Source organism: Nomascus leucogenys, chromosome 12, assembly GCF_006542625.1.
Source record: "Nomascus leucogenys isolate Asia chromosome 12, Asia_NLE_v1, whole genome shotgun sequence".
Taxonomy (NCBI): Eukaryota; Metazoa; Chordata; class Mammalia; order Primates; family Hylobatidae; genus Nomascus; species Nomascus leucogenys.
In genome coordinates, this window is record NC_044392.1 from 73711888 (window position 1) to 73783976 (window position 72089).

The following is a 72089-nucleotide window of genomic DNA, read 5'->3' on the forward strand; positions in this document are numbered from 1 at the left end:
CTTGATTAGCATTTAACCTAGACTTTGTCAGAATGCCCAACACTGGCCTTTCTATAAATCTAAGAGAAAACCCAGATGAGTGTAGAAAGATGCCAAACAATTCTAGGAATCAAACGCTTCTCCATCTCTGAAGACCACATAAACCTTGGCACAGCTCTTGTCCCTATAGTACCCCTTGAAGGAAAGAACACTGCAATCCAGATGTTCTTCACGCTGGCATCAAGTTCAGCAACAATACTGGCTTGCATCAAATTTCTTAGAAAATGAACTGAGAGTAGACGCTGGGCATGGTGGCTCATGCCTGTAATCCTAGCACTTGGGATGCCTAGGCGGGAGTATTGCTTGAGCTCAGGAGTTCGAGACCAGCCTGAAAAACATAGTGAGACCCTGTCTGTATTAAAAATAAAATAATAAAAGTTAAAAAAAGGAACTGAGAGCTGACTCCATTTGATACAAATCCCCTACAGATGTTTAAATTACTTTAACGCATTTCAATTTTTGCTAATTAGGCCCACAATTCAAAATTACTAATTTTTGAAAAAACAACATAAAATACTAAACGAGCATAGTTTTTTAACAGAAAAATTAATACAGTGGATATATAAAGTGAGATGATGTATATTATGTATATATTATGATGTATATTATGTATATTATATGGGCCTTTTTGCTTCTTTACAATTAGAAGGTCCAAGGCTGGGCACAGTGGCTCATGCCTGTAATCCCAGCATTTTAGGCGGCAAGACAGGAGGATCGCTTGAAGCCAGCAGTTCAAGACCAGCCTGGACAACAAAATGAGACCCTTGTCTCCCCAACCATCTCTACTGAAAAAAAAAAAAAAAAGAGTAGCCAACATGGCATGCACCTTGTAGTCCCAGCTACACAGGAGACTGAGGCCAGAGGATCACTTAGTTTGAGGCTGCAGTGAGCTAGGATCACGACACTGTACTCCAGACTGGGTGACAGAGCAAGACCCTGTCTCCTTAATAAATACATAAAAGAAAGCTCTTATGGTTGTGTCTTCTAAATTTTTCTTTTTTTTTTTTTTTTTTTTGAGATGGAGTCTTGCTCTGTCGCCCAGGCTGGCGTGCAGTGGCACAATCTCGGCTCACTGCAACCTCCACCTCCCGAGTTCAAGTGAGTCTCTTGCCTCAGCCTCCCAAGTAGCTGGAATTTCAGGCACATACCACTACCCCTGGCTAATTTTAGTATTTTTAGTAAAGATGAGGTTTCACCATGTTGGTCAGGCTAGTCTCAAACTGCTGACTTCGTGATCTGCTCACCTCGGCCTCCCAAAGTGCTGGGATTACAGGTGTGAGCCACCGCATCTGGCCCTAAATTTCTTATGATTCTGCAACTCCTACTATTACAGTATAAATAGTATATATAGTAAAAATAGGTTCCTATTATAGTATAAATATGTAGCTGGAAAAAGTGTTGATATAAAATATTCAGTCAATTGAGGCAAAGCATTTTACAGATTGAATAATCTAGGTAATTCTTTGGTACCCTAATTCACTTTGCATGTGTGAATGGGAATATGAAAATCTGTGTTTTTCTGAAAGCTGCCTTCACCAGCATCTAGACAAGGAAGAGAAACCAAGAACTATTTCTGCAGGTGGCCACATGAAGCTTGCTGAAGCAGAACAGCATGTGAGAACTAACCACTATTTCTGGTACCTCAGAAGATCTGCAGAAGCTTGGTGAGAGAAGACTTTTCAGGCAGACGATAGTTAATGTCTTTACAAGTGATTTAGCACAAGTCTTCTCTTATTATAGAACATAACTTTACTGGTGACCTGAATGTGTTTGTCTCTGAAGTGTCTAGACAGGAGCAACAGAAACTCTGAAATTAGAAATAAATATACTCTCCTTTGTACAAAACATTGAAGTTACTCATCCTCCCACCAGCAGACGTTATGCTTTGAGGGGTAGATCTGGTAATGGCGAGCAGGTATCTGAGCTATTGGCATTCTCAAGAGACTTCCTGATAGAAGTGAGCAGGTCAGTTTGGATTCAGTAGAGCTGGTGTATAAGACGAGTGCAGAGTTCTTGGGCTGCTCAAGGAGATACCCCCAGCTCACTGGCCTCAAGCAATCACTGAATGTACAGCACACAAACGACCTACCGAGGCTCCTCTCTCAAGTCCTCTAGATGACTTGCAATGGCTCACTAGTAGATAAGTCTGCTTATCCTCTTGAGTTGTGAATTTTTCTCTCCTTTCCTCTTCATCCAAGTTGAATAAGGACACCACCTATGACTTATTCAAATGTACACTTCATTTGCACATTCTAAACCAAGCAGCTCCCCCTAGCACAGTTCACAGTAGGGATCTAGGAAGAAAAACACAAACTAAGGAGAGATAGAAACTAAAGACAATGTTGAATGCTTTTATTTTACAGAGTTGCTTCTTGATCACATGAGGACTAGATGCTGAAAAATAGAATACAAATACTGATATTTACAACAACACTCAATAACATAAGGAACTTCTCTCCATTCCAAATATGAGTTTTTTCTTCATTATTTAATTTTAAGTAATTTAGAGATATAAATTAAATAAAAGCCAATGATGAAAAGCTGCCAATATTAATTGTATTTGTTAAATGAAATTATTTTACACTGCTAAAGAACTCAATATATTAGAGGAAGTGTACAACAATGAACAAACTCATGGGAGAAAAAGAACTGTTTCTCGGCTCAGTGCCGTGATGCACGTCTATAATCCCAGCACTTTGAGAGACCGAGGCAGGTGGGTCGCTTGAGCCCAGGAGTTCGAGACCTGCCTGGCCAACATGGTGAAACCCCGTCTCTACTAAAAACAGAAAAATTAGCCTGGCATAGTGGCACATGCCTGTAATCTCAACTACTCATGAGGCTGAGATAGGAAAATCGCTTGAACCTGAGAGGCAGAAGTTGCAGTGAGCCGAGATCGCATCACTGCACTCCAGCCTGAGCGACAGAGTGAGACTCCATCTCAAAAAAGGAAAAAAAGAAAGAATTTTGTCTTGCCATATCAAGGTCCCTGGACCCCAAAGGGAGGGAGCCACATGAGTGCCAGAGCTGAAGGAATGAATCCTGTGAGCTGTAGGAAGGGAGGACCTCTGTTTATGTTTGCCCCTAGATCCACAGCACAGAGCACAGGGCAAGCATTCTTGTTGAGTGGATGAGTGGGTGAGTTTGCCGACCTATCAAGAGGAATGGGAGTAGGAAGCATGAGCCGCACCAGTAACTTTTTCCAAGGTTTTTCTTTCTGCCCTGGTATCAACAAAGCAGCAGAAAAGTGGAGTAATAATAGTAGTAGAGCTCTAGGGAAATGGATAAACAATTCCCTACGTCTCCCTGCTCTTTGTTAGCTGAGGTAACCATGCCCCTTCTTTCCTGTTTCTATTTCTGCTTTGTATCTAATCAGTCTGTCCAAGGAGCAGTGCAGCTCCTGAGGCATTTCTTCTCTGTCCAGTTACTCCCAGAGCTGGCTGAAAGAAAGACCCCTCAGACAGGGGAGTGCAGGTAACAATGCGTCTGGCTGCAAGCTTATAAAACTCACAGGATGGGTACACGTGGACATAGAGATGGAAACAGGCTGGTCGTGATGGCTCACGCCTGTAATTCTGGCACTTTGGATAACCAAGGTGGAAGGATTGCTTGAGGTAAGGAGTGTGGGAACAGCCTAGGCAATAAAGTGAGGCCCCGTCTCTGCAAAAATAATTAGCCAGGTGTGGTGGCACGCACCTATGGTCCCAGCTACTCTGGAAGCTGAGACGGGAGGGTTGCTTGAGCCTAGAAGTTCCAGATTACAGTGAGCTATGGTCACACCACTCCCCTCCAGCATAGGCAACAGAGTGAGACCCTCCAAAATAAATAAATAAGGGAACAATAGACACCGGTGTTTACTAGAAGGGAGAGAGAGGGAGGGGGACAATGGCTAATAAACAACTTGTTGGGTACTATGCTCACTACCACGGTGATGGGATCATTCACACCCCAAACCTCAACATCACGGCAATATGCCAATGTAACAGACCTGCACGTGTACCCTCTGAATCTAATATAAAAGCTGAAATTATTAAAAAATAAAACCCACAAGAACATAAGCTTGTCTTCCATATCCTTTGTGTCTCTGCCTATGCCTTCTAACAATGCAGTGCTTACACCCAGGGCGAGTGTTATTATCTGACTGAATGCCTTTTATAGGTTTGGTCAGGTGGCCATGATAAGAAATTGGCACACTCCAATTCGTATGTCTCCAATACTAATATGTTTACATATCCTTGCAATGTATACAAGGTCCGTTCTTCATAAGGCTATTTACAACCCATCATATATTCCCAAAACTGAAATCCAAATGTCAATAAACTTTTATTGTGACACTTTCACTACATCTCTAGACTCTTTCAAGACACAGAAATTCTTCAGGGATTACAAATACCAATAGTAAGCCAAATTCTCGTCCCATGGAAGCAAAGAGTATCATCATGTCACAATTATTTAGCATTCTAAAGTTTTATTTCTGGGTCGTGGGATGATACTTAAAAAGCAGATTTCCCTTTTATGAAACATATTGGAACCTTTTCCACATTCTTTCTTTTCTTTTTTTTTTTTTTTTTTTTTTTTTTTTTTTTTTTTTTTTTTTTTTGAGACAGGATCTCACTCTGTCACCCAGGCTGGAGTTGGAATGCAGCAGCCGGATCTCGGCTTACTGCAACCTCCACTTCCTGGACTCAAGTGATTGTCCAGACTCAGCCATCCAAACGGGTGTTGCCATGTTGCCCAGGCTGATCTTGAACTCCTGAGCTCAAAGTTATCCTCCTGCTTCGGCCTCCCAAAGTGCTGGGACTACAGGCATGAGCCACTATGCGTGGCTGCCACTTTCTACTGAACTTCATGGAACCACAGTTTCACAGAGAAAGTCTCATATAGTCCTTATACTCAGAAGTGAAAGTCTAGCATATTGATATTTTTAAATTTCACTGGTCTTAAGAATATGATTACGTAAGTTTAGACAAATATACACATCTGAGTGAACAAGGTCCTAAAAATTAAGATAAAGAGCTTTGCTAACTACCTAGAAAGTTCCCTCATGTTCCTTTCCAGTTTATCCTCTTACCCCAGGCAACCACTGTTCAGATTTATACCTCCATGTATTAGTTTTGCCTATTCTGGAACTTTCACATAAATGAAATCATGATGCATGTTCTCTTTTGTGGTTGCATAAGAGGTTTAAGATCCGTGAAAACGGTTGCAAGATTAGTAGTAGGGTCCTTTTTTGTTGCTGAATAATATTCCATTGTATTAATTTACCATGGCGTATTTATCCATTACTGATATGGAAGCTTCTGGTTGGATATATGAAGATACTTCATATATCAAGGTCGGATTACATAAAATGTAGCAATTCCTGTTCACTCAAGTCCGCAGTCCACACTTGGCTCTTGCTAATAACTATAATCAGAGCTAAGTCTAATTTTTTAATCCTTTCGTCCTCAAAGGGATAAAAAAGAGAGCATGGGAAAAACAGAAATTACTTGAGAGTCTGAATCCAAGAAGAAAGTGTAGGGAACAAGAGGTCGGATGTATTAGGAGAGATATCTTCAACATGAACCCAAACTACTCTGGGTTCTGGTTCTCGTCAAAGATTGTGCATGACTGAAATAAATGCAGGTCTAACCCCTCACTATGCTCTTCCTCCTATCTCTCCTAGGTTTTTAAACCACTGGTTTAAAATCCTCTTTCTTTATAGATAATCCATACAAGGCCTTCAGTTATTCAAGTAAACCTTGCTTGCTTGAGTGTTCTGAGAGACGACTCGAGTTCCAATTAGTATTGCAGTGAAGGCAATGGTGTATGTTAAAAAGTATTTTGAGTACCTTTTCTTGGACCATGTGAAGTATGCATCAAAAGAGCAGGAAGGAAGGTTGGAGAAAATGTTGTAGTTTATTGTGATTTCTCTTCATCATACATTTACTGTGTCCACAGGGAAATAATACTCTGATAGTCTCTACAAAAGTTTCTTTTAGTTATTTGTGATTCCTCCCTCAAGGTATTTATAACCTATTTAGAGAAAACACAGACAAATCTGTGGGAGGATCACTTGAGCCCAGGAATTAAAGACCAGCCTGGGCAACATACTGAGATCCTGTCTCTACAAAACATTTAAAAAAAAAATTAGCCAGGCGTGATGGCACGTGCCTGTGGTCGCAGCTACTTGGGAGGCTTAGGGCAGGAAGATCACTTGAGCCCAAGAATTCAAGGCTGCAGTGAGCTATGATTGTGCCACTGCGTACTAGCCTGGGCAAGAAGGCGACACCTCGTTTCTAAAAAATAAATAAAACATTTTTAAAACAATTAAATGTTTCTCCTTCTAAGGAGATGTAAAAGCAAGAATAATAACTTGTATTATATAAAATTTTGATTTGAATATTCTGTAAAATTGTAATCACATTTAATATTGTTGGGGATAAGGTATTATATGATGTTACTTCATAACTTTCCTGACTATTTTGAGTCAATTGAACTTTTTACAAGAATATGTCAAGTATTGTCCAGGATCTTTTTCACCCCTCTTGAAAAACACTACAATTTTAAAATCAAAGCCTTATATGTGTATTTTTTTAGCACAAACATATAATTACTAAGATTTTTTTCTCATTCTTACTTCTGAGAATACACTGAATTAAAACCAGATATTCACGTTGGGAGACAACCAAGGATTCCTTCTTCTTAAGTCTTTGCTTCTTGGTCCGATCTGGGGCTCTACCACACATGTGCCCAGGAAAACCACAGTCTGTGACTACCCAGCTTTCTTGGAATGAAATGCACAGTCTGGAGTTTCCAGAAAGAAAGTACATCTAATCACTGGATAATGTGTTCACGGGAGGAAAAGTGTCACCAAAGAGCTCCCCATCTCCCAAAGCCGGCCACCCTATCCCATCTTTCCCCATATCATGAATCACTACTGCGCTTATGAAGATAAGTCTGAGAATATGAACATTTTATCTTCCACAGAAACACAAAATGGACATACTTTTCCATTATGCTTGACTCTGTAATGAAAGTCTAGGAAGTGAATGTAACATGAAATCATTCCTTCCGCCTTAGCAGACAGATGGAGAGAGACATTCCAGTTTGTTTCCAGCCTTTTGTCTTTGGAGCATTTTTGGCATTTCCTTCAGGAAACTGGAGGTTGTGACCTAAGGTTTCCTTAGTGAACACATTTCTGTTTCCCACAGTTAACCTTACCCAGAAATGACATCTACTCTATTAGGTGAGGTTTATCTTCATGTCCCAACTGTGTCCTGTGCATATTCAATGACACTTGAAAGCACAAATTCTGAAAGTAGCAATAAGATTAGAGAGCCAAACGTGCCAAAATACTTCAATCCCCCAAAAGATGACAATAATCAAAAACAAGAATTAACTATTACAATGTCTGTGATGCTTGCGAAGTGCCTTCATTTTGTAGTTGAAAAAATTAATGACAGAATGTTAATGCCTTCAGATACTATGAATTGAAGGTTTTCAGATAAAAGTGTTATCCTACTCAGCCCACATTTTACAGCTAGCTGCTTCACTGATACTGTATACTTCTATGTGGTTCAGAAGATAGGCTGGGAGAAGCCAAGACAGTGCCCTGAAAAACAAACAAAAAAAATGATTTAATACCCATATCCATATCCCCACTTCCCCAACATGTTGGTGAAAGGCCAAGAATGTATGCTTTTTTGATGGGTTTGAATGATGATTGAGTCTCATCACTTAAACTAGATCTAAAACTACATTTTTGTGTGTAATTTCTTTAAAAGCCCATATTCGATGACAGAATTATTGTATTTAACTTATTTGGCTTAAATGCAATTTAAAACTCAAACAATTCTACTTACTAACCAATGTGGTATTCAGAAGGTTGGTGGTTTTTATCTCATTCTTTACTACTCTTCAGTGTTAACTTATTGAAGTTTCTCTTCCTGAAAAAGATAGAGTGGTTTCTAAACAAACCACATTTTTTTTCACACCCTAGTTAAGGTAAAAATCCCTTAAAGAATAACAGAAATTTGTCCTTTGATTCCAAAGAGCTACACAATCCAATAGATGACTCAATAATTATTTTTAAGAATGCTCTTCACAAAGGGATCTTTAAAAAAATCAGTTTATTAATGTTTAAAAGTTGATAAAGCTATGTGCAAAATGATCCACAAAAGTCAGAAACCTATTAAATACTATTTTTTTAAAAAAAAAAAACAAGACATCCCTTGGTTTAATTGCACTGAAAACCATACTAAAGAGACAGTAATATATTTTTATTCTTTGTAATATTTATACATATCTCAATTACTATCTAATGAACAGCTGGACTGAAAAGTTTCTGGTGTTCCCTACCAGTTAAAGTAATGCTTTTAAGGGCACAAGAGGGTGGTATTTTCTTAAGAAATACACATTCAATGGTGTTAACACAGGTTAGAAAAATCCAATGAAATGACCTCTGCTGAAACAAATACATTCAAAAATCATGAAAAGTACTTTTAACACAACAAAATACAACCATGCTGTTGCTTGAAATGAATCACACAACATTCTGAAATAAACATCAACAAAAGTGCCAAAGACAGGTGTCATATTTGTTAGACTCATTTGCTAAGAAATCTCCCTTGGTTTGCAAAAGTTAATCCATTCAGTTTTCACTTTGTTTTGCTTGTCTGTTTCTCCTAGGACACCAAGTATCCTGGCTAATATCATTTAGATAAAGTGGGCTTCCTTATGCAGATTTCGGCTTCAATGGATATGAAATGGTAACACATTTCATTGAAAAGATGTTTTTTAAAGAAATCAAAGTGACTTCAACCAAATTCCAAAAAACGGATCCCGCTTACATGGAAACTTTGGCCTCAGCGAAGGACATTGTTTTACACCTCCAAACCATCTTCAGCTTCCCACAGCCTACGTACTCAACATAGCCTATTTGCTATAGATGATCGATCATTCCACAACCCCAGCTCTGATAACTCTCAGGTAGTTAAAGTATAAAGTAAAAGAACTTTGAGGAGGGGTATGAAGGGAAGGGAGGGTGGGGTGTGGGATGCACAGGGCATCCCTAAAGAAGCAGAAGTGCACACACTCACTTGGGTTTGAAACTAAAGTGAAGGAAAACATCTCCTCAAAGCTCCAGACAAAGAGACGCTTTCACATGGGGACATTAGTCTTTGAGGAGGGGCCAAATGAACCCTTTAGGAGCTTGACAATGCTAGACCTTTGGCTCAGTGCAAAATCAAAGCTCCAGGGGGGGAGGAAATATATTCCAGGCCGGGACCTGATCTCCACCCTTCCCAGTGCATTGTTCACAGGAACTAACTCTACCCACCAACACCCGACACCACCAGGCTGTTCGGATTCTCCCCCTTCCTCCCTCTGGCTTGCAGCAGCTCCTCCCTGGCAGCAGTCGAAGCCCAGAGATTTTTTTCCAAACACTGGGGTGGCGAGCAACCAAGTAAAGAGCGCTTCCGGTGGGTGGACAGCTTCCAGTTCTAGGAAGAAGAGTTGACGTTTCCAGAAGACATAATGGTCTCTGGGTTGTCCCCATCGTCCTTCTGGGGGTGGGAGGAATTGTCCGATTTGCTGCGGCTGAATTCCATGCCGGCGATGATGGGTCGCTTGAATTTGCCAGCAGAGTCTCCGCTCGGGCACTTGCAGCAGGACATGATCCGGATGAAGGCCCGACGCATCTCCTTGTTGGTCAGAGTGTAAATGATGGGGTTGGTGCCGGAGTTGAGCACAGCTAACACCAGGAAGTACTCCGCTCTGAAGAGGATGTCGCAGGTCTTCACCTTGCAGCCCACATCCAGCAGGAGCAGGATGAAGAGCGGTGCCCAGCAGGCGATGAAGACGCTCAGGACGATAATTACGGTCTTGAGCAGCGCCAGCGACTTCTCAGAGCTGCGACTGGCCTTGGAAATGTTCTTGCGGAAAGTCAGGCGGCGGCTTCGAGTCCTGACCAAGGAGTAGATCCTGCAGTACAGAATGACGATGGAGAGCAGAAGCAGAGTGAAGACCGTGGTGCAGAAGAGGATATAGTGCTTGTGGTAGAGCGGCAGCACGGTGGAGCAGCTGGACAGCGCACTGATGCAGTTCCAGCCCATGATGGGCAGGCCACCCAGGATGAGGGAGATGACCCAGCAGGCGCTGATCAGCAGGAAGAGGCGGAAGTTATTGCTCCCGTTGTGGAGTTTCATTTTCAGCATTGTGATATAGCGCTCAATGGCGATGGCGAGGAGACTGAACACGGAGGCTGACAGGGCCACAAACATACTCCCTTCCCGCAGAAACCACTGGGCGGGAGTGAGCTTGTAGGTGGTGGCCCCAGACAAGAGCAGGTTAGCTGTGTAGGCTACTCCTGCCAACAGGTCTGAGAGGGCCAGATTGCCAATAAAATAGTACATGGGTCGGTGGAATTTCTTGGTTTTCCAAATGGTCAGCAAGACAAAGATGTTCTCCAGGATGATAAAGCAGCAGATGAGAATGAACACCACCGAGGTCAGTTTAATGCTGTTCTCCTTGTCCGCGCTGATATTCAGCTTTCCTGTGTAGTTGTAATGCCGGACGATGATATCATAGTTGACGTAGTCAGAGACCGAGCTGCGGTGGGCCTTGACCAGCGGGACGCTGGTGGACCCCATAGTGCCAATCCTGTGTCCCCAGGAAGCCGGGGTGGCGCTACTCCAGACGAACGCTAGAGGGCGAGGCGAGAGAGCCTTCACTGGCTGCAGGGGTGGTTCGATGAGTGATCCAGGCTTTTTGTGTAGCTTTTCCTTGGCTGGAGAGGGCCTCAGAAACCGCAGCCTTAAACAAGTCAGAGGAGAGAGTCAGGGAAAGAGCCACAGCATACTGGCATAATTCATTCTAGCTAAGGCACTGCTCCAATTGTGTTGTTGTTGATTTGTTTTAAAGAAACTTGGGGAGAGCTCAGGGAGAGAGATTTTTTTAAAAAAATCCAACTATCTTTTTTTCTTCCTTTTCTTTCTTTTTTCAAAAAAGGAAGAGGGGGAAGAAAAAGAGAGGGAGAAACTCTATGGCCACATTCACTCAAAGGGAAATGGGAATTATGATGTTGGCTGTGGGCTGACAAAAAAAAAAAGATGATGAAAAGGAAAACGGAGTGGGAGGAATGGGAAACCTAGAGAACACACCCCATTTTAACTCCACTCCTGCCTTCTCACCACCCCACACCCCCTCAACCCGGGATTTCCAGCCATGAGATTCTCTGAAGCAGTCACCAGCTCAGCTGCACGCTCAATACCAGCCCACGTCTCTCCTCAGAAAAGACTCAACAGCCAGTCAGGGCGAAGACACACACCTCTGTCCCCCATGCCCACCCCCAGCCCCCCAGTTCAAAGATACTAGCACCACCTCCTAATTGCCATGCAAGAAATCAGATTTGCAGGAAAATCATTTGAAAGCGTAAGTCATTTGGGGGCTCTATTAATAACTCTCTAGGAGCAGGTGTGCTTAGGGTCCGAGGGCGCAGTGAGGTGTGGGCAGCCAGGCCCGCCCCGCCTTGCAGTAAACAGGAAAGCTTAGCGCCTCCGTGAAGCGACTGCCTTTTCTTTCTTCTTCTTCTTCTCCCCGCCTCCCCCGCCTCCCCCGCCCCCCCCGCCCCCAAGCCAGGGCAAGTAAATTTTAAGGTATTCAGTTAAAACCATTCATAACAGATTGCAGCAAATCCCAGAAGTTTCGTACATTAGTTGATTGCATAAATATTTTTTGCTTTGTTTAGCCAAAACATACACAAAAGAGAGAAATCAAACTACTCATGACAGCAATAATACATGCTACCACATTTCTAATTTCGATTGCAAAACTACTCTTCAGAAACTCACATTAAACTGCTCCCTGGTGCATTGCTAAATTTGCGTGGGCAGTTTTATTTACTGCAGTCCCCCAACACCTTGACTCCTCTCCTAGGACTAGAAAGTTACAAAGAAACTTTCTAAGACGGCACTGGTCAGCAGAAGTCTACTTCTAAGTTGCTTAAATATTTCAAGGTAATGCAGCAATGCAATACAATGAGGTAATAGAGATGAGAACAATCCCAGCAACTCCACCAACAGCAGAGGCTGCTCAAGCCAAGAAGCTCCGCATTTTCCCCCCAACTAACGTTGTACCCTGCTCCTGGGCAGTACTAGTTTAAGCCATTACCCACGCCCCACACCACCCACCGTATTCTTTGTCTATAGGATTTCCAAAATTTAACGCCTTCCCTTCTGTTCCTCTGACCAACTGCAGCTTTCACTGCCCCTACCCCCGTAGGTTCCACAGTTGAGAATTAACCTTTTTTCCAAACTCCATAAATCACAAGTGCCCAAGAACAATCTGATCGAGATGGGCTCCTTAGTAGCCCAGAGATGCAAATTTTCAGCGCCCGGAGATGCATGTTTTCAAAGTTTTTGTTTGCCTTGTTGACTTAAAAATTCGTTTCGGACACCTAAGCCCTACCGCAACCGGGCTCCCGGCGCCCGCGTCCCCCGCCATTCGCCGCCCCCTACCTCGCTCAAGCAGGGCGAAGTTGCGTTCGGAGAGCCCCGGATCTGTACGGCTCGCTCCGCATCTTGCTGCGCCCCCGACTGACTGCGTAGTGCTCTCGCAAACTTACTCGAGTCGGGGTCCCCTCCCTCTGCAGCGGAGCACTCCAATGGCCAGTCCCGCTCGCCGCGGCCAGTTCCCTGCCTGCTACGCGAAGTCACCCAGCGCCGCGCCAAGGCTGGGTGGTTTCTTCAGGAAGAGGCTGGGAGGGGTTAATGCCTTAACCCCCCACGCCCTCTGCCAGCTGGGGGCCCCCGGATCTGAACTGCTGAGACGCACTGTCCAGGAAAGATCTGGGGCAGAAGCAGAAAAAAAAAAAAAAAAGAACCCCTCCTCCCCAAACAACAAATGAAAGAAAAAAAGAGAGAGAGAGAAGGGGCGGAGCCCGGTAACCCCTGGATTCTACTGTATAAATCACTGCCCTCGCCCAGATAGACGCTGATCCCTGGCGGTGGAGAGGATTCTCCCGAGCCCCTAAAAAAAAAGGAGGTGGAGGGACTTTGGAAACTTTTCTCTCGAAAAGTCTGAGGGGGCAGAGGACGGCCCGGAGTCTCGTAGCGCACCGCCCTGGTCCCAGACCCCCCGCAGCCCTAGGAGGATCGGTGTGCTGAGCTTGTGGCCAGGAGCTCCCCGAGCCACTTTCGCGCGGCCAGCAGAAAACCTGAGCCGCGGCCGGGCGAGTGTCGGCGGCGCTCTGGGGAGGAGAGGCTGGGAAGGGGCTGCGAGAGGTACGGGGGAGAGAAGCAGCCCGGGAGGGAGAATGGACCGGGAGGTTCCTGTACTCCCCCTGCCACCCCAGATCGTGGTGCTCCTCGAAACTGCGGCCTGAGGGGCAGTGGCTTTCCCGGAGTGCACAGAGAAATGAGCCAGCGCCGGTTTTGGTGTTGGGCGAGGGGTTTCCCTCAGCTGAGCACAAAGTCAGGCTGTGTGTCCCAGATTCTGGCCAATGGAGACGTCGTTAAGGAGGTGGGCTACTGCTGAGTCCTGAGAGATTCAAAACGCCTGGGCAGCTCCGGAATTTCCAAAGGAGAAGATTCTCGGCCCGGAGCTGCGGAGCAACTGCAGCTGCCCAGCAGGAGCCGGCACCCTTCTCTCACGTTCTACTTGGGCGTCGACTCAGAGGCCTCAAATCTCATTACTAGCACTTTGCCCACCCTTTTCTTTTGCTTAGATGCTACTTAAAAACCTGAGGCTGAGAGGCGGCCTTGGTCAGATCTGCCTGCGTGACAAGCTCAGGACGCTTCTGCCCTTGCACTACTGTTGTAAAGGTTTCCACCCAGTCCCTGGTCGCACTGCCTTCCCATCCCGGCAGATGTGAACTCAAAAACTTCCTCCGCTGTGCAGTTTCAATTGGCAAGACACACCCTGTACCTGAATGACTCAGAAAGAGGCAGAATGAATAAACAACAGACCCCTGACTTCTGGGATTTTGTGAGTTTGCCAAAAAAAAAAAAAAAAAAGAAGTGACAGTTAATTCACAGCTGTTTTAAAGCATTCATCGACAGCGACGCACCCAATACATACCCACAGCTTCAACAACAGTACAGTGCATATAATGTGGAAACTAAGATAATGGTCCTCTAAGACTCCAGAGTAGATCATAACTGGATTTGAAGACTTATTTCACTTAAAGGAGAAGAGGTATATTGTGTCTACCCAGCACAACAAAACGGGGGACTTGGCATTCCCCCGCTTCACCCGCCTCCACCCACACTAATTTATGCATTCTTTAAAGCCAAAGGAATCAAAGTGAAATTTCACACCTAGTCTGTATCAAGCATGTGCTAGGTTAATTTAACCTTACTGCTCTGTGAAGTAAGCAAGCATTGCTGGCCATTTTATTGTTGAGAGAAGTGTCATTCAGACAACTAAGGTGACTTGTAGATTTCCCAGCTAGTGAGTGGCAGAGCTGGGTTCCAAAACCTAAATACTGCAAATGCTTTGCCTTGTGGCTCAAACGCTATCAGTCAATAAACAGTTAAGGAAATGAAATATATGTTCCTAGAGGGAAACAGACTTCTAGACTTAAAGTTTTACATTTGCTGCATTTCTGACTGTACATGTCTACAAAATGCATATAAAAGTATGCTAATGAATGTCCTTTTAAAACCACTCATTTTCTACGTATGCATACAAAGTGTATACATATGCCTATTGATGAATGTTTTCTAAAACTTCTCATTGTCTGCCTATGATATCTCATGTAACATTGTACTTTTAGTATTTGCACATAGTGTTACACACTAATTCATTTAATCTGACAAGTTAGGCACTATAATTATTCTAATTTTACAAACAAGGAAATTGACTCCCAGACATATTAAGCAGCTCGGTTAATGTGGGACAGGCTGCAGACTCTTAACCACTACTTCAGACCACCATGATAAACCTCAAACAGGTCCAAGAATTTCCTTGGGGACATCGGTTGTTTTCTTGTGAATACCACTGGTGTTTAACATTCAATATTGATAAAGTGTTTTACAGAGTCCAAATACTTTTCAGATTGTTATTTAATAATATTCATCTTTAGTACACACCTATGAGATATAATTGTAGATGATCCACTTAGGTAAAATTAGATAGTAGGCAAATGTTTCCAGCAATGGCATCCTGGCCAATTCCAAGTCTCTAGTTCCCGTATAAGTCTCTTCCCATTGCTCTCCAGGGAGGCCCTAAAAATTGCATTCTCAAGCTGTCTCCTGACTGCTAGTACAACTCTTTGTCTGCTGCTGCCTAGAAGTCAAGCCCAATATTCCTACCTTAAGTTTGCTCCATTTCCAGTTTTTGATTTCAAAGTGGCTTTGTTGTTCTTTAGGCTTTAGTGTTTCTCTTTAAGAGTTTCCAGATAAAATACCACACAATCTTTGGAGCATACACTAAACAAAAACTCGTCATTAATGTGCCATTCAAATGTAACTGTGTGAGCTATCTTTTTTTTCTTTTTTTGAGACAGAGTCTCACTCTACTGCCCAGGCTAGAGTGCAGTGGCGCGATCTCAGCTCACCACAACCTCCGCCTTCCAGGTTCAACCAATTCTCCTACCTCAGCCTCCCGAATAGCTGGGATTACAGGCATGCACCACCACACCCAGCTAATTTTGTATTTTTAGTAGAGATGTGGTTTCACCATGTCGTCCAGGCTGGTCTCCAACTCTTGACTTCAGGGGATCCACCTGCCTTGGCCTCCCAAATTGCTGGGATTACAAGTGTGAGCCACCGTGCCCAGCCACGAGCTATATTTTTTATTTGCTAAATATTACAACTCTACTCCTTTCCTTTTCCTTTTTTTTTTCTTTTTTTCAATTGAGACAGGGTCTGGCTCTGCTCTGTCATCCAGGCTGGAGTACAGTGGCAAAATCATAGCTCATTGCAGCCTTCATCTCCTGCCCTCAAACGATCCGCCTGCTTCAGCCTCCCAAGCAGCTGGGACTACAGGCGCCAGTCACCATGTCCAGATAATTATTATTTTTATTTTTTGTATAGACGGAGTCTCACTTTGTTTCCCAGGGTGATCTCGAACTGCTGCGCTCAAGCAGTCCTCCCACCTTGGACTCTCAAAGTGCTGGGATTACAAGCCTGAGCCTTACTCTCTTTCCTAATTGTTCCAGTCACTTTCCAACTCCCTTTTCTCCCCTCTTCCCTCCCCTGACCCAGTCACTGGTAAAGATCCAGGCTTTCCCTTACTTGTCTTTCACAGGAGAATAACTAGCCTCTTATTTCAAGGAGGAAACAGTACGACCATCTCAATTTCCCTCCTCTCCAAGCTCCAGCTTAATAGCAACTTTACCCACCCTTACCTCCTTCCCACCTGTTTCAGAAATAAAAGCAACTTTACTCCTTTCCAAGGCAAACTCTTGCCCAGTTCAGCATGCTGCTTCCTCCAAACTTTCTGAGACTTGGCTCAATTATTCCTATTCTCCCTTGTACTTTCAGTTCTTAGCTTCTGAGGACTCTTTACTTTCAACTTACATAAATATTTATGTGTTTTCTCTACCAAAAACTCTTTCTTCTCTTCATCCTAGGTCCCAATATCTCTCTCTCCTCTTGTTTGCCAACATTCAAAATTAGTGGAACATGACTGAGCCTTGGAACACTTAGGTTCAGCCTTGATATTGCCAGTTCTAAGCTATGTGACTTTAGGCAAGTTCTTTTAACTTCCTTGAACCTCAGTTTCCTCATCTGTAAAATGAAATAGGATATTTGCCTCTTTCAATCACTGTGAGGATTAAGGAGCTACATACCTGTGAGAATTCCCTACACTACAGAGAAAATGCTTCACCCATCCACCACCTCCATCTTTTATTATTATTATGATTATTATTTTACTTTAAGTTCTGGGGTACATGTGCAGAATGTGCAGGTTTGTTACATAGGTATACACGTGCCATGGTGGTTTGCTGCACCCATGAATCCGTCACCTACGTTAGGTAATTCTCCTAATGCTATCTCTCCCCTAGACCCCCACCCCCCAACAGGCCCCAGTGTGTGATATTCCCCTCCCTGTGTCCATGTGTTCTCATTGTTCAACACTCACTTATGAGTGAGAACATGAGGTGTTTGGTTTTCTGTTCTTGTGTTAGTTTGCTGAGAATGATGATTTCCAGCTTCATCCATGTCCCTGCAAAGGACATGAACTCATCCTTTATTATGCCCGCATAGTATTCTATGGTGTATATGTGCCACATTTCCCTTTTCCAGTCCATCATTGCTGGACATTTGGGTTGGTTCCAAGTCTTTGCTATTGTGAATAGTGCCACAATAAACATATGTGTGCATGTGTCTTTATAGTAGAATGATTTATAATCCTTTGGGTATATACCCAGTAAGGGAATTGCTGGGTCAAATGGTACTTCTAGTTCTAGATCCTTGAGGAATCACCACACTGTCTTCCACAATGTTGAACTAATTTGTACTCCCACCAACAGTGTAAAAGCGTTCCTATTTCTCCACATCCTCTCCAGCATCTGTTGTTTCCTGACTTTTTAATGATCACCATTCTAACTGGCATGAGATGGTATCTCATTGCGGTTTTGATTTGCATTTCTCTAATGACCAGTGATTATGAGTTTTTTTCATATGTTTGTTGGATGCATGAATGTTGTCTTTTGAGAAGTGTCTGTTCATATCCTTTGCCCACTTTTTGGTGGAGTTGTTCGTTTTTTTCTTGTAAATTTCTTTAAGTTCTTTATAGATTCTGGATATTAGCCCTTTGTCAGGTGCATAGATTGCAAAATTTTTCTCCCCTTATATAGGTTGCCTGTTCACTCTGATGATAGTTTCTTTTGCTGGGCAGAAGCTCTTTAGTTTAATTAGATCCCATTTGTCAATGTTGGCTTCTGTTGCCATTGCTTTTGGTGTTTTAGACATGAAGTATTTGCCCATGCCTATGTCCTGAATGGTATTGCCTAGGTTTTCTTCTAGGATTTTTCTTGTTTTAGGTCTTACTTTTAGGTCTTTAATCCGTCTTGAGTTAATTTTTGTATAAGGTGTAAGGAAGTGGTCCAGTTTCAGTGTTCTGCATATGGCTAGCCAGTTTTCCCAGCACCATTTATTAAATAGGGAATCCTTTCTCCCTTTCTTGTTTTTATCAGGTTTGTCAAAGATCAGATGACTGTAGATGTGGTGTTATTTCTGAGGCCTCTGTTCTGTTGCATTGGTCTGTATCTCTGTTTTGGTACAAGTACTATACTGTTTTGGTTACTGTAGCCTTGTAGTATAGTTTAAAGTCAGGTAGCATGATGCCTCCAGCTTTGTTCTTTTTGCTTAGGATTGTCTTGGCTATGTGGGCTCTTTTTTGATTCCATATGAAATTTAAAGTAGTTTTTCCCAATTCTGTGAAGAAAGTCAGTGAGAGCTTGATGGGGATAGCATTGAATCTATAAATTACTTTGGGCAGTATGGCTATTTTCATGATATTGATTCTTCCTATCCATGAGTATGGAACGTTTTTCCATTTGTTTGTGTCTTCTCTTATTTCCTTGAGCAGTGGTTTGTAGTTCTCCTTGAAGAGGTCCTTCACATCCCTTGTAAGTTGTATTCCTACGTATTTTATTCTCTTTGTAAAAATTGTGAATGGGAGTTCACTCCTGATTTGTCTCTCTGTTTGTCTGTTACTGGTGTATAGGAATGCTTGTGATTTTTCCACGTTGATTTTGTATCCTGAGTCTTGTCTGAAGTTGCTTATCAGCTTAAGGAGATTTTGGGCTGAGATGGTGGGATTTTCTAAATATACAATCATGTTATCTGCAGACAGAGACAATTTGACTTCCTCTTTTCCTATTTGAATGCCCTTTATTTCTTTCTCTTGTCTGATTGCCCTGGCCAGGACTTCTAATACTATCTTGAATAGGAGTGGTGAGAGAGGGCATCCTTGTCTTGTGCTGGTTTTCAAAGGGAATGCTTCCAGCTTTTGCCCATTTAGTATGATATTGGCTGTGGGTTTGTCACAAATATCTCTTATTAGTTTGAGATACATTCCATTAAAACCTAGTTTATTGAGAGTTTTTAGCATGAAGGGGTGTTGAATTTTGTTGAAGGCCTTTTCTGCATCTATTGAGATAATCATGTGGTTTTTGTCATTGGTTCTGTCCATGTGATGGATTACGTTGATCTATTTGAGTATGTTGAACCAGCCTTGCATCCCAGGTATGAAGCTGACTTGACCACACCACATTCGTCTTTAACTATCTTTAAGTGCAATCATTGTGTTCATCATCCCACTTTCCATTTTTTTATTCACTTTACTTTTTAATTTTCCGATAAAGTTTTAAAGTCAAAATAATATGTGCACATCATTTTAAAGAGATCAAATGGTACAAAACTTGAAAAGAAGAGCATTAGTCCTCCGAGGTTCCCTGGTTCACCAATTTTTCCAATCATGTGAAGTCTTGTTGATTTTCTTCTGATGGCCACTTGCAAATCTTGAAATCCCATGTTTTATACCTCCATTTCTTCATTATCAATCTTATAACAATATCTATAGGTTTTCTGCCATGTTGAAGGACTATTAATTAACTTGAAGGAGGATGCTTGTATTATAAACTTTCTGAATTCTTGCATGTCTGACATTTTAAATATTCTATTCTCTACTTGAATAATATTTTGACTAGGTATCAAGTTAAAAGTTGTAAGTCATTTCCCCTGATAATTTTGAAGGCATTACTCTTTTGTCTTTTAATTTCTAGGGCTACTGATAAAGAGTATAAAGCTATTCTGATTTCAAAACTTCACAGCTGACTATTTTTTGTCTCTGGATGTTTTTAGAAACTTCTCTGTCTCTTCAGTATTCCAGAGTGACATGATGATACGCCTTGTTTTTCTAAGTCCTTTGCAGTTCTGAAAATTATCTGAAATTATTTCTTTAATGACTTCATCTTCTCCGGTTTTTCTATTTTCCCTTTTTGCAAATCCCACTATTCAGATTGTGGACCATCTATCTAGCCCGATTTTCAAATTTCCTCCTATTTTATTTTCCTTTTTGTGCTTTCAATCCTTCAGATAATAGCTCTCTTTTCACTATCATACTTTCATTTCCAAGGGCTCTCTTTTTCTTTTCTGAATGTTACATTTTTACAGGACTCTTTTCTTATGTTAGGGATATCACATCTTTACTTATCTCTGAGGATATCAAAGTGTTGTTGTTGTTTTTGTTGTTGACATTTTCTCCTATTTTCTTTGTTGTCACACTTTCGTATTTGTTTTGCTCTCAGTTCTTTGTGCCATTGGCTTTCCCAGTTCTCAGATGATCTCTGGCCATCCATTTATATTTCAAAAAGAGGCTAAAATAGAGGCAAATCAGAAAGCTAATTTAAAACTTTGTGTGGGGGCTTGTCAATGGAGGGGTGGTAAATGATCAGGATAAACACTTTCGTTGAGTATGCCAAATGTCAGTATCTGGAGTTCTCAAGTTTTGGGCAGGTCAGTTTCTCCAGACAGAAATTCTAAAATCTCTTGTCTGACTTCTAGCATTTTCCGGAGTGAACCAAGAAAGAAAAGTGGGAGAGTGAAGGAGGGAACACCTCACCATTTGGTATTTAGATTTGAACTGAATCACCATGATGGGAACCCCCCTCTACACACTCAGCTCCATCAGGTGTCTCTGACTCCAATAACCCTCTGATTTAACCCATTCAGAGAAGAAACCTCCAGTCTTCTGCTGGAGCGAGGGTACTGACACTTATCCTATTGTACAGGTTGGAGATGAAGGGCTGGATATTTGGCAGCTTATTTTAATTAAAACAATTTTATTTAAAAATCAAAAAGGAATCCTTTTGTAGTTCGTGAGCGTGATCATTGGGTGTTTACGCACATGTGAGATGTGCCATCCTTGAACCTTGTTATGGTGTCAGCACATTACCCATCTGACGTAAAGAAAAAAAATCAAACAGGAAAATAAACAGAAAAGTAAAATAATGAAGGCAATGACAACAATAGGGCTAAAGAGAAGTGGTTGGGTGATTGTGAAATATTTTCTCACTACTGTAGTGGATACCCTGTAATCAGGCTTCTTATTTTCAGATAAGCATTTATTGCCATTTTCATAAATACCTGGAGCTTCTAAGTCCTCTTATTTGAGGATCTATAGTGGGAATTTGGTTTGCTTCTACAATCCTCCTGCTATGGGTTTAGGTTTCAACTTTCTCTGGTTTGTCAAGCCACTTACACACAGTTTGTTTTCTAAAACTTTATTGCTATTGTTAGAGGCAAAATTAACTTTGAAACCAATGTAGCTTAAACTTGAGTCCTTCACTTCCAAGTCCTGGAAGGAACCCAGCAATATTTCCCCAAGGTTATATGTTTTTGTAAAATATTAGAAGCCTGGTATTTTAACCAAAATTGGCTATGACTGACACAGATCACTGTCTTCTTCCATTAGGACGTTCCCTCTATCTCATTTTCCCTTGTGTAGGAGTGATTTTGGAGTTGTTGAAGGTATTTTTGGTTTATAGGACTATTTCAACTACCCTCTATGGCTGCCATGATACAAAAGTACAGGGCTAGTGTCACGTGACTGAGCCAGGAGCTAGTCTGGGGGAAATTCATCCAAAATACCATATGCAAATTATAATTTGAGGATTTGATTCTCATTGACACCTAATTAAAACAAAAGTTCTATTCTTCGCAGAATATATTTACTAACTCAGTATATATAATTATAAACACATCACACTTGTTTTTCCTTTTTCTTTTTTTTTTTTTTTTTTGACACAGAGTCTCACTCTGTTGCCCAGGCTGGAGTGCAGTGGCATGATCTCGGCTCACTGCAACTTCCGTCTCCCAGGTTTAAGCGATTTTCCTGCCTCAGCCTCCCAAGTAGCTGGGACTACAGGTGCACATCATCACACCTGGTTAATTTTTATATTTTTAGTAGAGATGGGGTTTCATCATGTTGCCCAGGCTGGTCTCAAAATCCTGACCTCAAGTGATTCACCCGCCTCAGCCTCCCAAAGTGCTCAGATTACAGGCGCTCACCACCAGCTGGAATTTTTGTATTTTTAGTAGAGACAAGGTTTTACTATGTTGGTCAGGCTGGTCTCAAACTCCTGACCTCAAGTGATTTGCCCACCTCAGCCTCCCAAAGTGTTGGAATTACAGGCATGAGCCACCACACTTGGCCCTTTTTTCCATTTTTAATAAGAATCACATAAAAAAAGATTAATCAAAATTTTCATATATTTGTATGCTATAACTATTATAATTTGGTTATAAATTTAGGATTATTTCAATGAAATATGTGAGAAATTACAGACTGGCCTTATATAAAGAATATTTTGTTATCTATAAATTTATTAAAGGATTGACAGAAAATTTATATTAAAAATGCATAAAATATGAAACAAAAACAATAAAAATGAGCAATTGAATAAATAAATAAAAATCATTCTGACTTTAGATCATATCCAGAGCATGATACATTATTAAAAGGAAGATGCATGCTTTGAATAGAAACAGCAAACATATGTTATTTGATTGTTGATAACCTATAAAATGAACAACAACTAATCATAAGAACTAGAAAAAGGTAAATTTCCTGCTGATTTCACACACAAAAAAACCCTGACATGAACAAAGACACTGTAAAGCTCAAAATATGTCGGTATGACATAAAGACATCAATAACAGATAGGTTAATAATTCTCTCAATCTAAGTGTATTTATGATTAGAGCACAAGAAAACTTGAAATGCTTTGAAATTTCACTATTTATCCATGAAAAACAAGTCATAGGAATTTTCCGAAATTTAGCAACAGTCCTAAAAACTTACCATGATGCTATCCATATGAATTTTGAAGCTGAAAGAAACTTTTCTAAGCCATCAATTTTAAAAAAAATTTTAATCAAACCTGACAGAAAGAAGACTAAATTACCTTTCGTTTCTCTCTAAAGAAAATTATATTTTAACATTTTATTTTCTGAAGGCAAGACTGAAGGATATGTAGCCAAGGATGTAGGAAAAAAGGTCATAAAATGTTTAAGGCAGTTAGTTAATTAAAATATTGTTATTTGTATGATTCATGATGTTTGTTCACTTTTTCTTTTTTTTTGAGATAGAGTCTCCCTCTGTCACCCAGGCTGGAATGCAGTGGCACGATCACAGCTCACTGCAACCTCTGCCTACCCCGGTTCAAGTGATTCTTCTCCCTCAGCCTCCCGAGTAGCTGGGACTACAGGCGCATGCCACCATGCCCAGCTAATCTTTGTATTTTTAGTAGAGACGGGGTTTCACCATATTGGCCAGGCTGGTCTTGAACTCGTGACCTCGTGATTCGCCCACCTCGGCCTCCCAAAGTGTTGGGATTACAGGCATGAGCCACAGCCCCCGGCCACTTTTTTAAATTAGTAATTTGTTGTGATGTCTTTTCTTATTCTAACTATTCACTTTCATACCTAATTTTGTAGCCTTTTTCTAAACAAAGGTTCTCTATCACTAATAGTATAAACTTCTCCCTAGCTCTTGTTTCTTCTTTCATTCTCTTTGTCCTTTTAAGTTTATTTGCTGTAATCAGTAGGACCGAGAAGGGGAAAAGACATGGGTGCAAACCTCCATATTTTAGCAGAAATATCCATTCATAATTTCCTAAAATGGTAATAATTTTTATTTTAATCAAATGTATACACGATTTTAAATGAAATATTTTTGTAAAACTTATTAAAGAATGATTCCTGCCCCACCATTTTTGCTCCCCAAAGGTAACTACTTTTACCTCTTTCACTTTTCCTTTGTGTATTTTCCTCTCATTTTCTAATTATGTTGACACTTTTTTTTTTTTTTTGAGACGGAGTCTCGCTCTGTCGCCCAGGCTGGAGTGCAGTGGCGAGATAGCTCACTGCAAGCTCTGCCTCCTGGGTTCACGCCATTCTCCTGCCTCAGCCTCCCGAGTAGCTGGGGCTACAGGCACCCGCCACCACACTCGGCTAATTTTTTGTCTTTTTAGTAGAGATGGGGTTTCACCGTGTTAGCCAGGATGGTCTCCATCTCCTAACCTCGTGATCCGCCCGCCTCGGCCTCCCGAAGTGTTGGGATTACAGGTGTGAGCCACCGCGCCCAGCTGACACTTTTTTTATTTTTTCAAGTTTAGATATTATGTGTTGACTTTGTCCTGTGAATATTAGGATTTAGCTCTCTTAAACACACTGTTTCTTTCCTGTAGGAGATAAAGAAAAAACCAACCAAACAAACAAAAAACAAAAAACCCCATGCTTCTGCCCCTCCCCCCATACATAATTTTCTACTCTTTAAATATACGTTAAATATTAACATATATTCTTATGACTATGCAGATTTTACTTACAGTTTGGCCATGCATGTACTATGATATATTTGTATATATATAATGTATATTACATATATTACATGTATATACATATATATTACATATATTACAAATATTCATGCATACTTTTTGGTATTTTTTTCTTTACTCAGTTTTCTATGTACTCACTACAATTTATCCACACATTCTTGGAGCATTAAAACACATGAGAAAATATATCAAATTCATGGACACATCACTCCTGAGTTTTCTGTCTTCCTCTCCAGTCCTAGCTGCTGCATAATTTTCATCCTGCGGGTTGCTTTCACCAGTCTCCTGGTTGGAGTTTCATTTCCTGAATCTCCTTCATTCTTTGTTTAAGCCTTTCTATTGATGGAGCTCAGCTTCCAGAAATTTCCGGGTTGATATGATATGGAAAATAAATTCCCTGAGAAGTTGAATGTATAAAAATGTATTTATTCTGTCTTCATTCTTTACTCATACTTTGACTGAATACAGAATGTTAGGTTAGAGGTTATTTCCCTTGAGGATTTAAAAGGCATTTTTCCATTGTCTTCTGGTATCCAGTGTTGCTATTAAGAACTTTGATGCCATTCTGATTCCCTGTTCTTTCGTGTAGGCTGTTTTAATCACTTTTTTCCCTTTCTACATGCTCTTCTTACAATATAACATTTATACTCCTCCATCAAAGCTGGAATGTATGTTGCCTCTATGTGAACCTGGTGGACCTTTGTAACCAGAATGAGATATTAACGATGCTACCTGACTTCCAAGGCTAGATAATAGTAATAATAATAAATGGCTAATGTGGTCTCTCTGTCTCTCTCGTGCCTGTGCATGTGTGAGCACCTTGTGAGCTCACATCATGGTTGTCTTAGTCCATTTCCGCTGCTACAATAAAATATCTCAGACTGATTATTTATAAACAACAGAAATGTATTGCTTACACTTCTGGAGACTGAGAAACCCAAGATCAAGGTGTTGGCAGATTCGGTGTCTGGTGAAGGCTGCTCTCTGCTTCCAAGATGGGTATCTCAATCTACAAGATGGTATCTTGTTGCTACGTCTTCACATGGTGGAAGGGGAGAACACCGGGTCTTCACATGGCAGGAGAGATGGAAAAGCCAGGCAGTTCTCTGGGGCCCCTTTTATAAGGATGCTAATCCCTTCTTGAGGACTCCATCCTCAATCACCTCCCAAAGACCCCACCTCTTAATACCATCAGCTTGGGATTTAAATTCCAATATACAACATATGAGCTTTAAATGAACACATACATTCAAACCATAACAATGATACAGATAGCACATGAAAGGAGGAGGAGGAGGAGGAAAAGGAGGAGGAGAGGAGAGGAGAGAGAGAGAGAGAGAGAAAGAAAGAAGGAGAGAAATGTGAATGGTACCTCAGCTATCTCAGCCCTGGCTGGTCAAGTCTTCCCAGATACGTGAGGGAAGACTGAAATGTTCAAGCCTGCCACAGACTAAAACCTCTTGAGACGCTGAGCCAGAACAACCCAGCTGAGCCACTCTGGATTCTTGTCTCTCAGGAACCATGAGAGATAGTAAGTATGTTATAGTTTTAAGCCACTAAATTTTGGAGCAATTTGTTGTTACACAGCCACAGTAAATAGGACAATTTATCACTCCACTTCCCACTTCCATCTACGCTTTTAAGATTCTCTCTTTGTCTTGAGTTTTCTGAAAGTTCACAGTGATCTGCCCGAGCATGGCTCTTTGACTCTTTTTCCATACATTTTCTTAGGCACCCATTGAAAAATTCAACTTAGAAACTTTCTTCAGTTAAGATGAGTTATTTAAATTAATTAAATCTTCAAAATTTTTTTTGTTAACTTCACTTTCTCTATTTTCTTTATTCTTTTACTAAACAACTTATATTAGTTTGATGATAAAACTCCTGAATCAATCACATAGGTCACTTTTCTAACTTCATGTGGGATTTTCTTGACTGCACTTCGCAAGCCTTTATCTCTCACTCAACAAATATGTACTAAGACCCTACTCTGTGCTAAGATGCCGCAACACAAAATAAGTTAACTGAGATTTTAATTTCTACTATCAAATATTTAATTTTAAGAACTCATTTTTGTTTTCTGAGTGTTACATGTTGTTTTCTCCTTTTTCGTTTGTTTTAGGTTCTCTTCATCCTCATTGTCACATTGTTTGTTTTTTTTAGTCTCTAACTTTCATGTTAGCAGCTTAGCTAACATCACTGATGATCCTTGGATGTCATTTGTTAATATTTTAGACACACACACAACTATGGGAGCACTATATGTTGTTAACAGGTAGACATTGCTGCAAGATTATCTGGCTGAGCCATTTCACTGGGAGACTCCTGATTCTGGGATATTCATTTGTTTAAAGAAAAATCTTTCACTCTTCTTTCTAGAAGATATAAACCTGATTCCAGCATTCTGGAAGAGTGGGTGAATGTAGCTGGGCTATCTCATCACTCAGCATATAGACTTCAGCTTAACCCTCCCGTTTCTACTGTGGCCTTCCACAAAGTCATTCTGTTCACTCTCTCTACCCCATCTTCTGCCTCAATATGGAAAAAACAGTCCTGGCTCTGCTGGGTTGGGGGTGAATCTTGGTGGGACAGGAGGAAGGAGAGAGGAAGGTCTAACTACTTCTTAAGCAGACTTTCAGTTTTCACCTTAATTTCCAACCCTACTTTCAGAGGTACCTACAACCCCTAATTTGGAGGCCTTCCTTGGGTTCTATTGAGCAACTCAGCTTCCTTCTGTGCTTCCTTCATTACAGCTCTAGTTTTCTGTTTTCTTAGTTGCACTCAGTAAATTAACACTCATCTATCTGCTTTTCAATTTCCAAAATTTGGTCGTTGTCATCTGTCTTTTCCTTTTCTTTATTTGTTTATGAAAAAAAAAATCCCTTTACTATTGTATCAGTGAAGTTTTAAAAGTGGAGGGAAGTGAAAGTGTTCAATTCACCATCTCTGAACAGAGGTCATTTTCATTTTCTCTTCAACCCATCCATACAACTCTCCTGACCTTACTCTTTCTAAGGACACAAATGACTCCTAATCATCACAGCCAAGGGCCCCTACTGACTTCTCATTCTAAAGGAGCCCCCTGTGCCGTTTGACACTGTTGACCACCTCCTTGTTCAAACTCTTCCCTCTGTTTTCTGTGACACTGCTCTGTCTCATTCTCTTCTGACTCAGATCACTCTTTCCCAGTATTCTTACTTGGCTTCTTTTTCTATATTACCTTAAATATCCTTACTCCTGGGAAAATAATGATATAATCTGGATTATGTGCCAGGCACTGTACTAAATAGGCACTTTGTGTGTAATACATTTATCTTCTCAACAACTCAGGTAGGTATTATTAAATAACCCATTTCACAGATGAAGACACCAAGGGCACAAGAAACTTAAGTAATTTGTCCAAAGTCTCTCAGCTTTTTACCACTGTACCTATTACCTCTACAAATGCAACATTTTTTAGTTTTCCCTCTTATTTGTTTGCAGTTTGCTGGACTTTCTCATCTACTTCCAGGGCTTAATCTCTCACATATACCTATATTCAGACAACTCTGAACTGTCCGTTTTCAGTCCTACCTTTCTTCTAAGCTCCAAAACTCAATGTCCAAATATTTATTGGAAACTTCCATCTGCATGTCCCACAAACGCCTCAAAATCAAAACATCTGAGGTCCAACCATGTCATTTTCACCATTCTTTCTTCTCAAAACAACTCAACCTGTTTGGTTTTTATATATATCAGTTAATGCCATCACCATTCACCTCCAGGGGAAAGTTAAAACACTCAGCGTTTGTTCCGACTGCTCACCCTCTCACCTCCTATATGAAATTTGCTGCCAAGACTGTTGTTCTCTGAAGGGCCTTCTGATTTCATTTCATTTCCTCATCCTCCTCCCACTATCCTTGTTAGGCCCTTATGTGCTCTTGATAACAGCTTCCTCCTAACTAGTCTCAGCTCTAATCTGCCACATCACCATCAGAGCTATCTTTCTAAACACTTTTTTAAGATCTGTTCATTCTACTTATTTAGGGTTGACAGGTGATTGACTCTAAACAACCAAGTCTTGGGAAAGAAGGGGCTCCTCACATTCAAAAAAATAGCAAGGTTCCTTAAGAAACATCTCGTGTATACGTTTACAGATTAATACATATATACCAGGAAAAAATAAAAGCTGTAATGTTCCAAAGCATTGGTGATTAAGGACCAATGAGAAACTAAGATAAAGCAATTCTGAACTTATACTGATGAGCTGGACGTTCATTTATTTATTTACAATTATTCACTGAGCACCTACTGTGAACCAGCAGGCATTCTTCTAGGAACTGGGACTGCTGCCATGAAAAAGACAGATAAGGTTCCTGATACCATGCAGTTTATATTCCTGTAAAGAAGACAAATGAATAAGCAAATAAATATACAAGAAAATATCAGATGACAAGGAGTACAATGCTGAGAGCTAGGACAGGATGATTGCCTTACGTCATTCCTCTGGGTGGCCAGGGTTGGCCTCTCTGAGGGGGTTGCATTGAATACTGATGTGCCATGACAGGCTCAGGGCTCCTTGGCACAGCATCAGGGAGGCCTGAGAAAAACTCTGCCCTGTCCGGAGAGGCAGCAGGCCTAGTGAGAGGAATTTTGAGGCAAGCACCCTGAGGTCTATCTGGGGATGGACTCATTTAGTGGCCTAGGGCAAGTCTCCCCCTCTCTGGGCCACTGAAATCCTTTCCGCCCCTAGCACACTGTTACTTGCCTTCCTGGGCCCTGCTTCCCTCAATTCTCCCCAATTTATGATTCTTTCAACTGCAGAGCCTGAAATAAAAAGGCCTGGCTGGGCCTCTATTCCGTCTATCATGGAGTGTTGCTTGGCCAGTGGGGCGAGAGCTCCAGGCAGCCAGAGCACGGGGTGGCAGGTGCCAGGAGCTGCTGCAGGCAAACACATGGCTGTGGCCCCCTCACCTGCACCTGCCAGCCACACCTGCCAGGCAGTGGAACCCCAGGGGGCAGCCCTAACATTCAATTTCACCTTCTCGTCAGGCAAATTTTGGAAGTAATCTCTGCCCAGCTGTGGAATTACGTTTACATGTCTGTAAACTAACATGTTAGTGAAACCTAAGTATTCATGATCGAACTTTTAAAAATAGAGGATGAGGGAAAACAACAAAAATTACTCTCTCTCTCTACACACACACACACACACACACACACACACACACACAAATTCAGTGAATACAAATACCAGAAGAAACTTTAGTATATATACAAAGTAAATCAAATTTGTCAGCTTTGAAAATCTGCTCAATAGATGACTTTTCTAAGGAATCACTTCTCCAGCTATTTTGGAAACAGATTGGAGACGGATTCTCCAACAGGTTTTATGTTCTATAGACTCCCTCTTTCTAAAGTTTCCAGACTAGTCTTAGGGGCCTGAAATTTTGTGTCTTTTACATTTGTATGCTCTCTTGCTTTGTCATTCTCACAAGTCTCTAAAACATCCAATTCTTCATACTGATTGCTAATGTAATTAAGGGCCCTTTGGGACTATCAGCATAAAGAGAGCCTCTCATTCTGCATCATCCAGCAATCCAGGCCATGTGGAGGAAAGAACAGTGATTGCTGTCACATTTACGTGTTTAAAGAGATTGACTGAGGCCGGGTGTCATGGCTTATGCCCATAATCCCAGCACTTTGGGAGGCTGAGGCGGGCGGATCACTTGAGGTTGGGAGTTCGAGACCAGTCTGGCTAACATGGTGAAACCTTGTCTCTACTAAAGATACAAAAATTAGCTGGGCGTAGTGGCACATGCCTGTAATCCCAACTACTTGGGAGACTGAGCCAGGAGAATTGCTTGAATCCAGGCGGCAAAAGTTGCAGTGAGTCGAGGTCGTGCCACTGCACTCCAGCCTGGGTGACAGGGCGATACTTTGTCTCACAAATAAATAAATAAATAAACTGAATTGTGCCTACATAAAAAAGAAGTATGTTTAATTGGTAAGAAATATAAAGGCATTTTAATATCACAACTCTGGTTGGCAAATAGTTACTATGCTTTTAAGCAAGTTCACAGCTTTGAATTTATTTGTTCCCTATGTTTTACCGGGAATACCCCTAAGATGGTAAGTGAGTTGCTAGAGATCACTTAGTGAATCTATAGCTGGGCAAGATAACGAATTGTAGGCTCCTGGCTTCTCACCAGCACTCAAAAAGCAGTTCAAATTAAAAATGTGGGAGGAAGGGAAGAAGGCAGGAAGAGAGAGAGGGAGGGAGGGAGGGAGGGAGGAAGGAGTGGAGGAAAATAAGAAAGGCATGAAGGAAGTAAAAGAGGGAGGGAGGAATACCGAAAAGTGTTCATTCTTCTGTAATCCTTATCTATTTGTTTACTGCCTGACCCTCCCAGTAGAATGTAAGTTCCATAAAGGCTGACATTTTGTCTATCTCTTACTACTGTATGCTATACATATATTAGTACTTAGTGCAGTCCCTGGTACATAGATACAAATAAATAAATAAATGTCTCTCATACTCATCCTGAAGTATGTCAAATGGAGTGGACCATTTGAAAGCAGCTAGAATAAATCACAGTGTCCTTCTGCTTTTTTATTGAATTTCAAATAACAGAGGCACCATTTGTTGCCTCAGTCTATAGTTTATCCTCTTGTAGCCAGAAGTTTTATCTCTCCTTGTCCCATTGTTTCAGTTGTACTGAAAGATGCTTATCCAGTCTTTCTGGGGCCCTTCAGGTCCTTCTATGTATTTTAAGTCAGACCATCTTAATTATATCCTCCCAGTTTGAAAAAAATTGGCCAGCAAATTCTGCATGATTAAGTAATAGAAAATTTTATTTACATAAATTATAAATATTATGGTCCCTGAAAATTTAATTGTTAAAATCAACATCGCAAAATCACATTAAACCTTATTACCTGGAAAAGGCCAAATTAAGTAAGTGAGATACCTCAATTAGAAAGTGTTTAAAAAGTAAAATTGACCTAATTTCTTTACAATCCCCCGGATTACAAGAATGAGTGTAATCAAGGATTGTTGAGGAGATAGCCTTTACAGAATGAAAGAAATGGGTCAAAACCAGCTCTCCTAAACATGAAATAAACAAATGCTTCTCAAGTGCTTAAGGGATCTTAACATGTTTACTCAGAGCCCTTTAAGTCTTTTAAGTATCATTTAAGTATTGTTTAGACTCAACTGGCTTACTAAATTTTGTCTTCACATGTTATTCTGCCCCCATGTTCATCCTAATTCTTATATATTCCATTGTCTGCAATTTTTAAATCTGTGCTCTGTGGCAGGAGGGGCATTGACAATTGAAGAGAAAAACCAAGGGATAAACAGATGAAGTACTTTGTGTACATTCCCACAATTCAGACAAGGATTTGCAGTTGCTGGAGTTTTATCTCTATCACCAAATGTGAAGTGCTAAACACTGAGGAATTTCAGAAGGTTGTATGGTAATTACTCTCTTGATGTCCTGCTTATTCAAAATGCAAGTGTCTGCCTTAAGTAATAAAAGGGAAAATAATTGAAGCTCGTGGATTTAAATACACTAAAAAATAATTGTGTGCCAGTCTTGGATGAGGCCTTTGCACTTACTATTCTCTCTGCCTGGAATGTTCTTATTCTCAAATAGCTCACACCCTCACTTCATGTAGGTCTCAGATCAAATGTCATCTGAGAGAGGCCAGCCCTGGCTCCTAGCTACAAATGCACACATCCCCTCTGCACTCTATCTCCTCTGGCGTACTTTATTTTTCTTTAGCACACTTAAATTATCACCCAACAAATGATTTGTTTGAAATTTATTTGTCAACAATTTCCCACCAGAGTGCAAATTCTAGCAGATAATTGCTTGTTGGTGACCAGAAGAGTCCAGTAACTCAAATATTTGTTGACTGAATGATTTAAAATCACAAAAATCAGTGATATTTCTTTCTCCTTAATTGGCATTTTTTTAATTTAGAAAGTGAAAATTCTCTGCTTTGAAAAAAAAACCTCTCAATAAAAGCCAAAAAGAAAGCATCAAAACCTCTAAATCACCAATGTAAAATCTAGAGCTTTCATAAAAGTATTTATGGATATACTTAATGTACACCTAACACTGATACTGTATGAGCCTTAGTTAAATTACTACCAGGTTCTTAAATTCAGTTAATTCAGTGCAAGAAATCAGTCAAACTGGTTGTTTGCCATTGCATAGAGAAATCAACTCGTTGCTTGGTTACGTATTTTCAACAATGACTTGGCTTCAGGTAAGACAGCATTGGATCTCTAACTGGAACACCCAGTGGCTCAAAGTTAGTTTTCTTCTTGGACTTCCCAATTCCCCGTCACATTTAAATTTTTGTGCTTCACTAATGAGTTTTATGGACATCAAAAAAGATATACCTTTATAATAATCCAATTCACAAATATCAAGCACTGCATATATAACTACTACTAAATATATAAAATTCCCTTCTCTAACATGTTTACAGTGTAGTAGAGATGCTTAAGAAAGAAATATATATGCACCATCCAGCATAAAGTTCTGCACCCCAAGCTGAGCTTGCAGTCTTAGGCACACAGGCTCTGAGGGTGTTCTTACAGAGGCTACTAGAGGGAGACTTTCTTACCTGAGGCTGAGCTGTCTGAAAGTTGACTTCAAAATTATTGAAACTTCAGTGGGGATAGCAATGGAGCTGGAAAAATTCATTTCAAAACTGCAAGCAGTTTTCTGGAGAATTTGACACTTGGATACTCTTCGAGTCAGATTATTCTTTTATTTTTGAAAAACTATCTAAATGGGCCCTTTAGTTATACAAATGAAAAATTTTAAATCCAAATCAAGAAAGGTCACTTCTGAGAAGTTGGTAGCTTTAGAGAGTTAAATTGCTATTGCTACAAAGTAAAAACAGACCAACAAAAATAATCTACTTCATATCTCCTCTTGACATCTCAGAGAACTCAAACTCAACAACAGAACTTATGATTTCCCCTTCCAAAAAACCCTGTACTTCACAGCCACCCACCACTCACTCCCGTCTTCTGGTTCTCAATCAAAGGTACTTCTAGTTGTTATTGATTGTCTTTTGCCTGTTCTGGCAGATCTGATCCTTCAGCAAGTTTCATCAATTCTGTCACCAAAACACATCTCGCATCTGTCCACTTGTCTCTTTTTCCACTGCCACCCTGGGTCCAGGCCGTCATCACCTCTCACTGAATTACTACAGTGGCCTCCCCACCTTCCACTCCTGCTCATCTCCACTGAGTGGTTCATTCTCCACTTTAGTCAGAAAAGAGCTTTAAAAAAATTCTTTAACTTAGTAATCCCGTTTTTTAAAAAAATTAATAAACCTCTTTTTTTAGAGCAGTTTTACAGTCATAACAAGATTGAGTGAAAAGTACACAGAATCCCTATACACCCCATTACCCCCAACCATGCATAGCCTTTCTCATTATTGACATCCCACACCAGAGTGGTACACTTGTTACAAATGACGGACCTATGCTGACACGTCACCCAAAGTCCATAGCTTGCTTTAGGGTTCACTCTTGGTGTTGTGCATTCTATGGGTTTGGACGAATGTATAATGACTTGTATCTAACAATTAGTTTTTCACGCCTGTAATCCCAGCACTTTGGGAGGCTGAGGCAGGTGGATCACAAGGTCAGGAGATCAAGACCATCCTGGCTAACACAGTGAAACCACGTCTCTACTAAAAATACAAAAAATTAGCTGGTTGTGGTGACGGACGCCTGTGGTCCCAGCTACTCTGGAGGCTGAGGCAAGAGAATGGCATGAACCCCGGAGGCGGAGCTTGCAGTGAGCCGAGACCATGCCACTGCAGTCCAGCCTGGGCAACAGAGCGAGACTCTGTCTCAAAAAACAAAAAAAAATTGCTTTTGTGCAGAATAGTTTCACTGCCTTAAAAATCCTCTATGCTCTGCCTATTCATCCCTCTCTGTCCTCTAACCCCTTTCAACCACTTGTCTTTTTACTATCTCCATAATTTTGCTTTTGCCAGAATGTCATATAGTTGGAATCAGACAGTATGTTAACTTTTCAGATTGGCTTCTTTCACTTAGTAATATGCATTTAAGTTTCCTCTATGTCTTTTCATGGCCTGATAGCTCTTTTCTTTTTATCGTTGAATAATATTCCATTGTCTGGAGATCCCACAGTTTATTTATTCATTCGCCCACTGAAGAACATCTTGGTTGCTTCCAAGCTTTGGCAATTATAAATAAAGCTGCTATCAATATCCACGTACTGGTTTTTGTATGGATGTAAGTTTTCAGTTCATTTGGGTAAATACCAAATGGCGTGATTGCTGGATTACATGATAAGAGTGTATTTAGTTTTGTAAGAAACTGCCAAATTATCTTCAAAAGTAGCTGTATCATTTTGCATCCCCACCAGCAATGAATGAGGGTCTCTGTTGCTTCATATCTTTGCCAACATTTGACATTGTGAGTGTTCTGGATTCTGGCCGTTTTAATAGGTGTGGAGTGGTATTTCATTGTTGTTTTAATTTACAATTTTCTAATGACAGATGATGTTGGATACCTTTCCATATGCTCACTTGCATCCAGTATATCTGCTTTGGTGCGGCATCTATGAAGCTCTTCTAACCCATTTTAAAATTAGCTTGTTCGTTTTCTTAATGTTGAGTTTTAAGAGGTCTGTGTGTATTTCAGACAATAGTTCTTTATCAGACGTGTCTTCCAAAAATATTTTCTCCCAGTCTGTGTCCTGTCTTCTCATTCTATTGACATTGTCTTTTCCAAAGTAGAGGTTTTTAATTTTTAAAAGTCCAGTTTATCAAGTATTTCTTTCATAAATTATACCTTTGATGTTGCATCTGAAAAGTCATTGTCGTAACCAAGGTCACCTAGATTTTGTCCTCTGTTATCTTCTAGGAATTTTAGAGTTCTATGTTTTATATTTCAGCCTATAATTCACTTTGAATTAACTTTTCTGAATGATGTAAGTTTTGTGTCTAGATTCATTCTTTTGCATGTGGATGTGCAGATGTTGCAGCACCATTTGGTGAAAGGAACATCTTTGCTCCATTGTATTTCCTTTGCTCCTTTGTCAAAGATCAGTTGACTATGTTTATGTGGGTCTATTTCTGGGCTCTCTGTCCAGTTCCATTGATTTATTTTTCTATTCTTTCACCAATATTACTATCCCAAATACTGTTACTTTATAGTAAGTCTTGAAGTTTGGTAGTGTCAATCCTCTAACAGAAGGAGCTTTTAAAAGAAAAATTTGGGCTGGGTGTAGTGGCGCACACCTGTAATCCCAGCACTTTGGGAGGCCAAGGCAGGCAGATCACTTGAGGTCAGGAGTTCGAGACCAGCCTGGCCAACATGGTGAAACCTCGTCTCTACTAAAAATATAAAAATTAGCCAGGTGTGGTGGTGTGTGCCTGTAATCCCAGCTACTCAGGAGACAGAGGCACGAGAATCACTTGAACCTAGGAGGCGGAGATTGCAGTGAGCCGAGATGGTGCCACTGCACTCTAGCCTGGGTGACAGAGTGAGACTCCATCTCAAAATTAATATTAAAAAATAAAATAAAATAAAAGTGAAATTTGGTGGGATCTGCCATCTCCTCTCATGGACCGTAATGGCTTTTGTTTGACACAATTGGAAACACTGATTATTACTAAGGCTTTGACTAGAATGGCATGTTTTCATATATGATCAGACTGCTTTGAGGAACTGAGATTGACTTTATATATTTATAATTCGTTTCTAGTGACTTATTTTATTCCTTCATTTGGGCTTTGGCTCCCTGATTCATTGCATGCCTTGTGATTCTTGTTGAGATTTAGGCATTTGAAAAAGAGTCACCTTCCCTTTGAGAGGTCAAGGTGGGAGGATCACTTGCACTCAAGAGTTCAAGACCAGTCAGGGCAACATAGCAAGAACCCATCTCTGATGGATGAGAACCTCAAAGGAATCCTGCTTCAGTTGCAGAAGTGTCATACTCCAGAACCTTGAAAGCCTTGGAAAGCTGCATGAGTAGTGTGGTCTATGAAGGTGCATGGGCTTTGGAGTCAGGCAGAGTTAATCCTGAGTTCCAGCCCAGCTACTTAGTAGCTGTAGGGCTTTGGACAAGTTTCTTAACTTGAAACAGTTATACACACCTCATTTAGGTTTACTGGCTTAAAATAAAGGACATTGCAAAGGATACAGATGAAGAGATGTGCAGGGCACGGTATGGGGGAAGGAATGTGGAGCGTCCATTCCCTCCTTGGGTGTGCCACCCTCTAGGAACCTCCATGTATTCATCTATCTGGAAGCTACAATTGTCTTCAAAGAGCCAATAAGAATCCCCATAGAAAGACTGGCCTGGTACCTTGTCTAAATAGTTCCCTTACAAAGTTCCTGACCTGTGATCAGCCAAGAATGTCACTTTCCAGCCCAGGAAGCTCAAGATATTTTGGGACCACAAGAAGAGAGGAATTCGTACAGGTATTATAAGCACAGTCTGATGGTGAATTCTTGGTTTGGTTTCTAGCTTTGGGGCTTTTAAAAAGTTGAATTTAAAATTGTTTATAAAAGTTCCAGCAAAGCCAACTTAAAAGTCTATATGACCTATAACTACTCTTGCTATATTTTATACAAATAATCAGGCCAAGTACAACAGACTAAAATTTATTTTGCAAATAAATTGGTCCTACTATGATTTATCCTTGGTATAAACGGAGAAACTGGAGAGAGAAAAATTTAGATTCTAACCCTGACCATTGTTTTTCAGTTTTTATTTTTTGACTATAATTTGGGCTAAATCCTGAATTATTTCCTGAATTAAGAAGAACCAGGTTTTAATTTTTGGTTTTCATTTAACAATATTTTTAGTTGGCTTTCTAATGGAAAAGGGTTTTTTTGTTGTTGTTGTTCTTGCATACAAATTCTTTTTTGATTATAATCTTTGTGTGTATTATATCAAAGTATTACCCTTGATCTTAGCCAAAAGGCCGGGAAGCGATATATATCAAATTATTAATGCTGTGCGTCTTTCATTGTTTCACTTCTTCTAACAAAACCAAAGTTTCAAAGACTAGAGACGATTCAACCAAACCTGTGAATCTCCCTTATTTGAAATCCCACTGGGCCAGATCTGTTTTCCACTGCCAATGCACTGCTGCTAAAACTATACAATATCAAGCACTCTCTCTAATGGCTCAGGGGCCATTGCGGAAGACGAGGGCATGTGAAACTAAGAGCTGCGTTAGTGGGATGGAGCGTGGAGGCTAAAGCAACTCGATCGTGGATGCTAATCTTCCATATTGACTTCTATTAACCCCTGTTCTGGGAAGGCCTCTGAGATTTCTATTTTATCTACTGTTCCTTGTGTAAGAACATGTACTTACTTACTGTAAATCCTCCCCTTAGGCAGATTCACATAACATTCTTGCCTTTCCCTAAAGAGTGTACTTCAGTTGTGCTACATATTCTTCTCCTATGGTATATAAGAGCTCTGTCTGGGGGAGGTGGGATGGGTAATGGTGTGGGGATCTGCCATCTCATTTTGTGGCCACCCAGACATCATGACTTCTGTATGTAGGTCCCTATTAAATGTTCTTTTCTGAGAAGAAGGAAAAAACCACGAATCCTTACAGCCTGCTTCTTTTCTTTAGTATAAAGTCTAAAATATTGGGCTGGGTGTGGTGGCTCATGCCTGTAATCCTAGGATTTTGGGAGGCCAAGGTGGGTGGATTTCTTGAGCCCAGGAGTTTGAGACCAGCCTGGGTAACATGGCAAAACCCCATCTTTACCTGCCCTCCCCACTCAAATATATATATATATATATACATATATATATATATGTATATACATATGTATATATATATACATATATATGTATATACATACATATATATGTGTATATATATATATACATACACACACACACAAATATTACCTGGACATGGTGGCACACACCTGTAGTCCCATTGGGAAGCTGAGATAAGAGGATGGCTTGATCCGGGGAGGCAGAGGTTGCAGTGAGCTGAGATAGTATCACTGCACTCCAGCCTGGACAACAAAGCTGAGATCCTGTCTCAAAATAAATAAAAATAAAATTTTTAAAAGTCTAAAACATTTAACAAGGCCTCTAAGACCCTCTGCCAACCTTTCTACTTCTGTCTCCTGCTCCTCCTACCTCCTCATTTTTCATTCCCTAGTCATAGCAGACTTCTTTTCTTTTCTAAATATGCACGCTCTCATGTACCTTGTCTTGTTGCAAGAATATTCTTACCAGCCCTCTCCCCCAGCCCAGCAATCTCCCCACACTAGGCCAATTCCTTTTTTATCCTTTGGGTGTTACCTTAAACATCACTGCTCAGGGAAGTTGTCCCTGATCCTCCTAAGCATGTCAAGTCCAATGTCACATGCTACATTTCTTCTCTATTCTCTTTTGTAGCACATATTAACTCACACTTGGTTTATTTGTGTAGTTATTTTGCAAATGGGTATCCCTACCAGATTACAAACTATGTGAGGCCAGGGATATTGTCATGGTGATCACTGTGGTCTCCTTGGCACAATGCCTGACACATGACATGGCATCAATAAGTACTAGTTGAAGGAACAAGTGATTGAAGCCTATAAGGTCCATAGTTACACAATCACATATACATTTGAACAATATAGGTATGTTCCAAAATTACTACTGGCAGTCTTTTCAATACTAGAATAAATTCACAAGAACAGAATTCATGCATTAAGAGTCATTATATTTGACTAGTAATTAGGTAACAGACATTTTACTCTTTTTTTTTGCTTGTAAAATAACTACAGCTGTTAAAACAAGAGAGTTAATATCCCTTTACTTTTCTCTGAAAATGGTATTCTGCAGAGAAGAAAATTATACCCAGTTATAATTCTATTACTAAAACTTTTAGGGCCCCTGGAAAAAAATTCATGAAGAACCCATGCCTTTATTAATTATATAAGAAGCAGGACTCCAGCTGCTACATAGGTGCTATTTTTTACCTATGAAAGCAGAAAAGGAAACTAATTGTGGAGAATGATTTTCTTTGCTCAGTTCTACTTTACTCTTTAATATTTTTTGTGTTTTCTGTAGATAATCTTCATCAAGCTAACTGATTTTTGGAACACGAGCACCACTGGTTCATTTTTAATAAGGATTAAACTTAAGTAGGTATTATACAAAAATGTAGTTTTAAAGAAAACCTTTAGGCCAGGCACCATGGCTCACGTCTGTAATCCCAGCACTTTGGGAGGCCGAGGTGGGTGGATTACTTGAGGCCAGGAGTTCGAAACCAGCCTGGCCAACATAGCGAAACCTGTCTCTACTAAAAATACAAAAGTTAGCCAGGCGTGCTTGTGCATGCCTGTAATCCCAGCTACTCAGGAGACTGAGGCAGAAGAATTGCTTGAACCTGGGAGGCGGAGTTGCAGTGAGTCGAGATGGCACCACTGCTCTCCAGCCTGGGTGACAAAGTGAGATTCTGTCTCAAAAGAAAAGAAAAGAAAACCTTTAACGTTTTATTAAATACTATAAATAATTTTTTGAACCATGAATTTGAGAAGATAGAGGCTCAGCCAGAACCCACTCTGAAATTATTCTTGGAATGGAATAGATTTCACTGGGGCTCAAGCCTTCTGGGAACTCTGCAAATAACTAAGAATATGGTCCTATCGTATATATTCTTTTTAAGAGCTATCTTTAATAGGGAAATATTATGCTACAGCTTGGGCAGTAAAAAAGAAAAACACTTTCTAACAGGTAGAAATAAGACAATGAAGATTATAAGCAAGTAAATTATACAGTATGTTAAAAATAGTTGAAACAAATAACCCTAAATCCAAAACAGGATGAAATGGTTAAAATGTACTTTCTTTCCAAAGGTTTCAGAGATTCTACACACTGTAAAAGCAAAAGCTGCTCACTTTTTAATAAAATTTTCTGGAAGAAAGGTCTATTCATATAAAGTTTCTTATATATTTATTTATTTTTAGAAACAGGGTCTTGCTCTCTTGCCCAGGCTGGAGCGCGGTGGTATGTTCACTGGAACGTCGAACTCCTGGGCTCAAGCAATCCACCTGCCTTAGCCTCCCAAGTAGTTGGGAATACAAGTGTACGCACCATGCCCAGCTAATTTTTCTGTTCTCTTTTTTATAAAGACACGGTCTTGCTGTGTTGGCCAGGTTGTCTTTGAATTCCTGGCCTCAAGGGATGCTCTCACCTCAGTCTCCTAAAGTGTTGGGAATACAGGCATGAGCCACTGAATCCAGGCTCTTTTTAAATAGTAGGGGTATTCATAAGTTATTGATCCACTTAATCTAAAATATGTATTAAGTGCCTACTATGTGCAGAAGATATGGCAGCAAGCAATATTAACACAATTTCTGCCCTCATGAGTAAATATTTTATATTAATCCAAGAATTTCATGGTGGAGAAGCAGATCTGAAAAAGCATGCATCACCTGCCTAGCACATTTACCCTAAAGTTAATAACTACTTTTCAAAGCCTCCTCATGTTTGTTTTGTCAACTGAGAGGCTCCTGAAATCCAAACCATTGTTTTTAACTGGAGGGGTAGAGATAGGGTAAGTCTTTGTTGCTGCCGGTACTATAATATTATATTTTTGTTGTGACAAGGAAAACTTGCCAGTAGCTGTGTACCTCTTACTTCTCCTTATCCAAGGCATGTTAACTGAGCCATGAAGGATGGCATCAGGGAAAATATTTCCTGACTGCCGACCCCCCAGGGCAGTCCAGGTGAAGAAACTTCAGTTTCTACAAGAATTTTTCGGAACGAAATCTGGGGCCACCTTTCAATCCTAGGTTCATGAAATATGCTTAGTGTCCCAATGTTCAAATTGTGGAAATTGTTTTAAAGATGAAAATATCTTTAAAACATATCCAATATCTTAATATGTCATAAAATGCTCCAAAGACATTTGTGGGAGAATCTGTTCTTTTTACCAGCCTAGAATCTCTTCCTGCTTTTCCTGGTCCTAGCACCCTACTTTTTCTTTGGCAAAGCATCCCTCTCCATGACATGCCAGGACTGCCAATCAAGCGACCTAACTCCCTTGGCCAACCTGTGTGCCTGGGACCTGAGCCAGCCCAGGCTGATTCTCCTAGGATTTGAATCTTGAGCAGGGTGACTCAGGGTCAGAAAACATTTGCAGCCAAGACTTTCTGATGGCAGAATCCTGAAGAGATCACCCGTTGGTTCCTGCCATCTAGATCCCCAAACTTAACTGAGCTATCTCATATATCCTTCCAGTAAAATTGCCTTGCATTGTTTCTGTTGCTTACAATCAGGGAATACTAATATATCTTCCCATATAAGTAAATTTAAGTATGTCATTAAAATAATTACTATACATTTAAAAATACAGTATATAGGCTGGGCATGGTGGCTCACACCTGTAATCCCAGCACTTTGGGAGGCCAAGGCGGGTGGATCGCAAAGTCAGGAGTTTGAGAGCATCCTGGCCAACATAGCGAAACCTCGTCTCTACTGAAAATACAAAAACTTAGCTGGGCGTGGCAGCGCACCTGTAATCCCAGCTACTCGAGAGGCTGAGACAGGAGAATCGCTTGAACCCAGGAGGTAGAGGTTGCAGTGAGCCGAGATCGTGCTACTGCACTCCAGCCTGGGCAACAAGAGCGAAACTCCATCTAAAAAAAAAAAAAAAAAAGATTACAGTATATATGCTAAAACAGCAAAAATGAGAATTCATTTTGTTTTTCCTTAGGAGTCATCCAGAAGTTCACTCCTCAGACCCAAAAGTAGTTTTAACGTGCATGTAATAACCATGGTTTTTCTGAATGTATTGAGAAAAAGGTTATTCTTATTTTAAAAACCATTATTTTTAAAAAGTAATTATAAGTAGCGTAAGACCTTTTTATGAAAAACTGCTAATTTTCAAATACATTTTACAATGAATAGACCAGGCATGATGGTGCAGGCCTGTAATCCCAGCATTTGGGGAGGCCCAGGCAGGCAGATTCCTTGAGGTCAGGAGTTTGAGACCAACCCGGCCAACATGGTGAAACCCCGCCTTTACTAAAAATACAAAAATTAGCCGGGCATGGTGGCACGTGCCTGTAATCCCAGTTACTCAGGAAGCTGAGGCAGGAGAATCACTTGAACCTCGGAGGTGGAAGTTGCAGTGAGTGGAGATTGTGCCACTGCACCCCAGCCTGGGCGACAGAGCGAGACTCTGTCTCAAAAAAAATAAATAAATAAAATAAAAATAAAAATTACAATGAATATAAATTCTCACATCCAAAATGAGATGCTTATACCAGAAATAAAATGAGTCACTACAATGGCTGTGTGTGGCAGTAATTGCCACAGTCTTTTTGCTAAAAAAATACCGTATGTGTATATGTGCATATAGATAGATACACACAAACACAGATACACTCCTATTTAGATTTGTACAAAAACAATATCTACTTATTCCACATTTAGGTACCTGTTTCTTGAGGATAGAGAGTTTCATTATCAGGCAGGAAATTTTTCCATTCTGATAACTGTTCAACTTTCTGACCATTTCCTAATTTATAAAGAGGAAGCACATTAGACTCAGATGCAATTTATTCTACATAACCTTGATCACCAGTTTCTGACTTTTAAAAAAATTTATGGGCTGGTACAATATTTATATATAACCAGAAAAGTTTTGCAAACTTCAGAATATAGTATTGATGGTGAAAATATGGCATAATAATAATAAATAATAACTTGATTAACTGGGTTTCCCTCGACCTTTTTTTTTTTTTATTTTTTGAGATGGAGTCTCTCTCTGTCACCCAGGCTGGAGTACAGTGATGCAATCTTGGCTGATTGCAACCTCCGCCTCCCAGACTGAAGTGATCCTCTCACCTCAGCCTTTCAAGTAGTTGGGACTACAGGCGCACACCACCACGCTGGCTAATTTTTGCATTTTTAGTAGAGACAAGGTTTCACTATGTTGGAGGCTGGTCTTGAACTCCTGACCTCAAGTGATCCGCTGGCCTTGGCCTCCCAAAGTGCTAGGATTACAGTTGTGAGCCACTGTGCCTGGCCAATGACCTGTATTTTTATAGATAGTGCTCTATAGTTTTGAAACCCTTTCACAGACTATACCAGTCAGGTTCCAAGCAAAAAATAGAACGTACGCAGAGGGTGCAATGAGATTTTAACAGACGAGCTACTTACAGAAGCTGTGAGGTTAAAGAGCAAACAATGGATGTTGAGGCACCCAGAGAGTAGCAAGAGTAAAAAGCCATTACTTGCCCTAGAACCTAAGGGATATGGAGTGAAAACAGTATTACCCAGAGCTCTGTGAAAAGCTGAAGCCAAGGAAGTTGGGCCTCCCAGTTTGCTTCCCAGTATATGGTAAAGAAGCAGTGAGCAAGGGCAGAATCATTTTGTTCCCTCTCTCTTCCCACCTTCTGATCTGCTGCTAAAATCAACTAGAAGCCAGATGGCAAGGGAGTCCTGGCAATGTGGTTAGTAGGAGGCAGCAAATCCTTAGAGTATAGAAATGAGTAGAGAACCGGGGGTTGGGGGGAGAGCGAATGAATCTGGGGGAAAACCACAGAATAACCAGACACATACATTAACTCAGAACACAACAGGCTCAGAGAGATTAAACGCCTGATTAAATTTACACAGCTCATGATCCCTGATCTGGGACTTAAATACAAGTTTCCAGACCCCACAAAGCCAGTGTTTTTCCCAATATGCTTTAGTTAATGGCTTAGTTACAGATGATTGAGGGGTATTGTGTTGCTGAGTCAAATATAATATTTTATTTTAAACTGAGTCAACTAAATGAGGGTTCCTACGGAGGCTCTTTCTTGCATATCCGCCATGGGAGTTTGACCCAACAGACAGATTGTCCAGTGAACCAGGTGAACACAGTGATGATGATGACTGTCTTGTCCTGGTGAGATCAACAGGGAGACAGTAGAAGTCATGGGAGCAACAGAGAGGAACAAGCCAGCAAAGAGGAGACCCTGAGGCTGTCAGAGAGCAACATCGTAATGTGGCTAAGAGCCTGGTCATAGAAGTCAGCAGCCTGAGTTTGAATTCACTCACTCGCTACCCAGGGTATTGGGAAATTAATTCGAGTTTCACTTTATACATCTATTATTGGGGGTAAAATACCTACCTCACAGGGTTGGCATGAGAACTAAAATAATGTTCATAAAGAGCTAGTGTTTGGCATACTAGTTCTAATTAACCATAAAGCTACTATTTATTGGAGTGTTGACATGCTATTGCTATCCATAAAATGTACATGAGATAGAGCTTAATATCTCTCATTTTACAGTTGCAGAGATTGGGGCTTAGAGGGTGATTTGTGTAAAATCACATAGCTAATACAAGCGTTGAGATCTGAATTGAAAAGCACGTGCTTCTACTCCACTGCACTGTTCCAGACAAAGATGGGGTTCCAGTAATTTTGCCAGTGGGGGCTCAAGTCAGGCACTTTAAAATTGTGCCTATACGCATATTTTCTTGAACTTTTCCATGTTAGTGTAATGTGGGGGACATGAATTATACACCTTTTTCTGGTTATTCCTCTCATTAGCTGGCTGTGTCCATTGTTGACATTTCAGGGCTAGCATCAGCAATGTTACTGTTTTTTTTAAATAAAGCCCAGTGTGCCCTTGAAGAATATGCCTTTCCCTATGAGATAATTGGTTTGGAATCCTGATGCCGTTATTTATCATCACGTGGAGCTGATTTGCAAGGAATATGGCTTTGATGCTTGAGGATTGGCTTTGCGCCAAGAAGTCATTGTTGGGGATTCTGGCTGTTTGATGTTAAGATGCAATCTGCTGAGATGCTGACTAGGCCTATTAATAGAAGTTCAAACACAGTGTCACAGGCTTAACTATGAGGGCCTGGAAAGAGAGGCCTGAATAACAATTCTGACAGAGCCAGGAGGTGTCACTGGACAGGACAGTGTGACCTCGACACCATGTTAAGGACTCAGGAAAGCATCTGAAACATGCCGACAGTTCCTCTCCATACTCACTCTCACTCAAATTCACTATTTTGGGCACATGGTATGCCCCAATTAGGTGTCTTTCTTTCCCACAGGATAGAGCTCCTTAGAGGCAGGGATTATGTCATTAATTCAGAAAGCATTCATTGAGTGCCTCTTGCCACTGCCAGGCATTGTACAAGGAGCCAGTAGTCTTATTCATCTTTGTACCCAGCATCTCACACAGAGGCTAGCACATGGCATGCATTCAATAAATGCTATGGACAAAATATTACCCACCAAGGAGGCTGAACACAAACATTATGTTCATTTGAACAATGAACAAATTTTAATGTGTTGTTTTCTCAAAATTTGCTATAATACCCAAATTTTTAAATTACAAAAAATCAAGTTCTGGCAAATATGACAGAACTATGAAACACATTTCTATTTATCTCATGGTTAAAGGCTTAGAGCATTCTAGTTGATCAAATATCATGGTTGAGAGTGAAGTTCATATTTGGCACTTTCAATTCATAAAAAAACCTCAATACCCAAACAAAACATAAATCATTCCTTGATGATCAGAAGGAAATATGTGCCTCAAGGTCATCTTCAAGGAACCATTGCTTGTTGTATAGGCTCTAGCTATAATGGGGTTAAGAGTCTGGATTAATAAATGTTTTCCCTCTTACTGCGATGTATTTTTTATACCCAATTAGTGATACATAATTATGATGAGACCCTCAGGCTACAGTCAATCATTTAAACTAATAATAATAACAAGAAGAACCTGATATCAATGAAGGTTTTTTTTGCAAAAGCAACAGAAATGAACTCTGATTAACTCAAGCATAAAAGAAATTCATTTGAAAGATAACGGGTAGCTCTCAGAAGGGAAGGCTGGAAGCCCAGGCTCAGAAATAAATGGCAGGAACCAAGGGAGGTTGGGCTGCAGGAAACACAGCCAAGGAGCTGGATGGATATCCTGCCATTAGACCCTCCTTGCCACTACCCTCCTGTGAGCAATGCCTAACAGTCTCTATGACATGGAGTTGTGGCCCACATGGGCTGAACCACAGCCATAGGATCACAGCCTAAGTGCCAGACATGAGGAAAGAGAGGATTTGGCCCCTTAACTACTGTAGCAAGAATTTGGGCCCACCTTCCATAAACCTTATCCACTGTGGAGTCAAAAATAGGCAATGTCCATTACATAGAGTGAATAATTTTAAAACAAGTCAAATATATTGTTTGTTATAACACCTAATGGCAAAAAATAAATGTGTAAAAATATAATACAGTAGAATAAGGCCATGATAGGTTGACTACTGTCTCCCTCCCCTAAAGATGTCTACATTCAAAAATCCTCAAAACCTCTCAATATAATGCTTTCATGGCAAAGGGACGTTGCACATGTGGTTAAGTTAAGGATCTTAAAATAGGGAGATTAACCTGGATTATCTGGGTGGGCCCAATGTAATCACAAGGGTCTTTATAAGCCAAATTCTTTGATGATGGGATCAGCATGGTGGTAGTTTGGATAAAACTTCATAAGCCCATATGTTCCCATAACCTAGCAGAATGACTGCCAAAGACGGTATATCTATTATCAAATGTAATGTGAAGGCAAAAATTAGAACAAAATACTATCTATTATGCTTAATTTTTACCTGGCTTTGATGATTCTTCTAATATCATGAACTACTTTCACAGTGATTAAGACTTGACAATGTACTAGCTCAAGTATGTAGGAGAAACAAAGTAAGGACAGATACTGAAACCTTACCCATTTTTAAATAATTCAATAAGCCAGAGAAGTTAACATGGAAACTGATCATTTAAAGAGATGCAACCTAATTTTTTAAAGTATGTTTTTCAATATTTGCACAGAATTTTTTTAAAAGTTCTATTTAATAAGCTATTTAAAAGGAAGGCTTCTCATTTTATAATAAAATGTGTTTCTTTTTGTCCTCCTTGGCAACCATTAAAAACCATTTCTATCTAGAATGCAGGTGTCCTTTTGTATCCAAAGGGGATTGGTTCCTGGGCCCCCCTTCCCCCATACTCAATTCCACACTTACTAAAGTCCCCTAGTCCACCCTTCGTATACATGGGCTTTGCATCCCCCCAAATACTGTATTTTCCACTCACCTTTGGTCGTGAAGGTGGAACCTGCATATAGAGGTCCAGCTGCACTTACTGAAAAAAAATCTGAGTTTAAGTCGAGCAGCACAGTTCAAACCTGCGTTGTTCAAGCGTCAATTGTCATTCCTAGTCATCTTAAGAGATCTGGCCTCTCTACTCCTATCCAGATCCTTTCTCTAAGAGAACCTGTGATACTGATTTTTAAAATCCATTGTTATGTGGAAGCATTGTATCAAAATCAATTGAGTCAGTGAAGGTAAAACATATCTCTGCATGCCTGTCCTTTCCTCTCATTTGTCTATGTGCCATGGTTATGTGTAGGGACTTCCAAATGCAGTAGTCTTTTCCTCCTATGGTAGCTGAGTTAAGACTAAACACTTTAATACTTAAAATAATCCTCTTATTGCAGTTAAGTGACAATAGAGGGTTCAGTTGTTTAAAAGTAATTTGAAAACTAAATATAAGATGCAACATTCTGTTAGATAGAGATAAAGGCAAAATGGGAAATCAGTGATAGAAATGTACATATAACATGAAAATAGTGTTTAGCATTTTTAAAAGAAAGAGAACAAATTGATTAGAAATGCTCTTTATTTTATGATAACGAATCAAAACAGATTCGTTATACAAAAACAGTGTAAATACCAATCTCAGTTTTGTGTTATCTTTCCTATAATGGCTAGGGAAGACGGATCAACTTTTCATTGCAGTTCATTGAGTTTAACAATTTCTTATCTTCTTCTTTCAGAAAAAAATGAATACCTAATTCAAAGCAAAAAAAAGTTACATTTGATTGACTAAAATTACATAAAATTCATAGAGTCACACAACAGCTTTTGAGAGTCAAAGTCTAGTGTTTGTTTTTCTCTCCAAATTGCAACATTTTAAAAAAATGCCTAATCACATCATTGATAAAAATCATGGTCTACAAGGAATAAAACTATTATGCTCATTTCTCTGAGCAAGACTTCACTCAAATAGCATTTTGACTTTTAGTGAATCTTGGAAGCCGTGGTTTAACTTTCATGGAATTACTGTACATTGGTATATTTTAATACAACGTAAATTATTCCATTCAATGATAGTGAAGTTAACAGTTTATATTTCCATGTGATTCTACAGACCAGAATTTCCTGGAATTGGGTGCAACCTCTGGGTATGCTGTTTCTTGCTCCCCAGAGTTAAGGCTCACTCCTCTTCCAGATTCAATTGCCAGGGGGCAGGCAGTATATTAGGAGCACTAAGCTCAATGTGGGGATGAGGCCTAGAACTGAGTCTTGCTGAGAGCAGCCTGAGAATCTGTGTGGTCAGGCCTAGGCCTGGGTGCTGAAGAGCCTCTGGATTTCTGCATTCCCTGCATTCCTGCAGTTATGCCTCGCTTTCCTTGCCTTGCCCAACTCTCCATTCATCACTGAGGTGGAGCTTGATCCTGAACATGAACTTTACAGTTGCCTATGTCTTACCAATCTTCTCCTTTACTCCTGTTCTCTATATTCCTTGACTGTGGGCTGCATCCAGAATGGACAGAGAGATGTGATACTACCGCCTTTCCTTACTTTTAGAAACCATCTTCCTTCTTATTCCCTATCTAGCTACAAATGCTTTGACAGAGGTCTGAAGAAGACCTCTTTTAAAATTTTAATTATGAAGTTTTTCACTGGGAAGTATGGAGACCAACGAAGAAAACCTTTTTTAAGTAGGATAACTTTACACAATTTATTGTGTAACTTGGGTACATTGAACAAATATAAGATTTGTGTTTTTAAAAGACCACTCTGGTGGTACACGGCAGAGGGATGGCTGAGTAGGGGGACAAAGACTGAAGACTGAAGGTCTCTTGCAAAGACCTTGGAAAAAACTAATGAAAGCCTTCCCGAATGAAGGGAGATGCAATGGGAGTGGTGGAGAAGACAGATGCGAGGGATATTAGGAAAATAGAACTACCAGGACTTGATCACAGACCGTATGTAGGAGGCAAGAGACAAGCCAATAAAACAAGTTTTACCTTGGATTACTTAGTCTATGGTGATGTCATTTACTGAAATGAGAAATTAGGAGAAAAATTAGATTTGGGGAGGAACTTACATTTATTTTTGAAAATAGCTAATGGTGGCCTGGGATATTTAATGCTTAGGTTCATATTCTAGACTAGAATATAATAAAGTTAAATTTGATTAAAATTAGTATTTAAAAATATTTGTTACAAGTGGAATATATTGACCATTTTTGGTTTGGGTTAAAAAAAGAAATAAGAAAAAAAGTTGAATACATTTCGAACTCCTGTTTGAAAAGATTACTTAATTTAAATAGTAAAATAATGCATCAACCATAATTTTATATTTCTCAAAATTTCTTCTAGATAGTAATGATAATTCTTACATTTAAATAGCTTATGTTATTACTAATTTAGAAACTGAGAACATTTCCCCTTGCTGGGGATGCACGCCATCTGCGCTCGGTACAGAAAAGATTTGGTAATATCAAGTTTTGACTGTTTGGGGTGGCCGGAAGATTTGGTCAGTGAATAGTGTAACCAGTTGTTTACTTGCTTCTTGGATGATCAGTTATCAAGAACTTCCCTTTTTCATGACTCATCAGCTTTTCAGTATCTTTATCAACAGAAGTCATTCATTGATCCTTTCAAGAAATAGATGTAAATGAGCCTGCCTGCTACCTGGAAGTCACCAATAAGTCTTGGAAACACAAATTTAAGGAGATGACTAATGTCCTCAAGTTGCTCAGCCTGCACGAGGAAACCTGTTGAATGCCTTAATGGAACTATGCACAGGGAGCTCTGGCAATCCTTAGAGAAGAAACAGGGTTACCTCTTGTCACCCCAGGCCTACCACAGATCCATATTTTAAAGAACAGGCTCATAAATCCTCACATTTCTTAGTAGAATTGCAATGTTATTTCTAAAGTTGATTAAAGAAGCAATGATATAGACATGCTATTTAAAGGTATGACACTAACCGCAAGAAGTACTAAAAACAGAAAACCTTTCAAGTGATAGCCACAGTCCCTGGGTTAGGAACTGGCAGTCGGGAGAGGTAGGACAGGCAATTGCTGATTTTCACTATAAACTCTTCTATTTCATCTTTCTACCATATACATGCATTTGGTAAAATAAGCAAAATAAAAAGCCCGTGAAGCTCTTTCTCTTCATTCCTTTCTTCCCCTCATGGCTTCCACAACTATCCCTCAGTTGTTGGAAGAGGGAACAGACCAATTAGGAGCTCCCTGGTCAATTGTTTGCAATTCAATTCATTTCAACACATATTTGCTGCCTGTTTACTATGTGCCAGGCGTGAGGAATATGGTTTTCGGCACTATGGAGCTTACATTACTATTACTTTTTAAAGGCTATTCAGAGCTTATACTACTGGGAAGAATGAATATAATCAAGTAGCTGTTTAATTTTAGTCTCCTCTCCCTCTCAACTTAGCTGAATAGTCAGATCAGAGCTACTACCAGGCAGTCATCAGAAATGTGTGAACACATAGGGAGGAATGAGCCCAGGGATGGAGCAGCTACCACCACGATGGAGGAGAAACTGTGAGGACATAGCAGAAAAAGTCACAGTCTGCCTGGCGCGGTGGCTCACGCCTGTAATCCCAGCACTTTGGGAGGCTGAGGTGGGCGGATCACAAGGTCAGGAGATCAAGACAATCCTGGCCAACACGGTGAAATCCCGTCTCTACTAAAAATACAAAAATTAGCCAGGTGTGGTGTCACGTGCCTGTAAATCCCAGCTACCTGGGAGGCTGAGGCAGGAGAATCGCTTGAACCTGGGAGTTGGAGGTGGCAGTGAGCCAAGATTGCCACTGCACTCCAGCCTGGTGACAGAACGAGACACCATCTCAAAAAAAAAAAAAGAAAAAAGAGAAAGAAAAAGAAAAAGTCAGAGTCAATGGTATCCTGTCTCAGTGAACAGCAGCATGAAGCATGAATGGTACAAGCTCCAGAGCCAAATTCCCTGGGTCAGCATCCCAGCTCTTCTACTTATTAGCTGGAAGTGTGACCCTAGGTATATTACCGAACTTTGATAGGGGTATAGTTCCTCACCTCTATGAAGAGGATAATAATAGCAGTTACTTCAGAGTTGTAAGAATTAAATAACTTACCTGAAGCACTTAGAAGAGTGCCTGGTAGAATAAATGCTCAAAAAATACAACATTATTATTAAGAATATCTACATACTCAAAATGATTATTATAACAATACTGCTTATGGATATTTCATACCCATGTGTACATTGATTTTAAACTTAGAATCCAGCATTCTTATAACTAAATATGTTTTGATTCATCCTTCATGAATGCAACTACTTATTTATATAGATATGCAAAAGCACAGGGATGGATCTGGAAAGACATACATGGCACAACTGACTGCGACCCTCTTTGTGGAGAACTAGATTGGAGATGGTCAACAGCCTTCAGCTTTTCATTAAATATTTGATTTCTTTTCCATGATGAAAATGTATTAGTGAATTACACATAATACTTTTTTTTAATTAGAAAAGTTATTTAAGACAAGGTCTCACTGTGTTGGCCAGGCTGATCTTGAACTCCTGGCCTCAAGGGATCCTGCCACCTCAACCTCCCTCCAAAAGTGCTGGGATTACAGGCATGAGTCACCACGACTGGCCAAAACATAATTTTTAAAAGGTAAAAAAATTATATAAAAAGAAATGTTAGCACTACATTGAATACATTAAGGAGGATATCTTTACATTCAGATAACATTTCCATATTCACTGATTGAAAACCTAGTTTGCATTGGTCACTGCACTAGATATTACAGAGAATGAAAAGTCTCTTGCAAAGGCCTTTTTCCCTCATTCCTGACTGATACAATTTGAATGTGAGCTGGACCTTGGAGGATGGGGGGGTTTCTATTGGAATGGCTAATCATGACAGACAGTGTAAGCAGAAATGCGGAGGTAACAGAATGTGGGAAATGTTCAGGAAACAGTGAGTAGTTGTTTGTGTGGATCACATGATGCTGAAGAGAATGGTACCATATAAATTTAGAAAGGTAGATTGGATTTAGTGTACCAAGAACTTTGGATGCTGGGGTAGTGTTTGTCTTTATCACTTTAAGAGAATGGGAGTCACTAAAGGATTCTGAGTAGATGAGTGACACAGTGTATTTTTTTTCTTTTTCTTCTTTTTTTTTTTAGACAGAGTCTCTCTCTGTTGCCCACGCTAGAGTGCGGTGGTGCCATCTTGGCTCACTGCAACCTCCTCCTCTTGGGTTCAAGTTATTCTCCGGCCCCAACCTCCTGAGTAGTTGGGACTACAGGCGCACGCCACCATATATGGCTAATTTTTTTGTATTTTTAGTACAGACGGGGTTTCACCATGTTGGCCAGGCTGGTCTGGAACTCCTAATCTCAGGTGATCTGCCAGCCTCGGCCTCCCAAAGTGCTGATATTATAGGCGTAAGCCACCGTGCCTGGCCACAGTGTCTTAAGGAGAACATTTTGCCAGCAGTATATAGGGCAGATTCAAGTGAACTTCCTTAGAGAATTTTAAATGGTCAGTGTAAGAGGGGATGAAGGCTTGACCTAATGGGTAGTAAGGAAAATGGGAAAAAAAAGTATAGTGAGAATTAGCATGTAAGAAATAGGATAAAATGTTAATTGGCTAAAAAAAAAGTCAAAAGGTTGAAAAGAAATGAAGAGAAAAAGGATTTAGTCTATGTATGTTAAGGTTTTCAGGAGTAAATTTTTAGACTATAATGATGTCGTCTTCTGCAAACAGAGATACCATCAGGAAGGGCTACCTTAGAAAAGAAAATGGCTTCTTTTAGGACATGTTGAGATTAAGTTGCTACACAGGCATCTTGGCGAAAACAAATACCAGTCATTTGATGATCCATCTTTAGAATCATCTGCACTGAGAAGATAGTTGAAAATGTAGTTGTGGATAAGATTGCCTGGTAGAAAATGTAGAAGAGAAGGGTGACGATGGAGTCTTGAGGAATTCTTTACTTTGAGGATGCTGGAAGATTGGAAAAACTAGTAAGAAACAGAGATCACCCAGAGAAGAAAGAGGATAATGAGAGTCACACCATGGATGGATCCAAGGAAAAGAATATTGCAAAAAATAAAAGCTCAACAATATTTAATGTAGCAAAATAATTAAAGAAAATAAGGACTAAAGGGGTTGATTCCTTCTCTGTCATGAGAATTCTTTAGAAAAAGCTGTTAGAATAGTAGGTGAGCCTTCAGGGCACTTAACACAGGTCTCCACACATTTTAAAGATTGATAGTAAAGTCAAGTCAAGAAGAAAATGTAGGGTCAGGTGCAGTAGCTCATGCCTGTAATCCCAGCACCTTGGGAGGTCAAGGCGGGGGGATCACGAGGTCAGGGGTTTGAGACCAGCCCAGGCCAATATGGTGAAACCCAGTCTCTACTAAAAATACAAAAATTAGCTGGGCATGGTGGCAGGCACCTGTAATCCCAGCTACTTGGGAGGCTGAGACAGGAGAATCCCTTGAATCAGGGAGGCAGAGGTTGCAGTGAGCCGAGATCATGCCATTGCACTCTAGCCTGGGTGGCAGAGGGAGACTCCATCTCAAAAGAAGAGGAAGAAGAAGAGGAATAAGGTAGTTTCAGCACTCTAGGAAGCTGAGGTGGGTGGATGCCTTGAGTTCAGTAGTTCAAGACCAGCCTAGGCAACATAGTGAAACCCCATCTCTACAAAAAATACAAAAACCTAGCCAGGTGTGGTGGTGCACGTCTGTAGTCCCAGCTCCTCGGGAGGCTGAGGTGAGAAGATCAGTTGAGCCTGGCATGTCAAGACTGCAGTGAGCCATGATTGCACCACCGCACTCCAGCCTGGGTGACAGAGCAAAACTCTGTCAAAGAAAAGAAAAGAAAAGAAAAGAAAAAGAAAAAGAAGAAAGAAAGAAAAAGAAAGAAAGAAAGAAAGAAAGAAAGAAAGAAAGAAAGAAAGAAAGAAAAGAAAGAGAAAGAAAGAGAGAGAGAGAAAGAAAGAAAGAAAAGAAAGAGAAAAAAGAAAAGAAAATGTAAAATTACAGCTGAAATAGAGCTCAGAGTAAAGACAGAAAAGGGTCTGGAGTGAAATGAAAACAAGGCCAAGTCTGCATGAAAAGCTGAATATCCAGAGATGGAACATTTTTCTTTGGCTCCTCTCCTCAAAGGCTTTGTTAGAGTATATGCAGAAGGCCTGTCTCCAGCTGAGTCGCATAAGCCAGTGATTCTTCAGAGGAATATAGGAGGGGATCAGTTTCCTTTAAAATGCAGAGAACATTCTCCTGCTCAACCACTTTGATACCTCCTTACAATATTGTATTACCCAAACAATAGTTTCTAAACTTCTTATCCTGACAGTGAAGATCTTGAGTAAGCTGGGTGTCTCCCAATATTAATTTCCAGTTTCTGAAAACAAATCCAGGCTGGTCTACTCACTGTCACCTAGAATTTCTTTTAATTCCCATACTTACACCTTGCCTCGTACCATTTCCCTTGCCTAGTAAGAGAGATCACCTAGAGAAGCAAGAGGATAACGAGGGTCATGTCATGGATGGATCCAAGGAAAAGAATATTGCAATAGAGGAAAGCACAGCCATATTTAATGTAGCAAAATAATTGCTTCTCTCTCTTTTTGCTTCTTCAGTCTATTAAATTCCAATGTTTAAATCAGTACCGTGTTCTCTGTGAAGTTTTCCTTTACAATCCAATTACCATAGCCTTTGTTTTAGGGTTATTTTCTTGGCACTTAGATATTGCCTGCTATTGTTCCATATCATGCCTTCTTCAGATTGTAAGCTTCTGGAGGCAGGGGGAGAAACTTGAAAAGTATCTAGAATAATATCATTTTTAAAAAACTGAGCTATTTTTTCAATTGAGCTATCTACATGTCTAGGTTGATGAGTGCTAAAAGTGTCTACACCTGTGTGACCACCATGTCGTCAATGTAGACAGCATTCCCAGCACAGTGTCTCACACAAAGTGCTCCAAGATGTAAGGTTCAGCACGGGTAATAGGAGGCAAGTTTGGTCAGGCAGGAGTAGGTGAGTGAATCTTAAGTTCGAGCCTGCCTAAAGGGGTTGAATCACCTGAGGTCAGATGAAATAAAAAGTCAAATACTGAAGTCGGGGGCGGTGGGGACAAGGGGGCAGTATTTTGTAAGTCAGAGCAGGTTTGGGATTGTGCAATCTTGTGTGTCATGCAGGCAAGGTCCAGTGACCTAAGCAGCGGTCCAAGCAGTGGTGGAGGCAGGGGCACCAGGGTGGCAATATCAATTTTCATTCTTTACCTGGGAGAGAATGAAACTTTCATTCTCTACCTGGGAGAACTTGCCCTCTATGAAAGTTAAGAGTTGCAGGTATGTGGTGCTCCTGTCTGAGGTCTAAGGTAATGAGATTTCTGGGAGCTTCTTATTAAAAACCTTTGCTCACTGACTGACTGCTGATAAAAGTGAGATCTTGGCTGGCTTGGGTATTTTTCTGTGGTTACATTAGCAAATCATTCCACTCAATTCCCCAAACGGGAACTGCATTTTACTAAGAATTTGGGGAAAGGCTGATAAAGGTTGATTTCAGCAGAATATTTTGTTAACATAATGCTATATTGTTTCTACTTTATATTTAAACAGAGCTGTCTGTTGTCAAATATGAAAGAGCTTGGAGTGCCCACCAAATGTCTCTAGCTGTCTATGTCAATGTGACATCTTGAACTCAATATGTTCTAAGCAGAATTAATTTTTTTTTTTTTTTTTTTTTTTTTTTTTTGAGACAAGGTCTTGCTCTATCGCTCAGGCTGAAGTGCAGTGGCGTGATCATAGCTCATTACAGCCTCCATCTCCTGGGCACAAACGATCCTCCCACTTCATTCTTCCAAGTATCTGAGACTACAGGCATGTGCCACCACTCTTGGCTAATTTTTCAAAATTTTAGTACAGGCAAAGTCTCACTATGTTAGCCAGGCTGTTCTTGAACTCCTGAACCAATCCTCCTGCCTCAGCCTCCCAAAATGTTGGGATCACAGGTCTGTGTCAAGCCAAAGACTCTGTGTCAAGCCAAAGCAGAATTTTTGATTCCTGCTCTCCTGCTTAGTCTTCTTCATTTTAATAAATATCACACAGTTGCTCATGACAAAGTCCTGGGAGTCTTCCTTTATTCTTTTCATCTTCATATTCAACATTAAATCCATCAAGATCTGTCAGCTGTATCTTTAAAATCTTTTCTGATTTCTGTCTAGCACAGAGATTAAGTAGGCAAACTCTGGAGGCAGATTGACTAGGTTTGAATTCTGGCTCTAAACTTGCTGTGTAATCCTGGCCAAGTGACTTCACCTCTCTGCTTCATTTTCTTCATACGTAAAATGGAAATAACGATAGCATCTACTTCATAGGGTTGTTTGTAGAAATAATGTTAATGCATATAAAGTACTTAGAATTAAGCCTGGATATAGTAGGTGCTCAATTAAGGTTAGTTGGTACTAGCTCTCAACCTGCCATTTTAATCCCACCCTCATTTTCTCTTACCAGGAATACTAAAATCATTGATGGCAATCATGTTTCCCTGCTTTTACTTTTGCCCTTCTTACTGTTTCTTGGATATGCCAAGTCATTCCTGCTGCAGACCTTGACACTTGTCTCCCTCTCCAAGGAGTTTCTTCAGTAAGCCCCTGGTGTTAATGCACCCTCACTTCATTCGGCCCTCACACAGACCAGAAAGAAGTCTGCCCAGATTACCCTATTACCCACTTTATTCTTCTTCAGAGTTCTTGTTGGTACCTGAAAATACACCCTATTTAAATTGTTTAGTTGTTAATGGTCTGTTTCCCTCACTACAGTGTTAGGTTTTATGGTCTGTCTGGTTCATCATTATGTCCTCATGACTAAAACAGTACCTAAATATCATAGGAACTCATAAATATTTGTTGAATAAATGAATGAATGGGTTAATTTTCATATCTTCCCATATTCTCCACCCATCCACCCTCTGCTTCAAATTAAACACCGCAGAGATCATTTAACGCAAAGCTTTCATTCCACAGGGAAGAAAACCACTTGAAGAGGTGAAGGTTGGCATGGGACTACCTCCTTCTCCAGTTCCAGCACTCTTTGATACACTGCATTGCCACTCACCTTCTTCCATCCACACTCTACTGTGATTCAATGCTATCAACAGTGCATGATATCATGAGAACATATAACTAAAAACATTTTTCAAAGGCTCTTCTCTTCTACCTTCTACTTTTCTGGAGTCTGTCCATCTCTTCTCTTCGTCTTCTCCCTCTGCCTTTCCTGCAGTGAATCCTCAGCCACTTTGGCCTCACCTTCCCCACTGATTCCCCAGGGAGTCTCATCCATTGCCATGGCTTCAAACATCATCTGCATACCGATGAATCTGTATCTCCAGCCCAGATGCCTCTCCTTTTCTCCAACTCACACTTTTAACTGCTTACTAGAAATCTTCATCTGGATGGCCCTAGGCATGAAAAATAGAATCCATTTTCCATCAAAATTGTTGTTCCTCCAGCGCTCTCTATCTGAAAAATGGTAAGCAGTTATCCAAGCTTGAAACCTTTTCATTGTGTCTGTTCCCTTCAAACAATTATAAGGACATGTTGATTCTACTTCTCAAATAATTATCACATCTATTTCTCCCATTTCCACTGCTACTACTTTAGTTCTGCTACCAACATCTTTTACATGGATTACTATAACAATCTCCTAATCTAAGAGTTTCTCAAAATGGGTTATGGCCCATTAGTGAGGTATTAAATCAATTTAGTAAATCATGACAAGCTTTGTTTTTCTTTTTCTTTCTTGCCACTGAACAGACGTCACAAAACAAAATTTTAAGAATTTTTTAAACTTACATATATAATCGGAAATTAGCAGGATCAAAATAAGAAGTTACTGGCAGCTTCCCCTTTTTTGTAAAGGTCAAAACCCTCAAGATACTTTGAATGAATACAAAGATCTATTTAACTAAAAAGCCTGCCCCTGCCCCCATACACTTTTAACCTAAGCAAAAAAATGTTTTATGTGAATAGCACTTAGTGAATAGCATTATCAAATGCAGCGGTAATTTAATTTTAGTACTATTTACTATATACGCATCATGATTGTGAGAGACATTTACAGAGTCTGTTGCTCTGTAATGCTGCTCTAGGTCGTCCGTACTCCTCACGTCTCCTGCCCCAAAGAGATTAGCTCCCCCGGGATGTCTACTAGGACTATATTTTTTCTTCTTTTCAACATATTGGCTCTAGCAATATATCTACCTTGGATTTGAACTAGCAATAAGGTATTCTTGTTTAGGGTCAGTCATACAGTTTTATTCCTCAGTTCCATGATTTTATCAGGGGTTAAGTTCTCTGGACATTGAAATTTCCCCAATGCCAACGAGCCCAGTAATTGCTCCCCGCCTCAAATCTTTCAGCTTCCCAAAACCACTTCCGATTTTGAACTGGAGCTGTTCCCAGCCACTCCATCAGCAGCTCTCCCCAGATTCCATCTTCCTAGTGCTTGTGAGCAGCAATGTGTGCAGCATTCTCATGACAGTTTCCGTGACTCGCTAGTGAGGGAGCTTGTAAAATCTTGATTTGGCTTAAGACAAAACCAGAGTAGGCTGCAGGAAAACGAGACAGCCAAACTCCATCTTCCTCCTCTATCTGGCCCATTAATATGACTCTTGTGCCTCTACTATACTATTTAATTGTTTTCTAGGTTGTTGCAGGTTAGCTCCATGAGGGCAGGAACTGTTTTGTTCACTGCTGTACACTCCTGGGTACCATTTGCATTCTGACCTTTTGCTTGAGTTACCTGCTTTGTGGCCTGAGGAGGCTCTGCTCTTCCATTTATCTCAGTTTCATGAAGGGCCAGGCAAACAGGTACTGACATGAAAGGCACCTACTCCTGGCAGCCGGGGCCCTGTCTTCCTGTCTCCTGACCTACCTGGCGTGTGAATCCTGGTGCTCTAGGCTGACCTATACCTGTGGCCATGCAAGGCCAGTCCTCAGCTCCCTGCAAATGGGTTTACGGTTTATTCACAGGGCAAAGACCACTACCACATAAGGAGATCGACGCTGCAGAGACAGCAGAGAGCTCTGCCTGGTGACCTGTGACTGAGGTTGTTAAATGACCCATGCATCTCAACACCTCCCCAGGCCCCCACCATCCAGCTTGCTATAATCAGAATTTTTAAAACATGAAATAGAATAGAAAATAGATATCTGACTACAACATGTGCAGTAAGCTTCAACTGTTTTGTATAGTTGTATGTATTCAGGGTTTACAATGTAATGTTGTGGGTCATGATCAAAAAGTGTGAAAGGCAGTATCCTCATTTGTTACCTGCCTTCTTTTTGTGCCCCTCTTATTCATTATCTACCCTGGACATGACCTTTCCAAAAAACGACCCCAATATAGGAAATGTTACACACTGGATTCAGAGTCTGATAAAGCTGGCATTGAACCCTGGCTCTGGCATTTAATGGCTGTGTGATCAGGTAGGAATTACTTCAGCAACGATCCCTTTCTCTTCATCTGTCAAATGGAAATAGCATCATGAATTCAGGGCTGTGGGCCAGCCCCATGCCAGCCACTTCAAATCATTTATGTCTAATCTTTGCAATAATGCTAAGGCAATTATTATTATCCTCATTTTTAAATTAAATTTTATTTTTTATTATACTTTAAGTTCTGGGATACATGTGCAGAAAGTGCAGGTTTGTTACATAGGTATACAAGTGCCATGGTGCTTTGCTGCACCCACCAACCCGTCATCTACATTAAGTATTTCTCCCATGCTATCCCTCACCTAGCCCCCCACCCCCTAACAGGCTCTGGTGTGTGATGTTCCATGTGTCCGTGTATTCTCATTGTTCAACTCTCACTTATGAGAGAGAACATGCTGTGTTTGGTTTTCTGTTCCTGTGTTACTTTGCTGAGAATGTTGGATTCCAGCTTCATCCATGTCCCTGCAAAGGACATGAACTCATCCTTTTTTATGGCTGCATAGTATTCCATGGTATATATGTGCCACATTTACTTTATCCAGTCTATCATTGATGGGCATTTGGGTTGGTTCCAAGTCTTTGCTATTGTGAACAGTGCTGCAATAAACATACATGTGCATGTGTCTTTATAATATAATGATTTATAATCCTTTGGGTATGGACTCAGTAATGGGATGGCTGGGTCAAATGGTATTTCTCGTTCTAGATCCTTGAGGAATCACCACACTGTCTTCCACAATGGTTGAACTAATTTACACTCCCACCAACAGTGTAAAAGCATTCCTATTTCTCCACATCCTCTCCAGCGTCTCTTGTTTCCTGACTTTTTGATGATCAGCATTCCAGCTGGTGTGAGATGCTATCTCATTTTATTAAGAAGATTGAAGCTCAGAGAAGTTAAGTAACTTCCTCATGGTCACATCGCTCGTATATTCCCGAGCAAGGATTCACTTCAAGCTCCTCCTGCTCTTTCCTTTGAGCATGAATTTCTAATCATGTAGTCTGAGGTTTGACAGTCCATGGCTACTTGTATTGACTTCTCACACATTTACATAACTCAATCAATCAAGTATTTATTAAGCATCAATTCTGTACTTAGCACTGACTTGGAGAATGTAAATAAAAAGAGAAGAGTAAAAATGTGGTTTGTGGCCGGGTGTGGTGGCTCATGCCTGTAATCCCAGCAATTTTGGAGGCTGAGTCAGGAGGATCACTTGGGGCCAGGAGTTCAAGACCAGCCTGGGCAACAGAGTGAGACCTCATCTCTAGAAAAAATAAAAATAAATTAGCTGGGTGTGGTGGTGCTCACCTGTGGTCCCAGCTACTTGGAAGGCTGAGGTAGGAGGATCACTTGAGCCCTGAGGTGGAGGCTGCAGTGAACAATGCTCAGTGTCACTGAACTCCAGCCTGAGCAACTGAACAAGACCCTATCTCCAAAAAAAAAAAAAAAAAAGTGGTTTGTTGTTGTGGAATGTGCTTTTAACTTAGAGCGAAAACACTGATAGACACAAGGCAATAGCAAGCTTCTCAGTGGTGCTGAGTATTTAAAACCCATTAGATATTTAAAAATTGAAACAGGTGTTGTATTATAAATTTATGTAACACTTAATGAAAGGAATTAATTTATAATTTATACAATTCATAAAGGATCTAGTTTATGGATTGAATTTCTAGATTAGGAATCTATATGAATATGAATATCAGTTTCTTATTACAATGTAGCAGAAGATGACTCATTTTACCAGCCTGACCAATATGGTGAAACCTCATCTCTACTAAAAATACAAAAATTAGCCAGGAGTGGTGGTGGGCACCAGTAGTCCCAGCTACTCAGGAGGCTGAAACAAGAGAATTGCTAGAACCCAGGAGGTGGAGGTTGCAGTGAGCCAAGATTGCGCCACTGCACTCCAGCCTGGGTGACAGACTGACTCCAACTCAAAAAAAAAAAAAAAGATGAACCATTTTAGAGATTATGACTATTAGAATAACATACTCTCTATTGCATTTAAAAAATAAACTCCATATATCTGTGTTTTACCTAACTACCAGCATCTTTTCAAGTTGATCTGCTTTTCTAAGAACTAATAGGGAAGAACATTTTTTAAAAAATCATTCTTTAAAGGGCCCACAGGAAGCTGCCTGCTTAGTCACTCCTCAGAGTAAGCCTCACCCTTCCACATTTTGTTTACTCTTTCTGCTTTCCCTATTTATTGTTTTAAATTGAATTTCCATTCCTCTAGTGAGCACCATGTTCCAAGAAAAGCTGGGAAATTCAGTTTATATACACAGTACTGACTTAGCAGTAGAAATACAAAAATTTAATTTATTATTCAAATTAATAATAAGGCATATGATGCAATGAAAAATGATTCAATGGGAGAACTAAAGAGCTGGGCATGTAGACTTAGGGGACACCCCTGAAAGGGTGCTGGTGCTCTTCTGTAGCCCATCTGTACAGTGTGGTGGAATGAAAAGAGCCAACAGTTTGCCTTAGGACTTTTGCAGGGGTTGGTATGAAGAAAAGAGTCAGATAGAGCTGAGTGTGGTGGCTCATACATGTAATCCCAGCACTTTGTGAGGCCAAGGCAGGAGGATAGCTTGAGGCCAGGAGTTGGAGATCAGCCTTGGAAATATAGTAAGATCCTATCTCTACAAAAAAAAAAAAAAAAAAAAAAAAAAGGCTGCATGCAGTGGCATGTGCCTGTAGTCCCAGCTACTCAGGAGGCTGAGGTGGGAGGATCTCTTGAGCCCAGGAGTTCGAGACTGCAGTGAGCTATGATTGTACCACTGCATTTCCAGCCTGGGTGCAGAGCAAGACCTTTTCCAAGAAGAAAGAGAGAGAGAGAGAAAGGAAGGAAGGAAGGAAGGAGAGAGAAAAAGAAAGAGGAGGGAAGGAGGGATGGGGAGAAAGAGAAAGAAGAAAGAAAAGATGAAAGAAAGAAAGAAAGAGAAAGAAAGAAAGAAGAAAGAAAGAGTATTAGTTCATTCTCACGTTGCTATAAAGAACTGCCTGATACTGAGTAATTTATAAAGAAAAGAGGTGTAATTGACTTGTGGTTCCATGTGGCTGGGGACACCTCAGGAAACTTAGTCACGGCGGAAGGAGAAGCAGGCACATCTTACATGGTGGCAGGTGAGAAAGATGGTGTGTAAGCACAGGAAAAACTACCATATATAAAACCATCAGATCTTGTGAGAATTTACTCACTATCACGAGAACAGCATAGGGGAAACCGCCTCCATAATCCAATCACTTCCCACCATGTCTCCCTTTCAATACCTGGGCATTACAATTCAAGATGAGATTTGTGTGAGGACACAAAGCTAAATCATATTAGAAAGAAGAGAGAGAGAAAGGAGAGAAAGAAAGAATCAGAATTCCTTCTTGAGATATATTTTTTTAAAACTGACATGAGCTATGTCATTACCTTGGTTTAACTGATATTTCAAAATTATACTCTGCTGTTACTATTTCTATTTCTTGCAACTAAGCTCTATTGTTTCTTAACTATGAACTATAAGGAAAACATATGAGGAAATCCCAGGAAGAATTAAGCTTTCAATTTTCTTTTAATTTCTTTGCTCGCAAATAAAATCAGTGTTAAGGCCTCTAGAAGAAAATCAGTACTGTTCATATCCTGTTTAGGTAAGTCAAATGATATACATATTTATCTAGAAATCAAAAGTTCATTTTACTATTTTCCACACTAGAGTTTCAAAGGATCTTAGAATATTTTTTAAATAGATGCAAATTTAGGTAGGTGCATACACTCAGAGGTAAAACATCAGTGGGGTTGTCTGGTTACTGAACTGAATAATTACACTTTTAAAAAATTCTTTGAAAAATTAACAGATCCAAGTTAAAATATACAAAAAGGATCTTTAAAAACACTGTCAGAAGTAAGAAAACCAGACAAAACATTTGACAAGTAAAAGAAAACTTGAGCTATAATCCATACAAACTTCCCTGCTGCCATAATATTCCCAGCTAGCACAAGATAACAGGATTCCATTCTTGTGATGTATCGGAGTTAACACATATCAAAGAAAAAGAAAACAATGGTTTCTGGTTAGTGAAGGTGCAGTGTAAAAATTTACAGATCATATCATCCCGAACTGGCAAATAATATGCATCAGGTTTAATCCACTGTGAACTTACAAAGTATATGGTACTGGCTCTATGGGACCGTAAAAGGCATCCTCTCTTAGGCCATGTTAGTTAATGTGCAAAATAGTAAGCCAGAAACTAAGAAATAGAAAATAGTCACCCATGCTTTCTCCAAAACAATATAAAAAGGCCTAAGCTACACGAAATAGAATAAAAAGATTAAAATATAAAGGCACACACATTAAAAAAGAAAAACATATTAATGAACTTTACAAAAATTTCAATCAGATTAAGAGTATGCTCTCTTGAAGGAAGTGGTAACATTGGCTTCTCAGGTATATCAAAGTAAGGAGACATGGTATCAGAGAAAAAGCAGTCAAAGAGCAGACAGCTTTGTTTCACTCATTTGACAAATATACACTGAGTGCCTCTTCTGTATCTATCTCATGTATATATCTCAAATATACATATATTTGAGGCGGAGTCTCACTCTGATGCCCAGGCTGGAATGCAGTGGTGCGATCTCGGCTCACTGCAACCTTCACCTCCTGGGTTCAAGCGATTCTTCTGCCTCAGCCTCCTGAGTAACTGGGATTACAGGTGTGAGCCACCATGCCCAGCTAATTTTTGTATTTTTAATAGAGATGAGGTTTCACCATGTTGTTCAGGCTGGTCTCAAACTCCTGACCTCGTGATCTGCCTGCCTCGGCCTCCCAAGGTGCTGGGATTACAGGCGTGAGCCACTGTGCCTGGCTGAAAAAATATTTTTAAAAAGTTAAAAGAGGTTTTTTCATGACCTATTGTAAGTTTTGCATTTTACAGGTAGAATCAAATAGTGTCAAGGTTTGGATATAACGATACTTTTAAAACTATCTTTAATTTTTATCCTTTTTAGAGATATAACAAAATTAAAATGGTAATGTAAAACAATTGCTGAACTAAGCTGAGCTAAAAGCAATTTATGGAAGAAAAAAGTGTAGTATTGTTTATATATGCATGTGCGTATTTGTGTGTGTGCATATGTGTATTTGTGTTGAGGGGGCAGCCTCCAGTTTAACTATCTTAAAGAAATACAGAAGATCACCCTGTGTCCTCTAATTTCCATACCTCATGACAGCTGCTCTTAACTTCCAATTTTCTAGGTTATTTGGCCACATTTTTCTGTGAGAGGAGAGTCTTTTATCAAATGTCTTATTTGTGTTCCCTCAAATATAGACTTCTCAGGGAACATCATAGATCATGTGTTTTGGTTTATAAGTTCGAAGAAAAATTGCTTTGATTACTAGATCAAAACTTTCAATCTGAGGCACAATGAATAATTATAATTAAAAAGTTGAGCATCACTTCCACTGTTGGTACTTATAATGCGTACAATGTTGTGTAAATAAATCCAAAGTTTCTTATGTGTAACAAGTCTGATGACTTATATAGAATATAATTTAGTTAAACATTTCACATCTAATTTTCAAAGTAATTTTGATGAATGGAAGAAGTCAGGCAAAAAAGAATAGATGTTGCATGATTACACTTATATAAAATTAAAGACAATGAAAGTAATTATAGTGAGAGAAAGTACATCAGTGGTTGCCAAGGGGAGAAGGAAAGGAAGAGAGCAAGAGAGAGAGAGAAAAGAAAAGAGAGATGAAAAAAAGATACAGTGAAATTTTTAGGGTGCTGGAAATATTTGTTACCTTGATTATTAGTGACGGGTTCACAAATGTGTGTGTGTATTTTATATATTGTGCACTTTATGTATATGCAGTTATAGTATGTCAATTGTACTGCAACAAAGCTTTAAAAAAAATCTAATCTTGACTGCCAAGTTATTCCTGTCCAAATGAACTGTGCTAATATAACTACTATGTATCACACATATCTGGGAATTAAGGTGAAGAATAAAAATAAGAAAGCAGAACCAGAGATATATGATTGGCAGGAGGACAGATCTTTCTTTTGATGTTGTATCTGGAGGTCATGTCTCTAGTGACTTATCACCTTAAGCTTTTCCAGCAACACCAAACAGTTTGCTTTCATCACCATAGAAGAGATAGCTTGCCAAGTCCGCACGTAACACTATTTCCTATGGTCTCTCAAGAAGCTAATGCTAGATGATACCTTACACGACTGTACTGCATAAACCATGGAGCAGATTTAGTAGCTTTTACTGATAAAGTGAAAGGGAATGAAAAGCAGTGATTCATGGACAGGAAAGACAGTTTGGTATTTTTATTTTACCATTAATATCTAGAAGAAGGAAAAGGATTTCTGAAAGAACCCCATCGCTACAGCCAAAGTGATATTTCTTCTTTCTTCCTTTCTTTCCTTGCCTCCCTTCCCTCCCTTCCTTCCCCTTCCCTTCCTTTTTCTTTCTTTCTTTTTCTTTCTTTCTTTCGTTCTCTTTCTTTTTCTTTCTTTCTTTCTTTTTCTTTCTTTCTTTCGTTCTCTTTCTTTTTCTTTCTTTCGTTCTCTTTCTTTCTTTTCCCTCCCTCTCTCCTTTCTTTCTTTCTTTCTTACCTTCTTTCTTTCTCTTCCTTCCTTCCTCCTGCCTGCCTGCCTTCCTTCCTTTCTTTCTTTCTTTCTTTCTCTTTCTTTCTCCCTTCCTCCCCTCCTTCCACCCCTCCTTCCCCTCCCTCCCTCCCTCCCTCCCTCCTTTCTTTCTTTCTTTCTTTCTTTCTTTCTTTCTTTCTTTCTTTCTTTCACAAGGTCTCACTCTGTTGCCCAGGCTAAAGTACAGTTGCACAAACATGGCTTACTGCAGCCTCAACCTTCCAGGGTTCAGGTGATTCTCCCACCTCAACTTCCCGAGTACTTGGGACTACAAGCGTGTGCCACCACCCAGCTAATTTTTAGATTTTTTTGTGGAGGGGTTTTGCCATGTTGCCCAGGCTGGTCTCAAACTCCTGGGCTTAAGCAATCTGCTTGCCTCAGCCTCCCAAACTGCTGAGACTACAAGTGTGAGCCACCGCACCGGCCCCAAAGTGATATTTCAAAACTGCAAATCAGATTATGTCATTGCTGCTTAAAATTCAACAATGGCTTCCTACTAGCCACTGTTTTTAGGGAAATCCTCAACATGGTTTACCAGCTACTTCATGACTTGACCCACGTCTTCGTTTTTGGACTGGGTTCATCTCACTATTTCTCACACAATCTATAGCCATTCTGAATGCTTCTTAGCATCTTACTCATCAAGGCTTTTCATGCTGTAATGCACATTGAGTTCTCCAGGAAGCACACTCTGAGGCAGAATTTAGAGTTCAGGATGTTTATTAGAGAGTGCTCTTGAGTCAACAGCCAGGGAAGGGAGGAGGCGGAAGCAGAATTGGGAAGAGGGAGAAATCAAGCTGAGACAAAAGTCTGACAGCCTCAGCCAACAGCACACAGTGCTCTGTAACTGAAGTGGCTCATCAGAGGTGGCATACAAATGGGTAGAAGGTGGAAGGGTGTGATCTTGGATGAGGTGTCTCCATGCAGCTGAGGCAACACCTGAAAGGGCTGGCACTGCTAGTTCCAGGGACACCGAGTCCTTCCTCAAAAGGGGATCTGAGCTTGGCATTTGTATATCACCTCAGCTTGGTATTTACCATGCATGAAACTCTCTCTTCTCCAGTTCACTTAGGTCATTTCAGCTCATCCTTCAGATCTCAATACAATCCTCATTTCTTCAGAGAGGGCTTCCCAAATTCCCAAACTCCGTTGGCACTTCCTTGCAACAATAACTCTGTGAGGTATGGATCACTTCCGGAATATCCACTCTGTATCTTCAATGCCTGCCACAGTGTGGGCACATATAGGTACTTGATTAATGCTAACTGAATAAATGAGCAAATCTGAGGATTAAGGAGCACTGCAAAGAGCAAAGACCCTTCCCTTTTTGTGGCAGTATGATGTTGAGGAAAGGACTTCAGGCCCCATCATCAGTCAGTGCCCAGTTAGTCAATCCCAGCTCAATCACACTTTAGCTGTGTGAGCATGGATACATTAATTAAACTCTGTAAGTTCCAATATTTAAAGTCAATAATAACAATGGTAATGTTAGTAGTAGTAACAGTATCATTCCTATAGGCTGTCCGGAGGGTTCAATGAAATAGTCTATATAAAGGATTTGTCATAGTGCCTGAAATATAGTAAGGCATCAGTAAGTTGCTAGATACAGATGCTATTATTATTTGACCTTTTGCTATAAGTTCTTAAAATACCTTTAAAAAGAGGAGAATGTTAGAAAAAGACTTTTTTATATTTTCTCTTTAAAATGCCTCAAAATAGTAATCTTAGAAACAATTAGAAACTTGTTGGATTTCCCTACACTTACTTTACAGTTTAGAATTGATTTTTATTTTGCATTATATATAGGAGATGGAGGACAGCATTATCTTCTCTTTACTTATGATCTTCTAAAATTTTTATTTATTTGTTTGTGTATGTATGTATGTATGTATGTATGTATGTGTGTATTTCTTTATTTATTTTGAGACAGAGTCGTGCCCTGTCACCCAGGCTGGAGAGCAGTGGTGGGATCTCGGCTCACTGCAACCTCCACCTACCAGGTTCAAGTGATTCTTGTGCCTCAGTCTCCTGAGTGGCTGGGATTACAGGCACACACCATAAGGCCCGGCTAATTTTTTGTAGTTTTATTGGAGACAGGGCTTCACCATGTTGGCCAGGCTGGTTTCGAACTCCTTGCCTCAAGTGATTCACCCACCTCGGCCTCCCAAAGTGTTGGGATTACAGGTGTGAGCCACCACACCCAGCCTGATCTTCTAATGATTTATTTATATACTTATTTATTTTATTTTCTTTTTTTGAGACAGGGTCACGCTCTGTCACTGAGCCCGGAGGGCAGTGGTGTGATCATGGCTCACTGCAGTCTCGACCTTCTGGGTTCAAGCAATCCTCCTGCCCTAGTCTCCCAAGTAGCAGGACAACAGGTGTGAACCACTACACCTGGCTAACTTTTTAACTTTTTTGTAGAGGCAGGGTCTCATTTTGTTGCCCAGGCTAGTCTCAAACTCCTGGGCTCAAGTGATTCTCCCAAAGTGCTGGGATTACAGGCGTGAGCCACTGCACTTGGCTTTCTAATGTTTTAAATAAGGTCTGCTTCTGAACACTCCACTCATACCACCTAGGAGTGTACAACTTGGCAATACTGATCTACTTGTAACTTACAAACAGTGTGGTGTTGCTTTTGCCTATGTATGAAATGCGTTTTCCTACATTAGAAAATTTCGACTTCAGTATGAACTGGCTAATTGGCTCAAAAGTCACCTCCTGAGCAAAACCTTCTCTTACTTCTTCCATGCTACTCCTGAATTCCCATTTTTACTGTGACAACATTTACATGCCCAGGCTGTTGTTCTAACCCTGTTGCATCGTATTTCCCCATTCGACTGTGAGCTTCTTGAGCAGTTTTCACCTTTTGTATCTTGCACATTTGGATACTCAATAAATGTTCGTTGAGTTGATATGAATTAGAAGAAAATCACCAGATCTCTTCAGAAAGACACAAATAATGACTGGTTTAGGTAATCTAATGGTCTCAAAGAACACAGTACGAAGTTGAATAAGCTGGAAGCCAAATATTTATTATTTGCTACTCTTTCATTTTTAATTGAAATATAACACTCACACAGAAAAGTGCCCCCAAATTAGTGTATTAGTCAATGAATCATCCCAAAATGCATAATTGACCATTAACAAAGTCAAGAAATAGAACATTGTCAGAAGCTCCTCCCATGTACACTTAAGCATCCATTTTTGAAGAGTATTTTCCTTTACACTAGAGACCTTATCTGAGCCTTTCAAAGTTATTCATTTCAAAGCATTCATTTCAAAGAAATTAATACTTGTCCACCCGGCTTTCATTATGGTCTATCATGGTAGTTGATTGCCAGCCACTGTCACTGACGTGTATTTTTGAATCTTGTCATCTTTGTAAAGAAATATACACATTTGGCACATCACTTCTATGTCTTTATGACTCTTGTTTCCAGGGGGCCCTACTTCTTCCTTTGTCTCCTTTTATTGTGTGTTCTTTGCCACCATATTCTTCCTCAATGAAACACTTTACCCACTTCCTGTTAACCATCTGACCTCGCTTCTCCTTATAACTCCTCCACTATTGAAAGCTTTTGAAAAACTCCAAAAGGAATTGAATTTTTGATGAGGACTTAAAATGAGATACAAATGTGATTTCTTCATTTGTTCAGACTGCAAAAGTTAAGGGAAATTAAAATATGAACATGGGTCAATAACAGAGTAGAAAATATGACAAATTTAGAGAAAATGATTTACTTTTCTGGGTGACAGGCAGAAGAATATAAAGAAACTGAAACCACTGGCAACCTCAAAAGGGTTAATTTTAAGAGTTGTACTCAGGAGACTTATGTCACAGTGATGGAAACAATGCTGCTACAGAAAGCTTCAAAGGTGCAAGTAACTGAAAATGCTATTTATTAGTCAGCTTAGAAGGAAGAAAATTAATAATCACAAGAACTGACTACTTCTCTGGAAATGTCTCATTTCTTTCTATGTCACTGTAAGTTAGCTTTCTCTTTTTTATTATTCTTCTTAACGGTTCTTTCCATTTCTTGTCATTCTCATGTCATTTGAAAAACTGATATTTGCTGAGATTTGTGAGTATAAGCCATTGCATGCAGGGAGTAAAAGTCTTCTCTTAAATCTTAATGAGGGCTGGGCACAGTGATTCAAGCATATAACACCAGCACTTTGGAGGCCAAGTGCTCCCAAAGCACTTGGCAGGAGGATCACTAGAGTCCAGGAGTTTGAGGCCAGCCTGGGCAACATAGGGAGAGCCTGTCTGTACCAAAATAATAAAAAACATTAGCTGGGTGTGGTGACGTGCCTGTGGTCCTAGCTACTCAGGAGGCTGAGGAGCTACTCAGGAGGCTGAGACAGGTGATGCACCTGTGGTCCTAGCTACTCATGGAGAATCACTTGACCCCAGGAGGTCAAGGCTGCAGTGAGCCCTAATCTTGCCATGGCACTCCAGCCTAGGGGAACAGAGTGAGGCCATCTAAAAAAAAAAAAAAAAATCTAAAAAAAAAAATCTTTGGCCAGGAGTGGTGGCTCACGCCTGTAATCCCAGCACTTTGGGAAGTTGAGGCAGGCAGATCACGAAGTCAGGAGATCGAGACCATTCTGACCAACATGGTGAAACCCCATCTGTACTAAAAATACAAAAAATTAGCTGGGCATGGTGGCACATGCCTGTAGTCCCAGCTACTTGGGAGGCTGAAGCAGGAGAATCACTTGAACCCCAGAAGCGGAGGTTGCAGTGAGCTGAGATCGCACCACTGCATTCCAGCCTGTTGACAGAGGGAGACTCTGTCACAAACAAACAAACAAATCTTAATGAGATGCCTCTAATTATATTTTGAACTTAAAAAACAGTCCTGGTATATATGCTTCAGCTATCATATATAATGGCAATGCCCAAACTTTTTGGCACCAGGGACTGGTTTTGTAGAGGAAAATTTTTCCACAGACTGGGTTGGGGGGATGGTTTCAGGATGAAACTGTTCCACCTCAGATTATCAGGCATTAGATTCTCATAAGGAATGCACAAACCAGATCTCTCGTATGCACAGTTCACAATAGGGTTCCTGCTGCTATGAAAATCTAATGTCGCCCCTGATCTGACAGGAGGCAGAGCTCAGGCAATAACGCTCTCTCTCCCACCACTCACCTCCTGCTGTGCTGCGCAGCTCCTAACAGGTACTGACTGGTACCCGTCTGTGGCCTGGGGGTTGGACACCTGCTCGAGACTGTATTAATAAAAAAGTCATTAAAAACCAGATGACAAAGAGAGGAGATCTTTTCAGAAAGATTAAATTTTCCCGTTTCTGTTTTAATATTTAGGGGAAAGATTTAAATCAGAAAGATCTTATGAACAAATAACCAGTAATGTTATTAAGACTAAGCCACATCACAAAAAAAGTCCATAATACTATGCAGCCATAAAAAG

The 72089-nt window shown here is 40.2% G+C and overlaps 1 protein-coding gene and 1 non-coding gene across 4 annotated transcripts; one reads left to right on the forward strand and one right to left on the reverse strand.

The window, feature by feature from the left end:
- Positions 1 to 8130: 8130 nt before the first annotated feature.
- S1PR1 (sphingosine-1-phosphate receptor 1) lies at positions 8131 to 13743 on the reverse strand. Of its 3 annotated transcripts, none has more exons than XM_030824982.1 (2): positions 13303 to 13743; positions 8131 to 10830 (listed from the first exon to the last, which is right to left on the reverse strand). In XM_030824982.1, the coding sequence occupies exon 2, from the start codon at positions 10665 to 10667 to the stop codon at positions 9519 to 9521; it is 1149 nt and encodes a 382-aa protein (XP_030680842.1). In that variant the 5' UTR covers positions 10668 to 10830; positions 13303 to 13743; the 3' UTR covers positions 8131 to 9518. The 3 variants fall into 3 exon arrangements, with proteins under 3 accessions (XP_030680842.1, XP_003260176.2, XP_030680841.1); XM_003260128.4 differs by lacking the exon at positions 13303 to 13743 and adding an exon at positions 12534 to 12898; XM_030824981.1 differs by lacking the exon at positions 13303 to 13743 and adding an exon at positions 12641 to 12878.
- A 7090-nt stretch (positions 13744 to 20833) lies between these two features.
- Positions 20834 to 20935, forward strand: LOC115837808. The gene has a single exon (XR_004032858.1). It is a non-coding gene; the product is annotated as a small nucleolar RNA U13 (small nucleolar RNA).
- Positions 20936 to 72089: the final 51154 nt, after the last annotated feature.

Coding starts and splice junctions, on each gene's coding strand:
- S1PR1 (XM_030824982.1), bottom strand. CDS start 10,667: ATGGGGTCCACCAGCGTCCCGCTGGTCAAGGCCCACCGCAGCTCGGTC.